We start from the raw sequence: 72,089 nt of genomic DNA, 5'->3' as shown, positions 1-72,089 counted from the left end.
ACTGAGATTCTGATTAGCTGCAGGGTTACCTGACTGGACATTTATATGACTGGTCATTGCTGTCTAGGAGCTCAGCTGTGATTGTCAACAAGAGTTCTTGCCCACGTCCTGGCTGCGTGCCTTTGGGTTCTCATCAGAATTCTGTGACACAGTATTCCCACAGGGAGCATCTGGCAAGTGAACATCACAAGAGACCTAGAAGGAAGTGCCAAGGCTTCTAATATTCAGGCTTAGAAGTGTCAGAACATCACTCTGCTAAAATTTCTTGGTTAGGCAAGGTACAAGACCAATCCAGATCCAAGGAGAGAGGGTTAGACTCTAATATTAAAGTATATTAAATTTACAGTGTTGTATCAGCTTCAAGTGTACAGGAAACTGATTCAGAATATGTGTATATATCCCCTTCATGGATCACAGCCTTGTTGTGGTGAAGGGGCATGGGTAACTCAATGAAGCTATGAGTCATGCCATGCAGGGCCACCCTGCAAGGAGATGAAACCAAGCCATCCTAAAGGAAATCAACCCTGAATGTTCATTGGAAGGACTGATGTGGAAGCTGAAGCTCCAATAGTTAGGCCACTTGATGTGAAGAGTCATATCACTGGAAAAGACCCTGATGTTGGGAAAGATGGAGGGCAAAGAAGAGGGGGTGGCAGAGAAAGAGATGGTTAGACAGCATCAATGACTAAATGGACATGAACTTGAGCAAACTCGGAGATAGTGAAGGACAGGGAAGCCTGGAACGCCATAGTCCATGGGGTCACAAAGAGTCAGACATGACTTAGAAAATGAACAACTGTATAGTGTGTGTGTGTGTGTGTATCCTTTTCCAGATTCTTTTCCCTTATAGGTTATTGCAAAATATTCATATAGTTTCCTGTGCTATACAGTAGATCTTTCTTGGTTCAGTTCAGTCGCTCAGTCGTGTCTGACTCTCTGCGACCCCATGAATCACAGCACGCCAGGCCTCCCTGTCCATCACCAACTCCCGGACTTCACTCAAACTCATGTCCATCGAGGTGGTGATGCCATCCAGCCATCTCATTCTCTGTCGTCCCCTTCTCCTCCCACCCCCAATCCCTCCTAGCATCAGACTCTTTTCCAGTGAGTCAGCTTGTCGCATGAGGTGGCCAAAGTATTGGAGTTTCAGCTTTAGCATCAGTCCTTCCAATGAACACCCAGGATTGATCTCCTTTAGAATGGACTGGTTGTATCTCCTTGCAGTCCAAGGTTATTTATTTTCTATAGTGTATGTATATCAACCCTTAACTCGTAATTTAAACCTCCCCCACCGTTCCCTCATGGTGACCATAATTTTGTTTTCTATGTCTGTGTGTCTATTTCTGTTTAGTACCTAAGTTCACTTGTATCATTTTTAAAAGATTCCACATACAAGCAATAAATCATGTGATATTTGTCTCTCTCTTTCTGACTTACTTCACTTAGTATGATATTCTCTAGGTCCATCCATGTTGCTACAGATAACATTTTTCTTTATTTTTTATGATTGAGTAATAGTCCGTCATATATACGTACCACATCTTTATCCACTCATCTGTTGATGGACATTTTGGTTGCCTCCATATCTCGGCTATTGTAAGTAAGGCTGCAATGGAGTTGGCCACATGCATCTTTTTGAATTATAGTTTTTTACAAATATATGCTCAGGAGTGGGATTTCTAGATTATATGTTAGCTCTTTGTTTGCTTTTTTAAGGCGTCTCCATAAGATAGTTTTAGATAGGTTTACTGTTGTTTTAAAATTACGAATAGGGTTACCAGGTGAAATACAGGATGCCTAGTTAAATTTGAATTTCAGTTAAATATCAAACAAATTTTTTTTAGTGTGCATAGGTCCCAAATATTACAGGGGGGTGTGCTTTTTAAAAATGCATTATTTCAAATTCAAATTTAATGTCTGTATTTTTATGTGCTAAATCTGACAGCACTATCTACAGATAATATTCTCCTTCACTGCCAGTGTTATCATTGGACTCCTTCTGCCCTTCCCTCCCTCCCCACCTCTCATATTGTCACCCCATTGAACCATTGAGTTTGGGGGAAAACTATTGATATAACAAAATCTTAGGTTTTAGAACAAGAGTGATTTGATTTCAGATCCGGGCTCTTCCATGTATGAGCCTTGTGACTGTAAGTCATTTAACTTCAGTGAGCCTCAGTCTCGGCCCGTGTCGGGACTGGTCATAGCTACCTGGTGGGTTTGCCTGGTGCTCAGGGGAGACGAAGTGTGTGAAGCATGTGACCAGCGTGAAATGAAAGGTAACCCTGCCTGCTGTTCTCCCAGAGAAAGAGGAGCAGAGGGGCGTGCCCTGTGCTTTGCAGATGCTGTGCATTTGCTGAGGGATGTCAACAGGCGAGGTTTCTGTTCTAGTTCTTGCAGAAGAATGGGATAGTAAGTGTGGTATCTTCTTGGGAGTTGTAAGACTGGTTTAGTCTTGATGTGGAAGAAAAATTTTGAATGATGACAGCTGTGCTGTCAACACTGTAACCGATCCATGTAATAGACCTCTGTTACATAATCCTTCTGAATTACCTACTAACGATCTTTTAACTTTGGTTTTATTTGCTTGAGTATTTATACTTCTATGTAGATTGTTACCTAAAAGTTGTCAATTATAGTATATTTGACTGTAGTAGTCAATTTCAAAATAGTTATTCTGATTAACCCCACCAAGACAAATTTGAAGGTGTGTTAAATCTGAATTAATGCCATGAAAAATTTTCTTGCATGAATCTTGTACATACAGGGGAATATTTTGTGACCACGTACTCTGTCAAATACTGTGGCAGTCTCTCTAAATGAGATGTGGGTAGCTCCATCATTTTTTTCACAGCTGGGAAAATTGAGGCTCAAACTGGCCTCAGACTTGTTGACAGTCACCAAGCTAAGAGAGGTAGATATGGCCCCACCCCCTCACTCACTGTCACCAGGCTCACATGGGTCAACCACGGGCTGCCTCCTGAGAGACCCGCTCTGGTCTCAACAATGTTAATATCCCAGAGTCCTCCTTTCTCTCCTTTCCTTTATTTGTCTTGGAGGCTTGTCCTCCTTGACTAGTTAATTCTAGTTTGCAATTCCTCAAAGCCATGCCCAGAATCTTCTCTTCCATCCCCCAAACCTTTTATTTTCACTCAGCTCCTATCATAGTTCTGGTGTCACACATCTTTTCTCTGGCCACCTCACAAGTGCATCTTTATTTTTATTGGTTTAAATTTATTTTCATAGCTTTCTGCTTGTTTTTACTCACTGGAAGATCCTTAGTGCTTTATGCATGGTAAGCATATAGTAAAGAATAAGTGAATGAATGAACCCAGATTGCATGACCTAAAATTTATTTTTTCCACTTTCTATCCTCCTCACAAAAGACTTCATTTTGCACATGGGGGGACTGAAATTCAGAGAGGTTAAAGAGTTTCTCCAAAGTCACACAGCACTCAGAAGCTGGGTCTACTCACTCAAAGGCTAGACTCTACCATTCCAGCTCAGCTATATGACAGAACATGGTCACAGGGATGCTGATTTTCCTTGCTGGTAATGGGAAGAAGATTTTGAAGAACTGGATCTTCCTATGTCAGTTCGAGTCATCTCTGCCCTTTAGAACCTGTCAGAATCCAAGGTTTTTATCTGTACTAACTCCTCTGTACTTTTCTTTTTCCTTCTGTTTCTACAATGACTCTGCATTTTCATCACTTTTTTTTCTCTTTAGTTTATCTAAAAAATAGCCTTTAACAATAAAATATTACAGTTCATTCAAATGTAATAGATTTCCCAGAGATTCCATATGCCTAAGATTTGAAGTCATATGTTGAAATGCCAAAAATATTAGCGAAATGCTATAAAGCTAATAGCTTTTCTAAAATTCCACAGAAAGGAGTCCTCTTTCCATGCTAGAGTCTGCACATATGCTGTGGTGGTGGTGTGTTGAGTGGTACCTTTTTTTACTGACTGACAGAATAAATAGAGTCTAAATCCAAAATAACCCACCACAGATGACTAAATGCGTGTTAAACTTAGCTGAGAGTAAAGGCACTTGCCATTTTAAAGCTTGCACTTCACTTCCTCGCTTTTCAGTGGTGGTGGTAGGAGTGTAGCAGGGTAGTGTGGGTTGGCAAAGCAAGCAGAAGGGAAAGGAAAAACACAGCATGCATGAGAGATGGTGGGGGAAGGTCAGACAGTATTTCCATTCTGTTACATATTCATACAATTCTTGACTGATGGAACTAAGAGAATGCTTAAAAACTCTCATCTTCCTCTGTCATTTTTTAGATGAAACATTGCAAAGTCCAGAGAAGTTATATAACTTATTTAGGATCACACAGTTAAGTTAATAGAAGAGTAAACAGTTAAGATCTTTGATGTCCATTCATCTTTAAGGCTCCTCCTCTCATAAGAGACTTCCCACATAGCTCAGTTGGTAAAGAATCCACCTGCAATGCAGGAGACCCCGGTTCGATTCTTGGGTCGGGAAGATCGCCTGGAGATGGGATAGGCTACTCACTCCAGTATTCTTGGGCTTCCCTTGTGGCTCAGCTGGTAAAGAATCTGCCTGCAGTGTGGGAGACATGTTTTCTATCCCTGGGTTGGGAAGATCCCCTGGAGATCCCACTCCAGTATTCTGGCCTGGAGAATCCCATGGACTGTATCGTCTATGGGGCCGCAAAGGGTTGGATAGGACTGAGAGACTTTTGCTTTCACTCTCACTCCTTCCCTTCAATGTGAAGCCTTCTGTGGGTCACCCAGGTAAGGCATACCCCCAGCATTTCAGCGCACTCCTATCTACACCCACAGTCTTGCAGATACCTTTTTTCCTACCTGTCTGCTTCTCTCTCTGCCTTGGGCTCCATGTGCTCCAGTGTCACTCTCTCCATGAACCAAGTAGCAGAGAAGGAAGAGGGTGATTTGCTTGTTTGCTACTATGGTGCAGACTCACTTCCTTTTTTCTTAATCCAGGCCCCTTTGCCCAGAGGGATTTCCCAAATGGCTCCTTTGTTGTCTCTCAGGAGTTTCCTTTTTGCTATTTCTAAGATCCAGTGTACTTCCATGGCTACTGCTTTGCTGTCACACCTGGCATCATTTCCTGGTCTGTTACTCAAGCACTGGTTGTTCCAAAGCAGGTTATTTAGTCTTTTGAGTATTGATTTTCTCTGTTCTGTGAAATGGGTATATAAACATCTATATTTCAAGATCTTCATTCAGGCTCTCGGGTAAAGGAGAAAGAAAGCCCCTCAGTTCTGGCCTTGCCATTTGCCCTTTTTCTGTTTGTTGCTGGTAGGACAAGGCTGAACTGGTATGGCAGTAAGCAGAAAGGTCGCTTCTTTAAGGACTCAGTGAGTGATTTCAGTTGTCGTTGTGTTGCTATGATTATTGTTATTTTACTTCTGATCCTTAAAACTTTATCTTTTGTTTATTTTAAGTTATCTAGAATTTTCTGTTAATAAGATTGATTACTTTGATGGATTTTTGAATGTTGAACCAACCTTGCATACCTAGAATAAATCCTGCTTGGTTGTGCTATGGAATTCTTTTTATGCAGTTTTTGAGTCATTTGCTAACATTTATAAGGAAGTTCATGTACATGTTCATGATCTTAATCATTTGGATACTAGTCATTTGTTTCCTTGTAATATTTATCTGGTTTCAGTTTTAGGATAATGTTGACCTCATAGACTGATTTCCTGTTTCTATTTTTTGGGAGAGAATTGGTATAATTTCTTTTTAAATGTTTGGTAGAATTTACCAGTGAAACCATTTAAGCCTGATTCCTTTTTTTTTTTTTTTTTGAAGGCTATTAAATATTGATTCAGTTAAAAAGTACATATAGGGCTATTCAGCTTATTTATTTCTCCTTATATGAGTTCATCTGTTTTATCTAAATGGCCAAAGTTGTGACCATAGGGTTTTTTGTAGTAAGTATTCCTCTGTTACCATTTTAATATGTATGAGATCAGTTGTGATGGTATTTCATCCATTTTTGACACTAGCAATTTGTGTTGTCTTTTATTCTTGGTTAGCCTGGCTAGAGGTGACTTTGGTGGTGTTTCCATGCAGACTTTTGGTATCATCTTAACCAGAAGATTTTGATACACGCTTTTTTCTTTTGGTCTTTGCAACAGTTTTCTTGGTTAGATATTCTTATTACTATTTTATAGATGAAGAAACAGGGAGCCAAATCCTTTTCTATAAGACGGGAGAAGAATATCATAGGTGTTGTAGGGATTTTTCTGTGCCTTAAAGTAGTCTTTGATTGCCTTCCCACCTAATCTCTTCTTGCAGCATTGGAGACCTCTACTGTGTTGGCTGTACCATCCTAGAGAAGGAGATAGAAATGAAGCAGAATGGCTTAGTGCTGGCAGAGCATTCATTGTCTTTCAGTTCCACTGAAATTAAAATGACAGTGGTGACCCTAGTTTTATTACTCTTGAATAATCTTTAACTAAGGGTTCATTCCACGCACCGCAGGTTGTGTCACACAGACGTGCTGTATGCTCCCTCTTGGTGCTGCTCCTCAGGGAGGGTCCGGGACATTTTCCTGTTCAGCAGTGCAGCCACGGTGGGGCAGGAGACATCTCGGTTCTTAGTTTTACTTCCTCAGCTAACTTACATGGATGGCATTCTACTGGGAGGGCATTTTGCTGTCACTTGCTAAATAGAAAAGCCCACGTAAGTATGCGAACCTTGTTTGACATTTATGAGCAACGTGGGCAATTTCAAGAAATGCAGTAGGTAATAAAGACAGTTCCATAAAGGGTGGCTGGCTGATAGTTTAACCAAAATACGATGCCTTGTGGTTTATGACAATTTTCTCTAACAGGAACAGATATTGAATTTATTTCAAAAGTGGCTCGAGTGTCCTCCTTTTGCTTCTAAGGCATTGCCACTTTTTGAAAAGCACACAGTAGAAGAGAAAAATACTTCAGGCCATAAAATGAGGATATTGCATTTGTGTGTGTACATGCTGGAGGGAGGGGGCTTAGTTCACTGCGCTATTGACTTCCTCTAGACAGGTTGATGGAGAAGGAAATGGCAACCCACTCCAGTGTTCTTGCCTGGAGAATCCCAGGGACGGGGAAGCCTGGTGGGCTGCCGTCTATGGGGTCGCACAGAGTCGGACACGACTGAAGCGACTTAGCAGCAGCAGCAGCAGCAGACAGGTTGATAGGCCGCATTTTATCACTGTGATGACTGCAAACTCATTGCCAATGCAGACTTTGTTAATGAAAAGAAAAAGACAGTGATTTAAGGAAATTTATTTGATTTCAATAAGCAGCTCATGGGCAATTCCCTCTACAATATTTTAAGCAAATATGCCATTAAAGATGTGCATCCCATTCTCAGCGCAACTTCTTTCATTCCTCTTTTTAAATTAAGTTATAGAATAGCAAAATCTCATCACCTACTTTAAAATTCTCTCAGGCATTTTAACTACAAAGTCAGAACAATTTCACTTGCTGCTTCAATGGGCTGCTTGTATGATGAGAGGAAAGAATCAGGGTATGTTTTCATACTGTTTCTGCCACAAATTAACTGTACAACCTCTGCAAATAATGTATCTTCCTGACATCTAAGTCCTTATTTTTTAAGTAGAGATTAAAATACCTGTTAATATTTACATCACAGGGTTGCAATGGAGATAAAGCGAACTAGTACATTTGCAGAACAGTCCCTTCTGATTCTGCAAGGCTCTCTGGCCCAGTTTGCATGTATGTGGCATATTTTGTGAGTATAAATTTTGTTTCTAAAATGTTTTCGAAATCCTACATTTGGATAGATGTGGGCATGTTGTTGACACAGCATTACATTCTATGAATATCATTACTTGGCCCTTATCTTGCGTTTCCTCCATTTTAACATGTAGAACTGAGACACAAAATTATGCTAGTGTGTGTGTGTACGTGTGTGTACACAGAGGTGAGGTATGGTTCAGTGTTTTCTTCAAAACACTCAGATCCCCAAACAATAGAAACTTTAAAAGAGAAGGAAGAGCAAATAACACCTTAGAATGTTGTGGTATCTCACTGTGGTTTTGATTTGCATTAGTCAGATCATGTTTTTTTTTTTTAATCCATTCTACCGAGCAGTGCCTTTTAATTGGAGTGCTTACTCCACTTACATTTAATGAAATTGCTACGTGGTAACACTTATGTTTTCCATTTTTTAAATTTATTATCTCTGTGCCTCATGTCCTTTTCCTTCTTGTTCTGCATTTCCTCTTTCCCTGCCTTCTTTTGTGTTCTGTTTTTCTAGTGTATCACTTTAACTCCCTTGTCATTTATTTTATTGTATATATCATTTTCTTAGTGACTGCCATAGGAATTATGATTAACATATGAATTTATACAACTAGTCAGATTAACACAAACTTAATGGCAATATTTTAAAAACCTTTGTTCCTAAATGGCCCTAGTTTCTCCATCATCCTTGCTGCTGTTATTGTCATGCAAAGTGCACCTTCTTTCTTTATAGGCTCCTCTACACAGATTTATAATTATTGCTTTATGCAGTTTTCTTTTCATCGGTTAGGAAGAAAAAGTACTATAAATAATACATACATTATAGAATCTTTTATATTTATCTATGTAGCTCTCTCTACTGCTGTAATTTATGTGTTTATGTGGATTTAAGTTAGTCTAGTGTTCCTTCATTTCTTCCTTTAGTATTTATTGTAGAACAGGTATTTTAATGACCACTTCCCTCCATTTTTGTTTGTATAGAAATACCTTAATTTCTCCTTAGCTTTCAGAGGATAATTTTACTGGATGTAAAAGTCTTGGTTCTGTAGAACTGATGCTTGAACTCCTGGTTGATAGTGTTTTTATTTCAGCACTTTGAATGTATCCTCTCACTGCCTCTGGTCTTTATGATTTCTGATGAGAAATTAGTTTTTAATCTTATTGAGGAGCCCTTGTATGTGATGAGTACATCTTTCTTGCAGCTTTCAAGAACCTCTTGTTGCTTTCACATTTGCTAGTTTGATTACAGTGTATTGAAAAGCTGTTTTCCCTGGAAGAATTCTGAATTAGGTCAAATGAAAGCTGATTCTATGAGAGTTCCTTTCCAGGGAATGGACAGGCAGGTCAGATAACAGCAGTTCTCTGGGATTTGGGTACTGGAATAGCTTCATCCTTGTTATGACACTTTCAGAGGCTGCTGGAATGTTAGTTTTCACAGATTGTGAGGGTGTTGGTTTTTCAAGGCTACTGCAGTGCTGGAAAAGGGGGATAGAAGTAGACAAGCTGAAATCCTGTAAGTTATGTGTCCTTACTGAGATTCAGCCATTTTTCTTGGATGTGTGTGTTCTAGAGTGTTGCAAGCCTTTGGTTAATTTCCAGAGCTCCGAAATGGTGGTTTCTGACCATGTCCCCTGTGTCCTCAGTGCTTCTGTAGAGGAGAGGGTTTTCAGTCTTCAGTTCTCTGTCTCATTGGCAGCACTTCCTGATGCCTTACAGAGGATAAAGCTGCATATCCTCTTGAAGCTTTTTCTGTTGGAATACCATCTGAGCAAAGGAAGGTGTGTTATTCAGGATAATCTAATGGTTCAGCTTTCCAGGAAGCAGCAGAGATGAGAATTCCTGTTCAAGTAATTTATTAAGGAAGGGCTCCCAGGAGAAACCACTGAAACACTGAGTGGAACTGGCCAAACAAGGGCAAGAAACTCAGGAAAAAGTGTGATTTTAGGCCATGTCCCAGCCTCAGCTTCATCTTTCAGAGCCTCTCTGGAGTATACATTGTCTCATTGTTTCTGTCTCCTTGAGACAAGGGAGGTCGTTGATATAAGCTGAATTGTGTCCCCCTAAAAATTCAGATATTGAAGTCTTAATTTCTCAATACCTCAGAATGTGATTATATTTGAATGGACTGAATGTCTTTATTTACCATGTGCTGTGCGTGTGTGCATGCTAAATTGCTTCAGTTGTGTCCAACTCTTTGTGACCCCATGGACTGTAGCCCACCAGTTCTCTCTGTCCATGGGATTCTCCAGTCAAGAATATTGGTGTGGGTTGCCATGCTGTCGTCCAGGGGACCTTTCTGACCCAGGGATCAAACCCATGTCTCTTATGTCTCGTGCACTGGTGGCTGGGTTCTTTACCTCTAGTGCCACCTGGGAAGCCCACTATGACCCAGAAATCCCACTACTGGCCATATACCCTGAGAAAACCATAATTAAAAAAGATACATATACCCCCCAGTGTTCATCACAGCCCTATTTATACTGGCCAGGACATGGAATCAACCTGGATGTCCATTGATAGATGAATGGGTAAGGAAGTTATGGTACATACATACAATGGAACATTGTTGTTGTTTAGTCACTAAGTCGTGTCTAACTCTTTTTGACCCATGGACTATAGCCCTCCAGGCCTCTCTGTCCATGGAATTTCCCAGGCAAGAATACTAGAGTTGGTTGCCATGTTCTCCTCCAGGGGATCTTCCCAACCCAGGAATCAAACCCATGTCTCTTGCACTGCAGGTGGATTCTTTACCACTGAGCCGCCTGGGAAGCCCACAGTGTAATATTACTCAGCCATAACAAGGAATGAATTTGAATCAGTTGTAATGTGGTTAATGAACCTAGAACCTGTTATACAGCGTGAAATGTCAGAGAGAGAAAACCAAATTAATGAATATATATGGATTCTAGAAAAATAGTACTGGTGAACCTATTGATAGGGCAGGAATAGTGACACAGCCGTAAAGGATGGTCTTGTGGACACAGTGGGCTAAGGAGAGGGTGGGACGAATTGAAAAACTCGCACTGACATATACACACCACCATGTATAAAGTAGATAGCAGGAAGCTGCTGTATGCAGGGGTCTCTGTCCGACTGTGATGACCTGGAGTGGTGCACTGTTGGGTAGAGTGGGAGAGAGTCTCAAGAGGGAAGGCATGTCTGTATACTTATGACTGATTTGTGCTGTTAGACAGCAGAAACCAACACAACAGTTTAAAGGAATTACCCTCCAATTAAAAAGAAAAAAAAGATGAGGTCACATGGGTGGGCCCCAATCCGATATGACCAGTGCCCTCCTAGGAAGAGATCAGAACACAGACACACACAAAACGAAGACCTCGTGAAGACACAGGAAGAAGGTGAACCAAGGAGATCAGCCTCAGAAGAACCAGCTCTAACGACATTTTGATTTTTGGCTCCTAGCCTCCAGGATTGTGAGAAAGTAAATTTCTGTTGTTGATGGTGTCCAGGCTGTGGTACTTTGTTATAGCAACCCTAGCCAGCTGATACAGGAGTTTTCATATTCCTAACCTGTTGATCATTTGTCAAATACTGCCTAAGGAGGGCGTCAGTTTTCAAGCATTTACAACTTTGTGGGCTTGTATACAAAACAATTTTATACTCCAAGGGTAGTCCTTTCAAAGACAGTTGCAGGAGTTGCCTTTACAACCAAGAGTGTACAGGGGGGAAATCTGGGGGGAAACCTCACAGCACTGAAGAGTGGAATCAGAGGATCTGAGCAGAGCATGGAAAATATCCACTCCAGGGATATGGTTACAAACAAGAGAAATCAATCATTAGTGGTTTAAGCAGAAAATAAGTAAATTAAAATATATTAACTAGGTCCCAGTTTTTAGAAAGCTAGAGAAATAGGTGCCATGATCACAGAGTGATGACCTGTGTCCTGTATCACCAATCAGAATGGGTCAAGTGAAGATACCACGGCAGACACTATTAGTACTGGACATCAGGTTAGGGTTAGTGTTAGGGTTGTTGACTTACGACAGTGGGTTAAAATCGCTGACCATGAACCAATAAGTTGGGAATGAAGCGGGTGATGTGCATGCCCTTTGCTGTTGGTGTTCTGAGCCACTGCACATTCCTTAAGTGACTAAGCTCCTCTTCACTCACGGTTGGGCATGGTTTGGGCATATTCTTGTGTTTTCTTGACAGTTCTTTCAGCTTTGACTTCTCCTCCCATTTTTTCTCTGGATAAAAGCTTCTAGTCCTTCAGGCAATTCTTTGTATATCTTCAAAGATAATCTCTTTTTTGTGTCTCTTATAGGGAAGCAGGTGTCCTTTACATGTGCTTATCTCTGGTGTTGGGTTGTTTCTTGTTGCTTCAAATATTCTCATCCTTTTCCCCCCATGTAGTGGTTTTCCTCTTTAGAAAAGAAAAATAAGACTATAAATATGTGTCTGTCTTCAGGTGTTTGGAGGTTTTACTGACTTGGTGATTCCTGCCAGTTTCAGAGGAGCAGACTAGTCTCAAATTCCTCTCTTCTCAATTCATCATTTCAAGGTCTCCTCCAATATCATCCCCTTTCCTTCTCCATCACTGTTGCGGCTGTCTCATATCATGTCAGAAAGCAAGGAGAAATTTTTCCAACATTCAACTCCAATTGAAGGGAATCCTCTCCTTAAAAGTTTCATGAGCTCTTTACATTCCCATAATGGGGGAAAGATTTAGGTATATCTGCTGTTGTTAACATTTTGTTGTTAATGGAATCACTCATGTCTACCAACATAGATAAAGTGAATAATATATTTATGTAAAACTATTTATCAAGGGAAAAGTAAAAAAAAGTTATTGTCTGGTAGTCCTATCTAACCAACAAATGTGAAGGGTGTTTTTGGCTATGTGTTTTACTGTATTGAGCTTAGTCACTTAGTCGTGTCCAATTCTTTGCAACCCCATGGACTGTAGCCCTCCAGGTTCCTCTGTCCATGCGATTCTCCAGGCAAGAATACTGGAGTGGGTTGCCATGCCCTCCTTGAGGGGATCTTCCCAACCCAGGGATCAAACCCAGGCCTCCTGTATTGCAGGTGGATTCTTTACCATCTGATTCACCAGGGAAGCCCTTGTTAACTGTAATGGTGCCTAAACCTGGAGCAGAAATAGAAAGATATATCAACTAAAGGATATTTGATTCCACACCTTTATCATATATGCAGGGATACCAGCCACAGTCCGTGTTTGTAACCCACCCTAATAAGTTAGAGATACTAACCTGAGTAGACGTTGACATGGATTGAATCAGTTATGTAAAACTGAACCCAGTGAATAAAACGGATCAGATACCAAAGATGTGGAGCCTGAAATTGTTAGTGTTGACATGGAGAAGGCTGATCCAGTAGTATAGAGCTGGCAAGCCTAGTGTTCTCATCTCAGGGATATAGACTGATCCCCAGAGTAGGTGGACAGTGAGAAACAGAAATGAGAGACCCAGAGAAGGAGAAAATAGAGTCAGCTATATTACTTTCTTTTAGATTTTTGATTTGCTATCAACACCATCATGATATGGAAAGCTGTGTGCATGTGTTCAGGATGCTCTCAGTTCTGAATAAGCACAGTTGTAGAGTGGTCATTACAGAGAGTTCTTCCCTATGATAGTCAGGAGAGGTTAGGTGATGCTTTGGTAACAAGCACATTTTGAATTCTCTGTGCTGTAAGAATATGATTTTTTGTCACCCATACTCTAGTACAGTGGAGGTCGGGCAGCTCTTCTGGGTGGCTTTCTTTCAAGTGATGACCCAGGAATCTGGGATGTTTCCATACTGAGGTCATATCATGTGGAACAAAAGACTACCAGTGCCACCATGCAAGGAGAAGAGAGGCTGGGGGATGTGAAGCGTGTTTTAAAATAATTTTCCTCTCCAAGCTATGTATCATGGACCAGAACTCAGTGAACTCACCCTTCTAACTGTCATTGTGGCTGATAGTCTGCCCACATGCTCTGGAAGAAGGGTGGAGTCACATCTGCCTCGCCTTTCAAGATTATGAGGGAAAATGCTGAATTGGCATGTGGCCCATGTGTGGAAAGGTTCTTGTGAAAATGACATACCTTATTGGTGATAAGTCAGCTTTAGAAATTATATGAGCACTGGATGTTCTTAACAGAGTTACAAACTGTTTGAACTAATAAATATGTCAGACCTCATCTCCAGAAGAATACATAGAGAAGAAAGAATACTTTGGACATACACTCTTATGATTCCCGCATTAACAATAAATGCATTTTAGCCATAGGATTTCCATCTACAGTTGTTACCAACTTTAAACTCTGTGCTGAGGTTTCAACCTCTGTATGAGGGTTACACATAGTCTCTAAGGCCATTTCCAATTCTGTCATTTAACACCACCATGGTTTCTCTTTGCTTTGAACACTTGTGGTAGATTTGATATAAACTCTATAGCTGACAGGAGAATTTTTATTTGGGAAGAGAATTGTTGAAGGTAGAAACAAAAGGCTATTTTCCAATCTCATGTGTCTGATTCACCGATACTGAATCTTTAAAGGTTCCACTTGCCATCTGTTACTCCCTAACTCCAATGATCATTTATATGTACTTTTTCCTCTTCTGAAATACTGATTTGTATTCTGGAGTGATTTATTCAACAAGTGAAATTCACATTCTGAGGGATCTGTAAACCTTGCTCTCGGTAGTTTTTATAGTATTTTCTTTTCTTGGAGTACTGTTACTCTCTTAGACTAGACTTTGTAAAAACGAAGGAAGGATTTTGCATAACTGCAAATCAAAGGCTATTATTTCATGAGATTCAGAGGTGAATTTTTACCCAAAGTTCTTTTTCATTTTTCTCTTTCTGTTTAAATTTTTTGGCCATTCCACTCAGTGTGTGAGATACCAGTTCCCTGATCCAGGAATCAAGCCCTTCTCCCCTCATGTCCCCCACTGGAAGCTCAGAATCCTAACCCCTGGATCACCAGGGAAGTCCCTTTACTCAAAGTTTAACCTAGTTAGTGGATGTGTTGTTTAGAAAGTGAGTGTCCTCTGCTTCTTTTGTCAGTTCTGGAAACAGATAATCATGGTTTTGGAATGTAACTGCACTTTTTGTTACATCTGTGACCTCATAAGTAAGTTATTTGGTCCTCTGTGTATGGGTTTATTCATCTTCAAAGTGAGGTAGTACTGTAGTGCCTACCCAATAAAGTGGTTGAAAAAATCAAAGAGAGTGCTTGACAATTTTGAGCATAGTGATACTGGTGAGCAAAGATTAGGCATTGCTGCCACGAGAAATGCTAATAATCTCATTTGATTCAATCACCTTAATTGAACACTAAAGCTTGTTAATATTATTTATTAAACCCAACAAAAATATCTCTATTTTAATGGAGAATATACCAAGTTCTTCCATGATAGTATCAAACTTAGCTCAAGCTTTCCAAGGCGGGTGTGGGGACTCTTCTTTTTTTTCCTGGCTCCACCCAGAGTGTTTAGGAAACTGTTGTCATTCTTTTGCCAGATCTACGTATAATGACATCTCAGTTTAATTGTGTGTTTCGTGAATGATCCTCTGTCTCATACTGTACCAGGCACATAATAAGTACTTCATAAATATATGCTGAATATACTAGGACATTTATGCAATGAAATTACAGGCCCTCACTTAGAAAGAAGGAATTTGCTCCCTGAAATTATTTTTCCACGGTACACAGTCATATTACTTGAACACTCATTATGTAAATTTAAAAATTCAGCACTTTTGTAACCACAGTTCATTCATCTAGGAGGCAGAACCCATCAGCTTCCATGTCAGATCCTCCAAGAGAAGCCTCATTAAAGAAAACAATATTTGAAATGACTGATTCCAGGTAAGCAGGAGAAAATTGGCTTCTGGCGGTCTCAGACATTCCCTGACTTGATTCATACTATTTCTTTGCTGTCTTCTCACATCATCTTCTTTCTGAGCCTGTCTGTGTCTAACTTTACTCTTTTTAATGAAGATACCTGGAATGTTAGGTCCATGAATCAAGGCAAATTGGAAGTGGTCAAACAGGAGATGACAAGAGTCAACGTAGATATTCTAGGAATCAGTGAACTAAAATGGACTGGAATGGGTGAATTTAACTCAGATGACCATTATATCTACTACTGTGGGCAGGAATCCCTTAGAAGAAATGGAGTAGCTATTATGGTCAACAAAAGAGTTCGAAATACAGTACTTGGATGCAATCTTAAAAATGACAGAATGATCTCTGTTCGTTTCCAAGGCAAACCATTCAATATTACAGTAATCCAAGCCTATGTCCCAACCAGTAATGCTGAAGAAGCCAAAGTTGAACGTTCTATGAAGACCTACAAGACCCTTTAGAACTAACACCCAAAAAAGATGTCCTTTTCATTATAGGGGACTGGAATGCAAAAGTAGGAAGTCAAGAAACACCTGGAGTAACAGGCAAATTTGGCCTTGGAGCACAAAATGAAGCAGGGCAAAGGCTAATAGAGTTTTGTCAAGAGAACGCACTGGTCATAGCAAACACCCTCTTCCAAAAACACAAGAGAAGACTCTACACGTGGACATCACCAGATGGTCAACACTGAAATCAGATTGATTATGTTCTTTGCAGCCAAAGATGGAGAAACTCTATACAGTTAGCAAAAACAAGACCAGGAGCTGACTGTGGCTCAGATCATGAACTCCTTATTGCCAAATTCAGACTGAAATTGAAGAAAGTAGGGAAAACCACTAGACCATTCAGATATGACCTAAATCAAATCCCTTATGATTATACAGTGGAAGTGAGAAATAGATTTAAGGGACTAGATCTGATCGATAGACTGCCTGATGAACTATGGACAGAGGTTCGTGACATTGTACAGGAGACAGGGACCAAGACCATCCCCATGGAAAAGAAATGCAAAAAAGCAAAATGGCTGTCTGAAGGCCTTACAAATAGCTGTGAAAAGAAGAGAAGCAAAAAGCAAAGGAGAAAAGAAAAGATATAAGCATCTAAATGCAGAGTTCCAAAGAATAGCAAGGAGAGATAAGAAAGCCTTCCTCAGTGATCAATGCAAAGAAATAGAGGAAAACAACAGAATAGGAAAAACAAGAGATCTCTTCAAGAAAATTAGAGCTATAAAGGGAACATTTCATGCAAAGATGGGCTCGATAAAGGACAGAAATGGTATGGACGTAACAGAAGCAGAAGATATTAAGAAGAGGTGACAAGAATACACAGAAGAACTGTACAAAAAAGATCTTCATGATCAAGATAATCACGATGCTGTGATCACTCACCTGGAGCCAGACCTCTTGGAATGTGAAGTCAAGTGGGCCTTAGAGAGCATCACTATGAACAAAGCTAGTGGAGGTGATGGAATTCCAATTGAGCTATTTCAAATCCTGAAAGATGATGCTGTGAAAGTGCTACACTCAATATGCCAGCAAATTTGGAAAACTCAGCAGTGGCCAGAGGACTGGAAGAGGTCAGTCTTCATTCCAATCCCAAAGAAAGGCAATGCCAAAGAATGCTCAAACTACCGCACAATTGCACTCATCTCACACGCTAATAAAGTCATGCTCAAAATTCTCCAAGCCAGCCTTCAGCAATATGTGAACCGTGAACTTCCAGATGTTCAAGCAGGTTTTAGAAAAGGCAGAGGCACCAGAGATCAAAATGCCAACATCCGATGGATCATGGAGAAAGCAAAAGAATTCCAGAAAAACATCTATTTCTGCTTTATTGACTATGCCAAAGCCTTTGACTGTGTGGATGACAATAAAGTGTGGAACATTCTGAAAGAGATGGGAATACCAGACCACCTGACCTGCCTCTTGAGAAACCTGTATGCAGGTCAGGAAGCAACAGTTAGAACTGGACATGGAACAACAGATTGGTTCCAAATAGGAAAAGGAGTACGTCAAGACTGTATATTGTCACCTTGCTTATTTAACTTCTATGCAGAGTACGTCATGAGGAACGCTGGGCTGGAAGAAGCACAAGCTGGAATCAAGATTGCTGGGAGAAATATCAATAACCTCAGATATGCAGATGACACTACCCTTATGGCAGAAAGAGAAGAGGAACTAAAAAGGCTCTTGATGAAAGTGAAAGAGGAGAGTGAAAAGCTTGGCTTAAAGCTCAACATTCAGAAAACGAAGATCATGGCATCTGGTCCCATCACTTCATGGGAAATAGATGGGGAAACAGTGGAAACAGTGTCAGACTTTATTTTTTGGGGCTCCAAAATCACGGCAGATGCTGATTGCTGCCATGAAATTGAAAGACACTTGCTCCTTTGAAGGAAAGTTATGACCAACCTAGATAGCATATTAAAAAGCAGGGACATTACTTTGCCAACAAAGGTCTGTCTAGTCAAGGCTATGGTTTTTCCAGTGGTCATGTATGGATGTGAGAGTTGGACTGTGAAGAAAGCTGATCGCCGAAGACTTGATGCTTTTGAACTGTGGTGTTGGAGAAGACTCTTGAGAGTCCCTTGGACTGCAAGGAGATCCAACCAGTCCATTCTAAAGGAGATCAATCCTGGGTGTTCATTGGAAGGACTGATGCTAAAGCTGAAACTCCACTACTTTGGCCACTTCATGCGAAGAGTTGACTCACTGGAAAAGACTCTGATGCTGGGAGGGGTTGGGGGCAGGAGGAAACGGGGATGACGACAGAGAATGAGATGGCTGGATGGCATCACCAACTTGAGGGACATGAGTTTGAGTGAACTATGGGAGTTGGTGATGGACAGGGAGGCCTGGCATGCTGTGATTCAGGGGATCGCAAAGAGTCGGACACGACTGAGCGACTGAACTGAATTGTCACATTGAATCAGGGTTTACCTTAATGACCTCATTTTAACCTTACTTTTTCCAAGTAATTCATATTCTGAGGTACTACAGTTTAGAATTTCAATATCTCTTTTTGTTGGAACATTGACAATTAAATCAATGTGTAAATTTTATGGATATTTATTGAAATTAAAAGTGGTTCACTTCATATTGAAAGTGTGTAAAAGTATAAAAGATTGCAACACATGCAGCATGTTATTATTGTTATTAGCAGGGGTAGGCATTTATTTACAAATGAACTCAGACATTGAATAGATTATATGCTACTTTAATTTAAACAAAATGCACTCAGTAAATGGATTTTTAGTCTTTAGGTTACTAACAAGACTTTGTGTTCATTTTTCTGCTGAGGAAAATTTTGTAATTCCTTTTTTAGTAAAGAATAATCAGTCCTGAAAACAGGATTCACTTAGAGTTAATGAAATCTAAGTGGCATGAGGACATTCAGTCATGTCTACACATTGTACCCAAGGCCCACTCTGAGTCACTGTATTACTTTTCCTGTCTTCACAAAGAGATGACCATTTTTACATAAATCTCAAAAATCAGAAACCCCACAAAAATAAACATCTTACTCTTGTTTTGTTAGATAGTTTCAGATATATAGAGTTCTTGATTCTCATGGTGTGACATGGTGAACACAGGTGTTAACTCTTCAGGCATTTTTTTGTTTTTTCTCTAATCAGCGTGGGGGAAGAGAGAAGTCTGTACATGGAAATAAAAGCTCTAGAGTGGTTATAGCTGTTTTGCCTCAGTGGGTAACCCACAAGTTTAGAAGAACACCCTTCAAGAAAAAAATTAATAGAGACTGGAGTCTATGTGTAGTAATCCCAGTGCTGGCTATATCCCATCAGCATAGTGGTCACGTGGGATGAGAGGCCAAGAGGTGGTGATAAGCTGTCAGATCTCAGAAAATCCCAATAGAAAGCTCCATAGATGCCTGACTTGAGCTAACCCACAGGACCAAGGTCTTAGCTCAGACCCCTCCTGAATGGCTGCTGCTGCTGCTGCTGCTAAGTCACTTCAGTCGTGTCCGACTCTGTGTGACCCCATAGACGAAAGCCCACCAGGCTGCCCCATCCCTGGGATTCTCCAGGCAAGAACACTGGAGTGGGTTGCCATTTCCTTCTCCAAGTGTGTGAAAGTGAAAAGTGAAAGTGAAGTCGCTCAGTCGTGCAGTTAATCTTCACAGCCCTCTCACATCATGTCAGTTGAGCAATATTGGAGACATATGTGACAGAAGCAGTGATCTTTAAGTAGGTCCATGTTAGCCTTCATTTCCAGTCTTTTGATGCTAGCACACTGACCCACTGACAGATGTGTAGATTCAGAGAATGTGGTGCAGTATAGCTTATATGACAATACCACCAACAGTATATTGAAAACATCTTTTCACCTAGCAGCTATGCAATTCAGTGTCACTTCCACTTTGCTCCCCAGGAATGAGGGTAACTGGGCTCCCAGCTAGGGATAAAAGCAACAGTGCATTTCTCCTTCCAACACTCTAGTCAGAACCAGAAGTATGAGGTTACGGTGCTGTACTAATGTGGTGGTGCTGATTTTTAAAGTCCACTCTTTTGAACTGTATTTTGAAAAGAATGGGAAAAGTAATATGTGGGTGGTCCTTGAGCTCTGTGCATGACTTTTCTGTGCATCCTTTCTGCAAGAGCTGAGAGATTTTAATAGATAATAGGGAATTAAATAGAAACATCATCTAATAAACAGGATGTGTCCTGTCACTGTTAATTCAAACATAATGAACATGACTGAATAGTTAGTGATGGTTGCTTATGGAGGTCTGCCATATGCTCATTCTGGGTGGTGTTTCAGGAGGATTCCTTAAGTGTGAATGCCATGAGCTGGCCTACAGAACTCCAAATAACCAGGCTTTCTGCTGCTCTCAGACCCTGACAGGCATTTTAGCTTTTTCAGTTAGTTCCCTCATGAAAAATGGAACCAGATCCTTGAGGGTTCTGTAGAGATGAATGCTGTGGCAGAGAAGGAAGGAGGAGGGTAGAGAAAGAGAGGAAAGAAAGACAAAAGTGGAAAGAGAACCAAGCCCTTATTGTGTTTTCCTCTGGCCTGGGACCAGTGTCTTCTGAATTAGTAAGTCTGTTTATCACCCATCCTTCCCCATCTGAATATTAACTGACTTCTGCTTTATTTAAAGCTGGCGTGTTAATGACACACAGTGTTTGTAAATGGACATTCCTCTCTGTATACCATTCTAATGTCTAATTGAAGTCAGAATTACAGTGCATCCTGATATATAAATAATGCAAAATAAATCCTTCTATTATAGACTGAATTGTAGTCTGGAGTTGATTTATTTTGCTCATACATTGGCTACTGTAGCCTGCCAGGCTCCTCTGTCCATGGGGTTTTCCAGGCAAGAATACTGGAATGGATTGGCATTTCCTTCTCCAGGGGATCTCCCCAGCTCAGGGATGGAACCTGGATCTCCTGCATTGCAGGCAAATTCTTTACTGACTGAGCCACCAAGGGAAGCCCAGATAACTGTACGTCTAAATGGACTCAGGGACTGCAGGACTTGTTCTGATTTTCTCCAAAGGACTGGATGTCTAACCTGGCAGAGGTGCAGGGGAAAGCCCTCTTTTGAAGTAGAAAGAAAATTAGCTTTGTGTCTCTCGGTGTGGGTTGGAGGATTAGTTGTATTGCATATGGTCTTGAGAAGACCCCGAAGCTCTCAGCAACTTAATTTTTCTTAAGCATTGATATGGTGGGGGGAGGGTGAGAATTATAGGAGAATCATATAAATGAATGCACTTTGTGAAGAATAAGATGCAAGGTCCTGCTACCAAAAGAGTGGTGTGGGAACCCGCAGTGCCAGGTTCACCTTGTGAGAAATGCAGAGTCTCAGGCCCAGTACCAGATCTACTGAATTTGATCCTGCATTTCAAGAAGACCCCAGGTGATTCCCATGCACATTGGAGTTTGAGGATTATTTTGTTAAGTATACATTAAGTTTGAATGGATATACTGTAAAAATATATTTAAAAATAATAAAACTTTGAAAACACAAATTAATTCTTGGGCATAATCGTGTAATCTTTTGAGAGAAGAGATTAATGACAAACAAACAAGTCCCCTGCAAAGGAAAAAAAATGTCTGAGCCAAAAACAAATGATTAAAAAAAAAATCCAGAAACAATTGTCATATATATCTCCAAGGTATGTTCTAGGATACATTAACAGTAAGTTCAAGCAATTTATCTTTCATTTTAACCTTTCCGTAGTTTGAACATCATTGATTTCTGTAAGATCCATGGAAGTTCACAATGATCTAAAGATTTATTATGTTACTGTTGTAGGAAATGCATTTACAGATTCATAAAAGATTTTCATTCACAAGTGTTTAAATATAGTCTTTCAGCATACTCAATAATGAGAAGATTTAAATCCTAATCCCTGCAAATTCTGGTAATTCATATCTTTTACTGCACTTTCTTTTTGTTGCAGCAGAAGTGGCAGCAGCCCTGGCTTATAGTGGTAGGGCGTGATAGAAGTGTCATGGAACATTTCAATTCCATACAGAAATAGATGCTGAAATTTCCATTTTTCTTCCAAACAAGACTGTGTTGATTCAAGGAAGAGGAAAGAAAATGGGAGGAAATACTCTTTGATTAAATTTTTTTAGTCATGAGAAATTTGGGGAAAATATAACTTGTTTACTTCTTATATCACTTTGAAATCTACTCCCTATGGACTGAAATTCTATATTTTAGCAGGTTTGAGGAGGTACACAGTGAATGTGTAGCAACAACACACATTAAGAAGTAAATAAGGTTTAAAAGTAACCTAGTTAACAAAAAAGTAGCAAAGCTTGTCATTTTTCAAAATTTATTTTATTCAAGTATAGTTGATTTACAGTGTTGTGCTAATTTCTGCTATACAAAGCTTGTCAGTTTTAATCACTGACTTTCATAAACCATTTTAAATAGAATACTGAAATTCAAGTGTGATTCACATTCTGTGTCTATAAAGAAAATTCACTTGAATTACAGACTTAGCAGCTATCAGTTTTTATGGGAAAAAACAGTAAGACACACAACTCTTCGAGATGTAAATAACTGAATTAATCAAGTCTACAATATGACTAAAAATTTCTGAATCCTTCAGAGTTTTTTTTGTGTGTGTCCCCTACGTATGAACTTTCTTTCTATACATGGAATAGACAATTCTCTCTTTCTCTTTTCTTCTTACTCTGCTGACCCTAAGGAATATTGGAAATGCTCTCAGATGCAAGTAATAGAACAGTGACAACACAATGCCATACTTAAAATTGATGACCATCAAGGGCCTACTGTACAGCACAGGAAATTCTGCTCAATGTTATGTGGCAGACTGGATGGGAGGGGAGTTTGGGGGAGAATGGATGCATGTATATGTATGGCTGAGTCCCTCTGCTGTCCGTGTGAAACTAACAGCATTGTTAATCAAATATACTCCAGTATAAAAGAAAAAGTTTTAAAAAAGCCCTAAGAAAAGAACAGTGACTTAGACAAAGGGACATGCAATTATCTCACAAAACACAAGAAGTTCAAAGGTGGACAGTGCAGTTGGTGCAGTGGCTCAGTGATATCATAAGACTCTTTTTAACCCCATGTATGTGTTCTTAGTGTCTATGTTAGTGATGTCTGCTCTTATTAGCCATGAAATAGCTGTCCCAGTTATGAACATTGTAACTTTACAATAGGAATCTTAGAAGAAAGGTAATTAGAAAGTAGCAAAAAAAAAAAAAAACTTACTGTACCATCTCTACTTTGCTCAAATAGGAAACTCTTTACCAGAAGCTGCCCAGTAAACATGTCATCATGTCTCATTGTCCCCCTGACTGGTCATTGCTACTCTTAACTGGAAGAGAGGCAGAGAAGTTGCTGGCTGTTTTAGTGTTGTTAATGGAAGGCAGGCAATCGAGAAGGGTTTGAGGATGGCTGATGGGTAGGTCACTGACAGTGTCTGATGCCATCTAGGGAATGACTGAATTGACCTCCTTCAGAGGTTTCCTTTGTACTGCCCTCTCATCAAACTTTCATGTGTGTATCTTGCTGAAGGATCTTGCTGAAACACAGATTGTGAAACGGTAGCTCCAAACCCTTAAGTGATGCCAGTGCTGCTGGACGCAGACCACACTTTGAGTAGCTAAGTGTCATGTCTGTTCTGTCACATCTTTTTCCCTGTCTTGATATAATTATGTAGTGTGTGTATGTATGTTTAGTCACGCAGTCATGTCCTACTCCTTGTGATCCCACAGACTGTGGCCCAGCAGGCTCTTCTGCCCTTGGGATTCTGCAGATGAGAATACTGGAGAAGGTTGCATTTTCTTCTTCCAGTCTCTGGGGTCCTTCCAATCCAGTGATTGAACCCACATCTCCTGAATTGGCGGGTGGATTCTTTACCACTGAGCCAACTGGGAGGTCTTCAATGTAATTGTATCTACCTGTAATCTCTTAATTTTTTTCTTCTGTCACTTTCTTCCTTTTTGATTGAAGTGGAGTTGATTTACAATGTGGTGGTAGTTTCTGGTGTACTCTTCTGTCATCTTCTCTGTGCAGTTCAGTTTGCTTTTAGTCTCTGTATTTTCTCAGTTGTGTCTGCAAGCACTTTAATGAGATAATGTATATAAAGTGTTTAGCATAAACAAATATCAGCTGCAAACCTCTGCTCTTACTTAATTGAAAGATGGTTCACTTTCCCCATCCCCTTTCTCTTTTAAAATTTTGTTTATGAAGGCAAAATATAATACCTAGACTGACCACTGTAAATTTAGTGACAGTGATATCCTCATGTCATGAAAAAGAAAAAGCTCCATGGTGTGATTTTTAAATCAAATTGTAATAGAGAATGATTTACTGGCCACCTCCAATGTTGATGGAAAAGCTGAGAAGATGTTTAATGAATTGTCACAGAATTCCCTGCTCCTGTGGATACCACCTTCTCTAATTAAGCTTGTTATTCCTTAACTGCAGCATTCCTAGGAAGTAAAGCACTACTTTTCAACAATGCAATTGTTTACCTGTATGTTTGATTACAAGTGTATAATAGAATTATTTACAACTATGTTGCATTGTTACTTTGCAGGATTCCAGGGATATTGACATCTAAATAGATTTTTAGTGTTTACATTGGTCAGTCCTTCAGTGAGTACTTTTTAAGGGTATTTTTAGTGTGGCATTGCTGGTTCATATGGTAATTCTTAATTTTTTGAGGAACCTCCAAACTATTTTCCACAGGGATTGCACCATTTTACATTCCTACCAGGAGTGGAGGTGGGTTCCAACTTCTCCACACCCTTGCCAATACTTGTTACTTCTCAAGGAGACTTTTACGGACTCACCTAGAAATAATCTGTACTCATGATTTTATTGGAAAATACATTTTGACCTCTAGTCAGTCAGCTTATAGATACACCTTTAAGTGTGCTATCTTTTTATTGATCAAAGGCACTTTATATTCTGCAAGTAGTACTACCCAATAGCACTTTCTGTGATGATAAGAATATTCTGTATGTGTACTATCCATATCTGTACTGTCCAGAGTAGTTGCCACCAGCCATATATGGCTACTGAGCGTTTGAAGCATGGTTAGTCAGGCTGAAGAATTGACTTTTAAAATTTTACTTAATGTTAATTAATTTTCATTTAAATTTGACTGGACATTTGTGTCTATGGGCTAGCATATTGGACAGACACCTCTAGAAGCACTGAACGGTTCCTAGTTTTGTTGGTTTGTTTTTACCATTGTCAATGATTGGTTCTGGAGCTTGCCTTCTCATTTTTCTATAGAAGTATTGTCTAAAAGTCTACTCATTTTTGAAGAAATAGCACTGTGCAGTATAAACAAGACTAAGTTCACTACTTTTGTGTGCATAGTGAACATTTGGGTAAAGGAGGACATGGATATTGATTAAAATTTTCTGACAGGAAAGAACAAAGGAATAGGAGATTTTAATAATTATTTGAATATTAAATCTCCTTTTGGATTGAATACCTCATTGGACTTTATAGTTTCATGTCCATCTGAGTGAAAATTATTTTTATTTTACTAATACAGTCATCACCTAATTATTCATATCTGTCTCATGGACTATCAACATAACTTTTTATTACTGTCATTAACTCAGTCATTTATTATGCATACTATGCCAGCTTTCCAAAGGAATTGGAAGTGATTCATTCAGTCATCACCTTGCTTAATCAAGTATTTGTCTGGATATTTATAAAGCTTGAATATAGTTTCCTACTCAAAGTACTCAGCTGCAAAGAATCTCAGAGTATTTACATGTTAATGTCACACCTGTCCTCATCTTATTTTTTCTTATCCTTAGTTTCCATTTGATCATATTTTTAATCTTGTATATAGCTTTAAAAAGCTTCCTGAAACTCTTTTGTAATAAGGTGGGATGAAACCCACAATGAAAACCAAATAAGTATACTAAGATATATACATATTGGAGTTTACTTGAGGGCTGGAAATGTGTATATTTATAATTTTCCAGAATGAGTTTTGGAAATATGTGTTCAAAATAATTTAAAATGTACGTATTTTTGATTCATCTATTCTACTTCTAGATATTTTCTCAAGGGAAACAGTGAAATAATGTAGACAGATATAGATGAAAGCATGTGCAATATATATTTTAAAAAACTATTTTGTATTAGAGTATAGTTGATTTACAATGTTGCATTAGTTTCAAGTGTACAGCAAAGTGATTCCGTTATACATATATGTATAGTATATATATATTCTTTTTCAAGTTCTTTTCCTATTTAGGTTATTACAGAATATTGAGCAGAGTTCCCTGTGCTATATGCATGCTGAGTCATTTCAGTTAAGTCTGACTCTTTGTGACCCCATGCATTGTAGCCCACCAGGCTCCTCTATCCATGGGATTCTCCAGGAAAGAATACTGGAGTGGGTTGCCATTTCCTCCAGGGAATCTTTCCAACACAGGGATCAAACCCGGGTCTCTTACGTCTCCTACATTGGCAGCAAGTTATTTACCACTAGTGCCACCTGGGAAGTCCCTGTGCTATACAGTAGGTCCTTATTGGTTATCTGTTCTATTTTAAATATAGTAGTGTGTATATATTCCTAGCAATGAACATTGAGGTGCATGTATCCTTTCAAACTATGGTTTTCTTCAGATATATGCCCAGGAATGGGATTGCTAGATGATATGGTAACCCTACTTTTAGTTTTTTAAAGAACTTCCTCACTGTTCTCCATAGTGGCTGTTTCCAGTTTACATTCCCAACAACAGTGTAGGAAGTTTCCCTTTTCTCCACATCCTCTCCAGAATTGATTGTTTGCAGACTTTTTGATGATGGCCATTCTAATTGGTGTGAAGTAATATCTCACTGTAGTTTTCATTTGCATTTCTCTAATAATTAGCAGTGTTGAGCATCTTTTCATATGCCTTTTGGCCATCTGTGTGTCTTCTTTGGAGAAATGTCTATTTAGGTCTTCTGACTATTTTTTATTTGGGTTTTTTGTTTTCTTGATATTAACCTGCATGATTTGTTTTGTAGATTTTTGAGATTAATCCCTTATCAGTCACATCATCTGCAAATATTTTCCTCCCATTCTGTGAGGTTGTCTTTTCATTTTGTTTATGGTTTCCTTTGCTTTTGAGTAATTTAGTTAAGTCTTACTTGTTTCTTTTTGTTTTTATTTCCATCATTCTATTTTTTAACTATTTGATTCCATTGACTTCACTTTCACTTTTCACTTTCACACATTGGAGAAGGAAATGGCAACCCACTCCAGTGTTCTTGCCTGGAGAATCCCAGGGACAGCAGAGCCTGGTCGGCTACCGTCTATGGGGTCACGCAGAGTCGGACACAACTGAAGTGAATTAGCAGCAGCAGCAGCAGCAGCAGTTAAGTTTCAAGGTCATAAATTCTGTCTAGGGTATTGGAAGTCAGGACAGTGTTTATCCTGTGCTGATGAGAAGACAGGAATGAGGTATGAGGATCCTGTTTCTTGAGATAGATTTGGTTATTTACTATTTTAGTTTCCATATCAAATTACTACAAACTTGATGGCTTAATGCAACACAAATTTATTCTCTCATAGTTCTGGATGCCAGAAGTCATTTGAAAATACAGCTGTTCACCAGTTACGTGTTAGATAAGTAATTATGCTTGCAAAATTTGAATATTCTGTATTATTAAAATAACAGCTTAGATCTATATTTATTGACACCCAGAGATACTGATATTGTATTAATGAAAAAGTAGGTTACAAAATAGTATGTGAAGAATAATCTCGTTTGGTTCAAAATAATGTGTATATTGTATTTTATATTAAATATATGACAGGATTTTAATGCTGGCTATCCCTGTGTTGTAGGGTTAAGCATGGTTTAACATTTCTTTTTGTCTTTTCCTTAAGCATTAACGATATTTCAATATAAGGCTGATCTTCAGCATGTATGTTTTCTTAAAGCCATCTGTTCAGTTCAGTCACTCAGTCATGTCCGACTCTTTGCAACCCTATGGACTGCTGCAAACCAGGCTACCCTGTCCATCATCAGTTCCCAGGGCCTAGTAAAACTCATGTCCATCACGTCGGTGATACCATCCAACCATCTCTGTTGTCCCCTTCTCCCACATTCAATCTTTCCCAGCATCAGGGTCCTTTCCACTGAGTCAGATCTTCCCATCATGTTGCCAGAGTATTAGAGTTTCAGCTTTAGCATCTGTCTTTCTAATGAATATTCAGGATTGATTTACTTTAGGATTGACTGGTTGGATCTCTTTGCAGTCCAAGGAACTCTCAAGAGTCTTCTCCAACACCACAGTCAAAATAATTCTTCGGCACTCAGCTTTCTTTATAGTCCAACTCTCACGTCCATACATGACTACTGGAAAAACCATAGATTTGACTATGCAGACCTTTGTTGGTAAAGTAATGTCTCTACTTTTTAATATGCTGTCTAGGTTGGTCAAAGTTTTTCTTCCAAGGAGCAAGCATTTTTAAATTTCATGGCTGCAGTCACCATCTGCAGGGATTTTGGAGCCCACCAAAATAAAGCCAGTCACTGTTTCCATTGTTTCCCGTCTGTTTGCCATGAAATGATGGGACCAATACCATGATCTTAGTTTTCTGAATGTTGAGCTTTAAGCCAACGTTTTCTACTCTCCTCCTTCACTTTCATCAAGGAGCTCTTTAGTTCTTCTTCACTTTCTGCCATAAGGATGGTGTCATCTGCGTATCTGAGTTTATTGATATTTCTCCCGGCAATCTTGATTCCAGCTTGTGCTTCATCAAGCCCGGCATTTTGCATGATGTACTCTGCATATAAATTAAATAAGCAGGATGACAGTATACAGCCTTGACGAGCTCCTTTCCCAATTTAGAACCAGTCTGTTGTTCCATGTCGAGTTCTAAGTATTGCTTCTTGACCTGCATACAGACTTCTCGGGAGGCAGGTCAGGTAGTCTGGTATTCACATCTCGAAGATTTTTCCACAGTTTGTTGTGATCCATACAGTCAAAGGCTATGGTGTAGTCAACAAATCAAAGTAGATGTTTTTCTGGAACTCTCTTACTTTTTCGATGATACAGTGGATGTTGGCATTTTGATCTCTGGTCCTCTGCCTTTTCTAAATCCAGCTTGAGCATCTGAAAGTTCACGGTTCCTGTATGTTGAAACCTGGCTTGGAGAATTTTGAGCATTACTTAAAGCCATAAAGTGGAAGTGAAGTCACTAAGTTGTGTCCGACTCTTTGCAACCCCATGGACTGTAGCCTACCAGGCTCCTCTGTCCATGGGATTTCTGGGCAATAGTTCAGTTCAGTTCAGTTCAGTTGCTCAGTCATGTCCGACTCTCCGCAACCCCATGAATCACAGCACGCCAGGCCTCCCTGTCCATCACCAACTGCCGGAGTTCACTCAAACTCATGTCCACAGAGTCGGTGATGCCATCCAGCCAGCTCATTCTCTGTTGTCCCCTTCTCCTCCCGCCCCCAACCTTTCCCAGCATCAGAGTCTTTTCCAGTGAGTCAACTCGTCGCATGAGGTGGCCAAAGTATTGCAGTTTCAGCTTTAACATGGGCAATAGTACTGGAGTGAATTGCCATTTCCTTCTCCAGGGGATCTACCCAACCCAGGGATCAAACCCAGGTCTCCCACATTGTAGACAGATGCTTTACCATCTGAGCCACCAGGGAAGTTCCACATAAAGCCATACTAGTGGCTAAAGCATGGAAAAGCTTCCATATTATTTGAAAAGTGTCCTCAGCCCTTCAGTTCAGTTCAGTCACTGAGTCATGTCTGACTCTTTTGACCCAAAAACTGCAGCACGCCAGGCCACCCTGTCCATCACCAAATCAGGGTGTCCACCCAAACCCATGTCCATCGAGTTGGTGATGCCATCCAATCATCTAATCTTCCGTTGTCTCCTTCTCCTCCTACCCTCAACCTTTCCCAGCATCAGGGTCTTTTTCAGTGAGTCAACTCCTTACATCAGGTGGCCAAAGTATTGGAGTTTCAGCTTCAACATCAGTCCTTCCAATGAACACACAGGACTGATCTCCTTTAAGATGGACTGGTTGGATCTCCTTGCAATCCAAAGGAGTCTCAAGAGTCTTCTCCAACACCACAGTTCAAAAGCATCAATTCTTCGGCACTCAGCTTTCTTTATAGTCCAACTCTCACATCCATACATGAACACTGGAAAAACCATAGCCTTAACTAGATGGACCTTTGTTGGCAAAGTATTATCTCTGCTTTTTAATATGCTATCTAGGTTGGTCATAACTTTCCTTCCAAGGAGTAAGTGTCGTTTAATTTTATGGGTGCAGTCACCATCTGCAGTGATTTTGGAGCCCAGAAAAATTAAGTCTGACACTGTTTCCTCTGTTTCCCCATCGATTTGCCATGAAGTGATGGGACCAGATGCCATGATCTTAGTTTTCTGAATGTTGAGCTTTAAGCCAAATCTTTCACTGTCCTCTTTCACTTTCATCAAGAGGCTCTTTAGTTCTTCTTCACTTTCTGCCATAAGGGTGGTGTCATCTGCATATCTGAGTTTATTGATATTTCTTCCGGCAATCTTGATTCCAGCTTGTGCTTCATCCAGCCCAATGTTTCTCATGATGTTCTCTGCATATAAGTTAAATAAGCAGGGTGACAATATACAGCCTTGACGTACTCCTTTTCCTATTTTGAACCAGTCTGTTGTTCCATGTCCAGTTCTAACTATTGCTTCCCGATCTGCATATAGATTTCTCAGAAGGCAGGTCAGGTGGTCTGTTATTCCCATCTCTTGAAGAATTTTCCACAGTTTATTGTGATCCATGCAGTCAAAGGCTTTGGCATAGTCAATAAAGCAAAAATAGATGTTTTTCTGGAACTCTTTTGCTTTTTCGATGATCCAGTGGATGTTCTTAATTTGATCTTTCGTTCCTCTACTTTTTCTAAAACCAGTTTGAATATCGGGAAGTTCATGATTAACATATTGCTGAACCATGGCTTGGAGAATTTTGAGCATTACTTTACTATCCTGTGAGATGAGTGCAGTTGTGCAGTAGTTGGAGTATTCTTTGGCTTTGGCTTTCTTTGGGATTGGAATGAAAACTGACCTTTTCCAGTCCTGTGGCCACTGCTGAGTTTTCCAGATTTGCTGGCATATTGAGTGTAGCATCATCTTTCAGGATTTGAAATAGCTCAACTGGAATTCCATCACCTCCCTTAGCTTTGTTCATAGTGATGCTTCCTAAGGCCCACTTGACTTCACATTCCAGGATGTCTGGCTCTAGGTCAGTGATCACGTTATCATGACTATCTTGGTCGTGAAGATCTTTTTTGTACAGTTCTTCTGTGTATTCTTGCCACCTCTTCTTAATACCTTCTTCTTCTGTTCAGTTCAGTCGCTCAGTCGTGTTGGACTCTGCGACCCCATGAATCACAGCATGCCAGACCTCCCTGTCCATCACCAACTCCTGGAGTTCACTCAAACTCATGTACATCGAGTCGGTGATGCCATCCAGACATCTCATTCTCTGTCGTCCCCTTCTCCGCTCGCCCCAATCCTTCCCAGCATCAGAGTCCTTTCCAGTGAGTCAACTCGTTGCATGAGGTGGCCAAAGTATTGGAGTTTCAGGTCCATACAATTCCTGTCCTTTATTGAGCCTGTCTTTGCATGATATGTTCCCTTGGTATCTCTAATTTTCTTGAAGATATCTCTAGTCTTTCCCATTTTATTGTTTTCCTCTTTTTATTTGCACTGATCACTGAGGAAGGCTTTCTTATCTCTCCTTACTATTCTTTAGAACTCTGCATTCATTTTTCAAACCCAGATTTGTGGACTCTCAGTCTAGAATTTCTGATTCAGTAGGTCTGTGGTTGGGTGAGGGATATGTGTTTCCAGCATGGTCCCAGCTGATGCTGATATTTCTAGTTTGGTGACCACACTTTGGCAATCACTATTGCTGGTGCCCTCTATCTATGGTGTCTTCTATTTTAAAATGTAGTGTTTATGTATTCATTATGTGTGTGTATATATATATATATATATATATATGAGATTACATATGTGTGTATGATAGTTATTCCCATTTCACAAAGGAAGAAACTAAAGCACAAGGAAGTTAAGAACCTTGCTCCAGGCTGTGTAGGTGGTAATTGAAACAAGGAGAATTCAACCTCAGGGTATGATGCTTGGGTCACACTGTACCACTGGAATTCGAATCTTTTTCTCAGTGACACTGTTTTATGGTCTCAGATTATTGAAAAGGGCCTTATTACCTTTGTTTTCTCTTTCTTGTCTGTCATACTAGGCCTTGGGAAAATGTCATACCGCCCTCTGGAACAGCCCAACTTGTACAGAATCTACGTCTTTTATGACCCCGTGTTAACACTGAATTAGAATTTTCATTAATTGATAACCTTTAAAGGACAGCATCTCTTTGAGCTAATGCAACCGGGAAATTAATTTCAAATGGTTGCAACCCTGTGTCACCACGGCCATAAAGTCCTAGCAAAGGTTAGAAAGTGCAAACAGCAACTCTCAGCATGACTCTTCTTGCCCAGTAAACATGAAGATTTAGAGACCCAGTCAAGCACATGCTGTTTATTTCTACTTGAATATACATTCTCCTGCGAACCAGCTGGGTGCCTGGGAACATATGCCTTATTTTACTGTGGTAGATTTTTTTCTTGACACTTCAGTATTGCTTTTGGTATTGCTGTTTAATATAGTTCATTACCTTAAATTGTACTATGTCCTGAATTTGACAGCATATTTGGCACTGTACGGTATGAGGAGAAAGTGCTATTCTGTGTGCCTGGGTTGTCACCTGTCAGCTCTGCTTGGGGGCTGAGAGTAAGCTCTGCTGAGCGGGAGGGCATTGGTTCCAGGGGGAGGTGGAGGAGGCGTCACTATTCTGTGTGTCACTCAGTAGCATCTTCACCAGTGTTTGCTTTCAACATCACAGAAGTCTCGGGAAAAAGCTGTCCTTCCCTTCTCTGCAGTATAGAGAGCATCATCAAAAGTGTGGGCTCTAAGTGGAGATGGTTTGTGTGCAAATCCCCAATTTTGTACATATATTTTCCTTTTTCTTTCTTATGAAGGTGCATGTGCTAGAGCTGGCTGGCACCTTTTCTCAAGAGTTGATTTTACATATCCCTTTCAGTTTCAAACTCAGTGGTACCCTGGTGGTAGCTTGAAATTGTTAGAATATGTAGCTCTCATGGAAATGGGCAGATTCTACAGACCAGGAATACTTCCCTTCCCTGGAAAGCCAGCTTATCAGCACAGTACAAGATATAACATACACTACATTAAACTGCCCTGCAGGGCACAATTAAACATACAACTTGATGGTTTTTACTGACGTATACCCCACTCCTTGATTCATGGACCTAAATTCCAGGTTCCTATGCAATATTGCTCTTTACAGCATCAGACCTTGCTTCTATCACCAGTCACATCCACAACTGGGTATTGGTTTTGCTTTGGCTCCATCCCTTCATTCTTTCTGGAGTTATTTCTCCACTGATCTCCAGTAGCATACTGGGCACCTACCGACCTGGGGAATTCCTCATTCAGTATCCTATCATTTTGTCTTTTGATGCTGTTCATGGGGTTCTCAAGGCAAGTATACTGAAGTGGTTTTCCATTCCCTTCTCCAGTGGACCACATTCTGTCAGACCTCTCCACCATGACCCGCCTGCCTTGGGTGGCCCCACACAGCATGGCTTAGTTTCATTGAGTTAGACAGGGCTGTGGTCCATGTGATCAGATCGAATAGTTTTCTGTGATTATGATTTCAGTGTGTCCGCCCTCTGACGCCCCCTCGCAATACCTACCGTCTTACTTGGGTTTCTCTTACCTTGGTCGTGGTCTCTTCACAGCTAGACATTCTAGGAATCGGTGAACTAAAATGGAATGGAATAGGTGAATTTAACTCGGATGACCATTATATCTACTACTGTGGGCAGGAATCCCTTAGAAGAAAAGGAGTAGCCATCATGGTCCACAAAAGAGTCCAAAATGCAGTACTTGGATGCAATCTTAAAAATGACAGGATGATCTCTGTTCGTTTCCAAGGCAAACCATTCAATATCACAGTAATCCAAGCCTATGCCCCAACCAGGAACGCTGAAGAATCCGAAGTTAAATGGTTCTATGAAGACCTACAAGACCTTTTAGAACTAATAACCAAAAAAGATGTCCTTTTCATTCTAGGGGACTGGAATGCAAAAGTAGGAAGTCAAGAAACACCTGGAGTAACAGGCAAATTTGGACTTGGAGCATGGAATGAAGCAGGGCAAAGGCTAATAGAGTTTTGCCAAGAGAACGCACTGGTCATAGCTAAACACCCTCTTCCAACAACACAAGAGAAGACTCTACACATGGACATCACCAGATGGTCAACACTGAAATCAGATTGATTATATTCTTTGCAGCCAAAGATGGAGAAGCTGTATACAGTTAGCAAAAACAAGACCAGGAGCTGACTGTGGCTCAGATCATGAACTCCTTATTGCCAAATTCAGACTGAAATTGAAGAAAGTAGGGAAAACCACTAGACCATTCAGATATGACCTAAATCAAATCCCTTATGATTATACAGTAGAAGTGAGAAATAGATTTAAGGGACTAGATCTGATAGAGTGCCTGATGATCTATGGATGGAGGTTCATGACATTGTACAGGAGACAGGGACCAAGACCATCCCCATGGAAAAGAAATGCAAAAAAGCAAAATGGCTGTCTGAAGAGGCCTTACAAATAGCTGGGAAAAGAAGAGATGCGAAAAGCAAAGGAGAAAGGAAAGATATAAGCATCTAAATGCAGAGTTCCAAAGAATAGCAAGGAGAGATAAGAAAGCCTTCCTCAGCGATCAATGCAGAGAAATAGAGGAAAACAACAGAATAGGAAAAACAAGAGATCTCTTGAAAATTAGAGATACCAAGGGAACATTTCATGTAAAGATGGGCTTGATAAAGGACAGAAATGGTATGGACCTAACAGAAGCAGAAGATATTAAGAAGAGGTGGCAAGAATACACAGAAGAACTGTACAAAAGAGATCTTCAAGACCAAGATAATCATGATGGCATGATCACTGACCTAGAGCCAGCCATCTTGGAATGTGAAGTCAAGTGGGCCTTAGGAAGCATCACTATGAACAAAGCTAGTGGAGGTCATGGAATTCCAGTTGAGCTATTTCAAATCCTGAAAGATGATGCTGTGAAAGTGCTGCACTCATTATGCCAGCAAATTTGGAAAACTCAGCAGTGGCCAGAGGACTGGAAAAGGTCAGTCTTCATTCCAATCCCAAAGAAAGACAATGCCAAAGAATGCTCAAACTACTGCACAATTGCACTCATCTCACACGCTAGTAAAGTCATGCTCAAAATTCTCCAAGCCAGGCTTCAGCAATATGTGAACCGTGAACTTCCAGATGTTCAAGCAGGTTTTCGAAAAGGCAGAGGCACCAGAGATCAAATTGCCAACATCCGCTGGATCATGGAGAAAGCAAGAGAGTTCCAGGAAAACATCTATTTCTGCTTCCTTGACTATGCCAAAGCCTTTGACTGTGTGGATCACAATAAACTGTGGAACATTCTGAAAGAGATGGGAATACCAGGCCACCTGACCTGCCTCTTGAGAAACCTGTATACAAGTCAGGAAGCAACAGTCAGAACTGTACATGGAACAACAGACTGGTTCCAAGTAGGTAAAGAAGTACATCAAGGTTGTATATTGTCACCCTGCTTATTTAACTTCTATGCAGAGTACATCATGAGGAAGGCTGGGCTGGAAGAAGCACAAGCTGGAATCAAGATTGCCGGGAGATATATCAATAACCTCAGATATGCAGATGACACCACCCTTATGGCAGAAAGTGAAGAGGAGAGTGAAAAGTTTGGCTTGAAGCTCAACATTCAGAAAACAAAGATCATGGCATCTTGTCCCATCACTTCATGGGAAATAGATGGGGAAACAATGGAAACAGTGTCAGACTTTATTTTTTTGGACTCCAAAATCACTGCGGATGCTGATTGCAGCCATGAATTAAAAGATGCTTACTCCTTGGAAGAAAAGTTATGACCAACGTAGATAGCATATTAAAAAGCAGAGACATTACTTTGCCAACAAAGGTCCTTCTAGTCAAGGCCATGGTTTTTCCCGTGGTCATGTATGGATGTGAGAGTTGGACTGTGAAGAAAGCTGATAGCCAAAGAACTGATGCTTTTGAACTGTGTTGCTGGAGAAGACTCTTGAGAGTCCCTTGGACTGCAAGGAGATCCAACCAGTCCATCCTAAAGGAGACTAGTCCTGGGTGTTCATTGGAAGGTCTGATGCTAAAGCTGAAACTGCAATACTTTGGCCACCTCATGCGACAAGTTGACTCACTGGAAAAGAGTCTGAGGCTGGGAGGGATTGGGGGTGGGAGGAGATGGGGACGACAGAGGATGATATGGCTGGATGGCATCACCGACTTGATGGATATGAGTTTGAGTGAACTCCGGGAGTTGGTGATGGACAGGGAGGCCTGGCCTGCTGTGATTCATGGGTTCACAAAGAGTCGGACACAACTGAGCGACTGAACTGAAATGATACCCCACTCTCAGGTCAAGATATGGAGTATTATTCCAAAACATTCCCTCATGCCACATCTTGCCAAAGTCATTCTCACATGATGTAATCACTCTTTTGACTTCTGTGGTCATCTGTTAGTTTTGCCTTTACTTGAAATTTGTATAATCATCAACATGATCTTTTAAATCTGACTTCTTTTGCTGCTTTTGTTCAGCAATGTATGTCAGAGAGAGTAGTGCATATTTCTATTCATACCTATGCCTTTCTCTCTTTCATTCAGCTATCTGTCCATCATCCATCCATCCATTCATCTAACAGTCCATCTATCTATCCATCCATCCATCCATCCAACAATACATCTATCTACCTAACTACCTCTGTAGAGAGAATTATATTGTTCAATATGCTATATGGTAGTCTAAAGCCACATGTGCTTATTGACTGCTTTAAATATGGCTAGTAAGACTGAACATCTGAATTTTTAATTGAATTGAGATGTGCTATAAATGTAAAATACATATCTGAGTCTGAAACCTTGTGAAAAGGATGTCTTCTATTTCACCGGCATTACTTGACTGGTAGATGCCTCTCTATTTTATTTTCCATGTTTAGGATTTCTGCTTGTTTCTTTTTGCCAGATTCCAGTTCTATAGTGAAATTTTTGCAGTCATGAGTATTGATTTTCTTGACACTTTCATAAGTTATTTTGACATCATATATCTTTCCTGGCATTCATATCTCAATCTGATATCTTTTTTTTCCTCGTGAACCTATCGTTTAATCCTTAGCAGTGGTTTTTTGATGTTTAGCATATGGATGGAACAGTTGGGGGGAGGGGCTCAGGGTGATATTGTCCATTGGGTGATGCTTGGATTTCGGCAGAGAGACATTCCCTCAGCCAGGGGCTGAGCAAAGCCAACTTGCAGGTTTACCCACTTAATTTGCCTTAGCTTCAGATCCTCCCATCTCTTAGTGCTTCAGGTGTGCTATTTGAGCAACTGGGATATTTAGGAGTGCTTTTTTTATCAGTAGTTTTAGTTTCTATTAGGTTCCTTGTACCGGGTGAGTATTAATAACTCCTTGTGCTTTTCAGTTCTTTTCTTTCTTTTTAAGTGGCTTCTTAGTGTTTTGTCCAGTGTAATTTAAGAATTGGTACATATCTCAAGTCAAAACTTGTGCTGAGTGTTGAAATCACTTCTCTTTAGATACTTGGCCCCTCAGCATCTTCTCATTTGGCAGCTCCTCATGCCGTTTTTGTTTTGGCAGCACCTTGAGTGGCAGAGCCCTGCTGACTCCTCTGCCGGGTCAGGGTTGGCATTTGCTAGGCTTCTTAGCATCTCCTTCTGTACCAGGAATGAAAGTGACCTGGAAAGGCAGTGTGCATAGTGCTGGGCTTGGCTTAAGGAGCTTGCTTTCTCTTTTCTTGGCCTCTGTGGTCCTGCTTTCCTTGGCAGGTCCCACTAACTTCATCCAGATGTTTTGTTTTGTTATCTGCCTTTGCTAGTTCTCCCTGGGAGTTTTGTGCTTCACTGGACTTCATCAGAAGCAGGAGTTGCATTTTAAGCAGAACTGAGAGACATGGAGTTTTATTGCAATTTAATTTCAGTCAAAAGCATCACATCCTGTTCTTTTCCTCACTGAAACCCCTAATGATATGATTTGAAATATAAATAGGAAACTCCCCTCTTTCCCTGGGCCATCAGCCCAGCAATAACCATGAAAGAATGCAGTATAATGTACATGGGAAATGTTTTTCTAATGCCAGCTTTATTGGAAACTAAAGCTGGGATCCAGGTAAATCATATCACTTTGATTGACCCTCTGATGCCTTCTTTCATATACAGACTGTACTTTCTACCTCAGACTTCTTCTGTTTTCTTTGAATTCCTTGTCTCTAATCTCAATTTTAGGAGAAAGCAATGGCACCCCACTCCAGTACTCTTGCCTGGAAAATCTCATGGACAGAGGAGCCTGGTAGGCTGCAGTCCATGGGGTCGTGAAGAGTCGGACACGACTTCACTTTCACTTTTCACTTTCATGCATTGGAGAAGGAAACGCAACCCACTCCAGTGTTCTTGCCTGGAGAATCCCAGGGACGGGGGAGCTTGGTGGACTGCAGTCTATGGGGTCGCACAGAGTCGGACACAACTGAAGCGACTTAGCAGCAACAATCTCAATTTATTCTTTTTGAATTGCAGTGTAGTTGCTTTACAATGTTATGTTAGTCTCTGCTGTACAACAAAGTGAATCAGCTGTGTGTACACATACTCCGTCCCTCTTGAGCCTCCCTTCCCCCATCCCTCCTCTCTAGGTCATCACAGAGCACCAAGCTGGGCGCTCTGTGCTGTGCTGCAGAGCTCACCGTGTGTGTTACATGCTGGTGTGTCTATGACAGTCCTGTTCTCCCGGGTCGTCTCCCCCTCCCCCTCCTCCCTCCGCGTCCACAGTCCTCTCTCTGTGTCTGCTCTGCACATGGGCTCACCTGTCCCAATTTTCCACATATTTGTTTTTCCTTTCTGACTTACTTCACTCTGACAGACTCTAGGTACAGCCACATCCTTTCAAAAGACCCAGTTTTGTTCCTTGTTATGGCTCAGTAATATTCCATTGTATGTATGTACCACATCGTCCTTACCCTTCGTCTGCCAGTGGACAGATGAAGGGTGTTTCCATGTCCCGGCTATTGTAGTGCTGCTGTGAAGATTAGGGCACATGTGTCTTTTTGAATTATGGTTTTCTTACGGTATATGCCCAGGAGTGGGATTGCTAGATCATATGGTAGTTCTGTTTTTAGTTTTTTAAGGAGTCTCCATACTGTTCTCCATAGTGGCTGTATCAATTTACATTCCATCAACAGTGTAAAAGTGTTCCCTTTCTCCTCTCCAGCACCTATGCTTTGTAGATTTTTCAACTTTATTCTTGATATCATCCTAGCTCCCTCCTGCTTTGTCACCTCTCCTTTTTGCCAGGTTAACTGGCCAGGTTAGGATGTATAGCTTTATCTTATCACAGGATTCCTCCTGTAGTTCTCTACGAACTGTCCTAGTCTAAGTTCAAGTTCTGACTTTGCCCAGAACTATCTTACTCTGCACAGCCCAGTTTATACCAGTAGTGTAAGCTTCTGAGAGCTATATTTCATACTTTGGAGCAGGTGTCATGTAAGTTTCAAGCTTTATGTGGACTCCAGTCCATTGCAAGTGGCTTCTAGGCTTGCTGAAAGAATGCTCCAGCTAGTAGGTCATGGGTGTCTATGGTTTCCATTATGGTTTATCACAGTAACTGGTTTTAAATGTTTATTTCTAAGAAAATCAGAATATCACACCCAAAAAGTGAATTCAGGCCAGATTATCACCTTTGTTTGACCATAAAGTGAAACCAGTTCCAAAGGGTACGTATAGACAAGAATCTGGGTTCCTTACATTCTTCTGTTCTCTCCACTGTGTGTGTGCCATGCAACCTGTCTGTGGAACACAGGTCATCTGAACCCAGTCAGTTTGCAGCCCTGGGGTGGCACTGGGGGCCCTGCTATGCAGATTAAATCTGAACCATGTGGTGTGGAGGAGAAGTAGGAACAGAGTTGTCTGACAGAAAAGCCTGCCTCTCTCTTGAGGAGATGAGGTCAATAATATGTTCACAGGAGCAGCTCTGGGTATAATTTGGGCTTCTGCTCGTGAAGGCCCCTTCCCGACACTGTCTTTCTCAACCTTTGTGGTATTTAGTTGGAATAAATTTAAAAGTGGAATGGATGAATTAGAACCTCATTAGAATTTTAGCATGTAGTTCTCAGAGTGCTAAAACTGGCTGCTGAAATCATTAAAATTCTTTTTTTTTTTTAAATGCGTCAATTCTGTGGTCATGAAAGGAACTTTGTGTTTTCATTGATAATTGATTCCAATAAATTGTTTATGCAAAATAATACAACTCCATGAAATCAGAATATAAATGCTGTTATGAATTCCATATAATTGAATTTTTGCTCCTAAATTAAAAATCACATTAAAATAGCAAATGCCGTGAAATACTCTCAGACTGAACTTCCTGTTGTTTGCTGGACTGGTGACATATTTGTTTAATTAATTACACATTATTTTATAAAATTATCTTTGTCTTCAGACTTGACTTAAAAAGGCCTGATTTGCATTGATTGAAGAATTTACTTAGGGACACAGTAGTTCTTGGGTAGTTGAAACCACAGATGATTAGAATTCAGATGACTGATCATATAGCTTTTGATATACTGAATAGAGTTTTATTAGCCAACCAAAGGTTTATCCAGTAAGTCCCAACCACCATGTTCAGACCATTGGAGGATGATCTGAGGGTCTGCTCTATAAGGTGCTGCCCAAGCTACCTTTCAGAACATCAAATTAGAAATAATCCTTATGGGACTAAAAATGGGTAATGCAGAAGTGAGGTCCTTGAGGTTAATGGGGACCTTAGAGATCAAAGCCTTCTTTCTTCACTCATACATCTGAGAAATGGTTAGAAATGCAAATCAACATGAATAAGCCATGCTTATACAGAGCATAAACTCTAATACACCTGGTTATATGTATACCCCCAATAAATCATCATCACAATCAGAATAATGAATGTGCTTGTTACTCTTGAAAATTTCCCTGAACAATAGTGAATAGGAACTTGGAATGTTAGGTCCATGAATCGGGATAAATTGAAAGTGGTCCAGCAGGAGAGGGCAAGAGTATAAACATTGACAGTTTAGGAACCAACCAACTAAAATGGACTGGAATGGGTGAATTTAACTCAGATGACCATTATATCTACTACTGTGGGCAAGAATCCCTTAGAAGAAATGGAGTAGCCATCATAGTCAACAGAAGAGTCCAAAATGCAGTACTTGGATGCAATATCAAAAACGACAAATGATCTCTGTTCATTTCCAAGGCAAACCACTCAATATCACAGTAATCCAAGTCTGTGCCCTGACCACTAACACTGAAGAAGGTGAAGTTGAATGGTTCTATGAAGACCTACAAGACCTTTTAGAACTAACACAGAAAAAAGATGACATTTTCATTATAGGGGACTGGAATGCAAAAGTAGGAAGTCAAGAGATACCTGGAGTAACAGGCAAATCTGACCTTGGAGTACAGAATGAAGCAGGGCAAAGGCTAATACAGTTTTGCCAAGAGACTTCACTGGTCATAGCAAACACCCCCTTCCAACAACACAAGAGAAGACTCTACACATGGACATCACCAGATGGTCAATACCAAAATCAGATTGATTATATTCTTTGCAGCCAAAAATGGAGAAACTCTATGCAGTCAGTAAAAACAAGACCGGGAGCTGACTCTGACTCAGATCATGAACTCCTTATTGCCAAATTCAGACTTAAATGGAAGAAAGTAGGGAAAACCAATAGACTGTTCAGGTATAACCTAAATCAAATCCCTTATGATTATACAGTGGAAGTGAGAAATAGATTCAAGGGACTAGATCTTATAAACAAAGGACCCGAAGAACTGTGGATGGAGGTTCCTGACATTGTACAGGAAGTAATGATCAAGACCATCCCCAAGAAAAAGAAATCAAAAAAGGCAAAATCATTGTCTGAGGAGGCCTTACAAATAGCTATGAAAAGAAGAGAAGCAAAAGGCAAAGGAGAAAAGGAAAGATATACCCATTTGAATGCAGATTGCCAAAGAATAACAAGGAGAGATAAAAATGCCTTCTTCAGTGATCAGTGCAAAGAAATAGAGGAAAAAATAGAACGGGAAAGACTAGAGATCTCTTCAAGAAAATTAGAGATACCAAGGGAACATTTCATGCAAAGATGGGCTTGATAAAGGACAGAAATGGTAGGGACCTAAGAGAAGCAGAAGCTATTAAGAAGAGGTGGCAAGAATACACAGAAGAACTGTACAAAAAAGATCTTCATAACCCACATAATCACGATGGTGTGATCACTCACCTAGAACCATACATCCTAGAATGCAAAATCAAGTGGGCCTTAGGAAACATCACTATGGACAAAGCTCATGGAGGTGATGGATTTCCAGTTGAGCTATTTCAAATCCTAAAAGATGATGCTGTGAAAGTGCTACACTCAATATGCCAGCAAATCTGAAAAACTCAGCTGTGGCTGGAAAAGGTCAGTTTTCATTCCAATCCCAAAGAAAGACAATGCCAAAGAATGCTCAGACTACCATTCAGTTGCACTCATCTCACACGCCAGCAAAGTAATGCTCAAAATTCTCCAAGCCAGGCTTCAACATTATGTGAACCATGAACTTCCAGATGTTCAAGCTCGATTTAGAAAAGGCAGAGGAACCAGAGATCAAATTGCCAACATCTGTTGGATCATCAAAAAAGCAAGAGAGTTCCAAAAAATAATCTACTTCTTCTTTATTGACTATGCCAAAACCTTTGACTGTGTGGATCACAATAAACTGTTGAAAATTCTGAAAGAGATGGGAATACCAGACCATCTTACCTGCCTTCTGAGAAATCTGTATGCAGGTCAACAAGCAACAGTTAGAACTGGACATGGAGCAACAGACTGGTTCCAAATCGGGAATGGAGTACGTCAAGACTGTATATTGTCACCCTGTATTTAATTTATATGCGGAGAACTTCATGAGAAATGCTGGACTGGATGAAGCACAAGCTGGAATCAAGATTTCTGGGAGAAATATTAATACCTTCAGATACGCAGATGACACTACACCTATGACAGAAAGTGAAGAAAGGCTAAGAAGTCTCTTGATGATAGTGAAAGTGGAGAGTGAAAATGTTGACTTAAAGCTCAACATTCAGAAAGCTAAGATCGTGGCATCTGGTCCCATCACTTCATGGCAAATAGATGGGGAAACAGTGGAGAAAAAATGACAGACTTTTTTTTTTGGTGGGTTCCAAAATCCCTGCAGATGGTTTCTGTAGCCATTAAATTAAAAGACACTTGCTTCTTGGAAGAAAAATTATGACCAACATAGACAGCATATTAAAAGCAAGTACATTACTTTGTCAACAAAGGTCCATCTAGTCAAAGCTATGGTTTTTCCTGTAATCATGTATGGATGTGAGAGTTGGACCCTAAAGAAAACTGAGAGCTGAAGAATTGATGCTTTAGAACTGTGGTGTTGGGAGAAGACTCTTGAGAGTCCTTTGGACAGCAAGAAGATCCAACCAGTCAATCCTAAAGGAAATCAGTCCTAAATATTCATTGGAAAGACTGCTACTGAAGCTGAATCTCCAATATTTTGACCACCTAATGCGAAGAACTGACTGATTTGAAAAGACCCTGATGCTGGGAAAGATTGAAGGTGGGAGGAGAAGGGGACGACAGAGGATGAGATGGATGGCATCACCGACTCAATGGACATGAGTTTGAGTAAACTCTGGGAGTTGGTGATGGACAGGGAGACCTTGCGTGCTGCAGTTCATGGGTTCACAGTTGGACATGACTGAGTGACTGAACTGACTTCTCCTCCTCATCTTTTGCAACCATTGATCCTCTGCTGTCATATAAGGTATTTTGATGTTCTAGAATTTTATATAAATGTAATCATAGAATGTGTACTTTAAAAAAATCCATAGACTTTTTGAGCAGTTTTCAGTTTATAGAAAAAATTTGGCAAAAATTATACAGATTTCCCCACCCATCCACTCACCCAGCCTTCACCCAGTTTCTAGTATTTTTGTCATCAAGCATTATTGTGGTACATTTGCTACAGGGATTGAGCAGATATTAAGATTTTATTATTAATTAAATTTCATAGTTTGCATTACAGCTCAGTATTTATGCAGTACATCACATAGATTTTAACAAAATCCATATGGATCCATAGTGACATGTATCCATCATTGGGCTTTCTTGGTGGCTCAGACAGTAAAGAATTTTCCTGCAATGCGGGAGATCTGGGTTCAGTCCCTGGGTTGGGATGATCCCCTGGAGGGCAAGGCGACGCACTCCAGTATTCTTGCCTGGAGAATCTCCATGGACAGAGGAGCCTGGCAGGATACAGTCTGTGGGGTCTCAAAGAGTCGGACACTACTGAGCAACTAAGCACAAGCACATCCACCATTACAATATCATCATTTAGAATCAGTTTTTTTCGTGGGCGGGAGTATAATTGCTTTTCAATGTTGTGTTAGTTTCTGCTCTACAAGTAGCTGAATCAATTGGTTAAGTGAATCCACTATATGTACACATTTATCCCGTCCCTCTTGGAACTCCCTGCCACCCTCTAGGTTATCACAGAGCGAGGAGCTGAGGTCCCTTTAGAATCACAATTTTACTGCCCTAGAAAAAAACAAAACAAAAAAGAACCTGCACCCCATCTCCTTCCTTTCCTGCCTTCTCCCTGGCAACCATTCATCTTTCTACCGTCCTCATGGTTCTGCCTTTTCCAGAAGGTCCCTATTTGGAATTATATGGTTTGTAGGCTTTTCAGATTGGGTTCTTCCACTTACAATTATGCATTTGTTTCCTCCATGTCTTTTCATGGCTTGATAGCTCCTTTCTTTTTATTTCTATGTATAGATGTACCACAGTTTGATTATTCATTCACCTACTGAAAATCATCTTGATTGCTTCCAAGTTTCATCAGTTATGAAAGCTGATATAAACACCATGTGATGTTTATGTAGACATATGCTTTCATCTCCTTTGGGTTAATGCCAAGAAGCCTGATTGTTGGATATATGGTTAAGTGTATGTGTGGTTCTGTGCCATTCTGCATTCCTATCAGCAATGAGTAGGAATTCCTATTTCTCCACATCTTCTCCAGTACTGGGTGTTCTCAGTGTTTTGGATTTTGGTCCTCTAATACATATATAGTGGTAATCTTATTTTAATTTGTTTTTCCCTAATAATATGTGATGTTGATCAAGCTTTCCTGGTGACTCAGAAAGTAAAGATTCTGCCTGGAACACAGGAGACCCAGGTCACTCCTTGGGTCAGAAGATCTCCTGGAGAAGGGAATGGCAACCCACTCCAGTATTTTTGCCTGAAGCATTCCATTGAGGAGCCTGGTAGACTATAGTCCATGGGGTCGCAAAGAGTCAGACATTCCTGAGCAACTAATAGTTTTACTTTCTTTCTTTCTTTCATATTTTCATATGCTCATTTTCCATCTGTATATCTTCTTTGGTGAGGTATCTGTTCATATCTTTTGCCTACTTTTTAGTGGAGTTGTATTTTTCCTTATTATTGAATTTAAAACTTTTCTGTATATTTTGTATGCAAATATTTAACCTAAAATGTGTTTTGCAAAGATTTTCTTGAGGTGTGAGATTTGTCTTTTCAGTCCCTTAATATTGTAGTATTTTGGACTTGCTCCTTTCACTAAGCAAATTTATTTCAACACTGAATTGTATTGTTGCTTATGTCAATAGTTCATTAATTCTTATTGTTGAGTAGCCTGCAGTTGTATGCATGTACCATAATTTGCTTATCAACTTACTTGTTGATGGGTTTTTGGTTGTTTTCAGTTTTTGAATATTGCAACTAAAAGTGTCATAGTGGTCATGTTCAAGTTTCTGTGTGGACATTTGCTTTTATTTTTCTTAACAGCAGCATAGACATATTGCGAGGTAGGTATGTGTTTAGTTTTTAAGCAAACTGCCAACTCTCTGCCTGTTGGTCGTGTTACGTTCTGACCAGCACTATGAGCTCCAGTTCCTTCACACATTTACCAACAATGTTTATGATCATCCTCTTCATTCTAGTCTTCTAATATAGCTAAACATTATGTGGTCTGGAGTACCATGGCACTATAATTCATGAAGTCAAATAGTATAAGTTCAACTGTTCAGCATTGTTCTTTTTTTAACATTTAAAAGAAGAGTAGAAATTGATATGACAAAGATAAAAATGAGTATAATTGTTTGCTTGCTATTAATCTTAAGCAGCAGGGTTTTGTTTCTTGTTCACACAGCATGGCATGCAGGATCTTAGTTCCCTGACCAGGGATCAAACCCTGTGCCCTCTGCAAGGGAAGTGCAGAATCTTAACCACTGGACCACCAGGGAAGTTCCTTGAACAGCAGTATTTAATTTGCTATCCAGGGACCCCCTAGAGGTCTCCTAGTCCACAAGTTCCAGACTCTTCACGATAAAACCCCAATTTCTTTTTCACTTTCTTCATTTTCTCATAAGTGTGCAGTTAAGCTTTCCATGGTTACATAACATGTGAGGTCATTGCTCTGTTGGCTAGTAGAGTGTGTGCTTGTGCATACTTGTGTTTTCCAAAAATTCTTAATTTTAATTTTGAATGCTAACTGTTGGTAATTGTAACCCACGTGAACTTTAGCTCTTTGAGATCCTCAGTGATTTTGAAAAACTGTAAAGCAGTTCTGAGACCTAAGCCCTGGACAAAACTTAAAAGTAGTATAATAAAATGTAGGAAAAGTACAGAAATTGAAGACAAAGGAAAGGAATATTTTAAGGTGTAATGAATGGAATACCTTGAACATTAAAAGTTTACTATGTATTTTCCTTCCAACTGGGAAGGGAAAGGAATATGAACACACCTCTACATGGTGTTATTGGCCCTGGAGACCTGGCCTTTCTTCTGTTGTTGGCAGAACTTTAGTATCTATAGAGCTTGGCGTACTGTCTCACTGCTTTATCCCAGGGTCACATTGAGCCCGCAGCCTCTTCTCACTGTGCCTGGTCAAAGGGAACCTTTTCCAGTATGTATGAGAAGCTGCCACTGTTTAACTTGCTTCCAGTATGAAAATAGCACTGCAGGGTTGGAGAGAAGCTGGGGTTTGGCATTGAAGGCTGCACTGTGTCTCAGGGCTCCAGGAGAATGGAGGTGTTGATGGAAGACAGAGCAAGAATGATTGCCAAATAGGTGCAAGGACTTTTGTTTCTCTGTATCTATTGGTGATATTTATTATTTGTTAATTGTAAATGGTTTAACATAAATGAAGGGGGGTTTCTTAAATAAACTTTACAATTTTCTCGTCTAGTTTAGTACCTTGAATACTTATGTGGTTAGTGAACGGTGCTTCTTATCCTACATCAGTACCATTCGGCTCTTGCACATCCCCTTGTAAGTCTGTTACAAAAGAGGTTTATAAAGCTATGTGTGTGTGTGGTGGGGCAGTGAACATGGTTTTAAAATTCTGCTACCACAAATCACAATAATGGATTTTTTGGGTAAAGAATGCTACTTTAATGCTTTTTGTGAGTACCCATCCCAGTTTCTTTTGCTTTTCATGTATTCACTATTTTAGTGTTAAAAATATCTCTAGAGCACAAATCTAAAATAGAAAACGTCCAATTCAATGAAATTGTCACATTGCTTGAGACCATGGCGAATGGTTTCTTACACTTTCTGTAGACTACTAACTGGCTTTTACTCTGAGTTACAGTGTTCATTCTTCTCCATATTTATAAGTAAAATATATTGTTTTCTCCTAAGTTTAACTTAGGCATTCAAATTAAAACAAGTGAATGAGTTTGCTTTTTTTTTAAGTTCTTCAAAACAAATTATGGTTGGGTATATTTTGGTGGATATTTCTTTAGTTTCCTCCCCAAGAATTATGATATTAAACCTCTAATTTTTAAAATATTTAAACATTTTAATTGAAGGATAATTGCTTTACAATGATGTGTTAGTTTCTGCTGTACAGTGAAGTGAATCAGCCAAATATATACATATATCCTAACCCCCTTGAACTTCTTTCCCATCCACCACCTCTCTAGGTCATCACAGAGCACTGACCTGAGATCGCTGTGCTATACAGAAGCTTCCCACTAGCTATCTGTTTTGTACATGTAAACCTATTATTTTAAAGGAAAATTGTTTTTTAGTTCTAATAATAATTTTAAGCATTGAAATTTGAAATTTTAGTACCTATCTGGACCTTAGCCTAAGTGTTCTTCAAAATATACTAGCTAAATATTTACAACTCTATACATTATTTCAATAGTATGGTAACAATTAAAAATTCAACAGTAAATAAATCAAGGATGAGATACTGGCAACATTAGAGAATGTTTAAGATTCTGAGAGGTTAGATTCAAGATGGAAGCACTGTAGGTACTTTTCATCCCCAATTTCCACTAAAATAAATTTAAATTACTAATATAGAATAGTGCATATACAGACTAGCATACTGGGCACACCATTAACCTATGATGACTATTCATCAGTCCCTACCAGCAAAACCACAACATTCTTGTGATAAGTGCTATGGTCACTTTGTTTATTCAGCACACATTTTTGAGCTATCCCTATGTGCATGATTATGCTATCAAAATAATATTTTTTCATGTTTTGCTTATAGATCACAAGTACGATTGAATAATTGTCATTTTACATGAATTTTTAATCTATGGGAATGTATTGAAGTTTATACCCTCAAACAAAGTACTTCTGAATATTGGTAAATATTTAGAGGACATTGTTTTTCTTTACTACATGAAATTATATAATTGGTGATGGGAGTTAAAAGTATATTTTACTCAGAGAACACGCAGATTCACTAGTTGCATGTTCTTACTTACTTTTACAAAATTGATGAATTTTAAAGACTCAACATCAACATTTTATTTTATTTTTCATAAATAGAAACTCTAAACAGAAGACAGTATCAATATGCAATAAAGCATGAAAATGTGTGTGGTTGCTGTTACTATAGTTGCCATTGCTGTGTAGAGTATTCTTATTCCCTGAAAAGAAATTGAGGAGGATAAAGCAAAATGAAAAGTGACTGTAGGCTACTCTGATCAAATACATGAAACCTTCAATTTGAGGCTGGTGCCATCAGCCTTGCATAGATTTCTCTGTCTTGTATAGAATTTCATCTCCTGAGGCTAACAGCTGTTCATGTCTATTTCTTGAGCACCTAAGAATGAATTCTAAGGGTTTCGCACTGTGAGAAAACATTTGTGGGAGACAAGGGTGATAGTGAAGTCCAGACACCCCATTTGCACCCTATTGTCAGGGTCTGCCCTCAGGCTACATCTGCCTACTACGAGCCATGCTTAAAGTCATCACAAAGCCCAGGGCTGGTTTCTCTTTGATTGGCTCCATCATTGTAGAGGAGGGATTCCTAAGAAAATGGGATTGAAATCTGCTTCAGGAACTTTGTCCCCTGATGGTTCCAAGCGTGAGGGAGGGGGCTGGGGTGGGGAGCTTCTTTCCTTCATGTAGAACGAAGAGCAGGACACCTGGGATGCAGAGCTGAGAGTCCTGGCTTCATACCAGTGTGTTCCTGCATGAGTGAGACCAAAAAGGCAAACAGCGTCCTAGAAGTTTTCTGCCTCTTCTTTCCTTCTTTTAAAGCAGTGCTAGCAATAGAGGGCTCACGATGTTTGTAGAATGGATTTGCAATAGAACTTTTAATTACTTTAATGTATACAGAAAAGGAAGTCATTTGTGAACCTGTTCACTTTATCAGTAGTTTAAAAATGAGGAGCTGTACCGCATTAGATGCTGACTGTGGTCAGTGGTTCAGAGCCACTGGTGTAGAATTGAGCCCATCAGAAGGATGCCAGCGTCAGGGTGGGGACCGAGGCAGAGGGTCCCAGGACAAGCCAGGCAAGGTAAGCAGGACAGGTGTCAGAACCAAAGAAAGGAATCACAGGTGTTAAACAGAAGCCAGTTCTGCTTGGTTGCTTTGGTTTTCCTGCTTTTGTACTGAAGCAGTTTTCCACATGGCTTCTGAAGCCTTGAAGTTCTAGGGAGAGCTGAGAGGCCAGTTGTGTGTGTGTGTGTGTGAAAGCCAGAGCTGCCTCCTACTGGGTAGTGAGAGCTAACTGTGCACATTTCTCCCTAAATCTGGGTTCCGCGCCCTCTTTTCTGACTTTAACTTGGCCATTGCTAGACTTTTCACACAAGAGATCACTAAATGCTTCCGCTCAGAGCTATCCCCTCTCCTGGACAAAGAGTTGTTAACTATGAACCAGAATACCACTGGACAAAGTTCCAGACAATCTCTCAAGAAAAAGTTATGTTGTGGATAAAGAAAATGTGGTACATATACAAAATGTAATATTACTCATCCATAAAAAGGGAATGAAATAGTACTACTTGCAGAGATGTGGATAGACCTAGAGACTATCATACAGGGTATAGTAAGTTGGAGAAAGAAATACAAATACTGTGCAATACTGCATACATATGGAATCTAGAAAGATGGTAAAGGTAAACCTGTTTGCAAAGCAGAAATAGAGACACAGATGTAGAGATCAAACTTATGGGGAAGAGAAGGGTGGGATGAATTGGAAGACTGAAGTTGACATATATACACTAGTCACCACCCTTATGGCAGAAAGTTAAGAGGAACTAAAAAGCCTCTTGATGAAAGTGAAAGAGGAGAGTGAAAAAGTTGGCTTGAATCTCAACATTCAGAAAACGAAGATCATGGCATCTGGTTCAATCACTTCATGGCAAAATAGATGGGGAAACAGTGGGAACAGTGACAGACTATGTTTTTGGGCTCCAAAATCACGGCAGATGCTGGTTGCAGCCATGAAAATAAGGTGCTTACTGCTTGGAAGCAAAGTTATGACCAACCTGGATAACATATTAAAAAGCAGAGACATTACTTTGCCAACAAAGGTCCATCTAGTCAAGGCTATGGTTTTTCCTGTGGTCATGTATGGATGTGAGAGTTGGACTGTGAAGAAAGCTGAGCGCCGAAGAATTGATGTTTTTGAAATGTGGTGTTGGAGAAGACTCTTGAGAGTCCCTTGGACTGCAAGGAGATCCAACCAGTCCATTCTAGAGGAGATCAGTCCTGGATGTTCATTGGAAGGACTGATGCTAAAGCTGAAGCTCCAATACTTTGGCCACCTCATGCGAAGAGTTGACTCACTGGAAAAGGCTCTGATGCTGGTAGGGATTGGGAGCAGGAGGAGACGGGGACGACAGAGGATGAGATAGCTGGATGGCATCACTGACTCGATGGATATGAGTTTGAGTGAACTCTGGGAATTGGTGATGGATAGGGAGGCCTGGAGTGCTGCGATGTGTTGGGTCGCAGAGTTGGGCATGACTGAGCGACTGAACTGAACTGAACTGATGTATAAAATAAAGAATGAAAACCAACTGTATAACTCAGAAAACTCTACTTAATGCACTGCGGTGACCTAAATTGGAGGGAAATCCATAGAAGAGGTGGTATATGTATGTGTATAGCTGATTTACTTTTCTGTACAGAAGAAACTAATATAACTATATTAAAACTGTATTACAACTGTTGTAATATACTATATTACAACTAATACTAACGCTATAATATGAAACAACCATACTGCATTGAAAAAATTTTTTGAAAGTCTACCCATATTCTTAAATTTAGAAAAAATTACTTCTAACAACAAAAAGTGACCAAAGAACCTTTGCTCATGAGTTACCTATTTTCTGTTTTATTATTACAATTTTACAAGAATTTAACAATCAAATATGTCTGTAGTCAAGTGTCTTCACATTTAATTAGCAACCGTAAGAGACAGTAAAGTCAGAGAGATTTAAGGAGCTTATAAAAACTCAGAATGTTTGTCAAAGAACCAGAAAGACTCATGTTACCTACTCCGAAGTAGAAAATTGTGTCTGTCTTTTTCTTCACTGATTTCATGTGGGTATTTGTTTAGTCAGTGTGTTTCACTTTACTGTTCATACAGATCTTCTAGGGGTCTTGTTAAATGCAGATTCTGACCTGTACGTGTGGGGAAGGCCTGAGTCTGCATTTCTTTAAGTTCCCAGATGAGGCTGATGACCTGTGGACTATATTTCTACTAGCAAAAATTTAGCAATTATGGTTCAGTTCAGTTCAGTCGCTCAGTCATGTCCGACTCTTTGTGACCCCATGGGCTGCAGCACGCCAAGCCTCCCTGTCCATCACCAACTCCCAGAGTTCACCCAAGCTCATGTCCATTGAGTCGGTGATGCCATTCAACCATCTCATCCTCTGTTGTCCCCTTCTCCTCCTGCCTTCAATCTTTCCCAGCATCAGAGTCTTTTTAAATGAGTCAGTTCTTCACATCAGGTGGCCAAAGTATTGGAGTGTCAGCTTCAACATCAGTCCTTCTAATGAACAGTCAGGACTGATCTCCTTTAGGATGGACTGGTTGGATCTCCTTGCTGTCCAAGGGACTCTCAAGAGTCTTCTCCAACACCACAGTTCAAAAGCATCATTTCTTCGGTTCTCATCTTTCTTTGTAGTCCAACTCTCACATCCATCATGACTACTGGAAAAACCATAGCTTTGACTATACAGACCTTTATTGGCAAAGTAATGTCTCTGCCTTTTAATATGCTGTCTAGCAATTGTGGTGAGTGGATAAAAATAAAAACAAAAAGGCAAACAAATGTATTTTTTAAAAACCTAGTTTCTGAGAACTTTGTAAACTCTGCATGGGGGAAACATTATGTTTTATTTTTGCATTGGGGATCTTTGCTTTTGAGCTGTTGCACTATTTTTTTTTGGCAGATGTTGAGTTCACACAATACAGTAAAAGACTAAATGAGCTGGAAACAACGAAAGATCCCAATTATACAACTCACTGACTATCCACAAGCCCAAACAATGAAAAGCATTTTGCGTGCTTTACTCACTTAACTTCCTTTAAAACCCTCCTTGGTACCTTAGCTGCTTTAATGTGATAACTCTTGTGTCACAATTAACAAACTGTGGGGATTGTGAGCATTTCTGGAGTTTGTCATATTGAGCAGGAGCAGGATCTGGACTTCTAATTCTCGGTTCATTATTAGGGTTGATCTGGTTTTATAGATAGATAATTTATAAATTTAAAAAGTTCTCCTTTGCCACAGGAATATCAAGTGAGTTCTGGGTATATCTTTCCGCCAAATATTCAGTTTTGGAAGTCATTTCTTATGGGTGAGTTTCAAGGATTTTCTTCTTTTTTGTTCCCTTCATTAGGGAATTCATTCAGGAAGCTAATCATGTGATACACAAATGCACATCCAACACTTCCACGAAGGTCACAATAGTTGAGTGTTCTCCTCTGACGTGAGCATACTGAAAGGCAAATGCTGAGTCGTGTTCTGTATAATACAGTATCCTATATTAATAATACTGGATATTGTGGCTATTCCAGAGTCTCTGAGTTAAGTGTGTGGCTACACGAAGGCTCAAGGAAGAGAAAATAGCTCCTTTTCTGAAGTTAGAGGGCAGGGAGTATAACACAGAGAAGCAATAGATGGTTTTCCGGCACTGAAATGCATGTTTTCATAACAACCTAACTGGTGTTTGGAAGTCTGACTTAAAGTCTGCCTTTGAAAAATGCTCATAGATGTATTATTTCCTGTCTCTAGGAGAGCAGAGGTAGAAGGCAGGGCTTTTCTTTCATTCAAGGGCACATGACAGTGCTCTGCACAGATTAAAGCTCTCCTGTGACAGAGAAATGGGGTTAAGAACATTCTAATTGTTTGACTTAATGTGTAAAAGGGCCTAGAATATGGATGCAAGAATGATTAATTCTTTCAAAGTAACTTGACTTTATGTTGCAAATGGGTTGGCTCTGATGGATTCTCAAATCAAGTATCCTTTTATTATAGCAAAAAAAAAGTCTCTATCCCAAGCTCTGATCTATTTAATTATTCATGGCTGAGATGTTCCTGTTTAGCCTCTTACCATTTTCATTATAATATATTAAAACTTTTCAGCATATTATTAGTTTTATTTTTTTTATATTTATGTGGTTGTTGAATTTTTTTTATTGGAGGCTAATTATTTTACAATATTATATTGGTTGGTTTTGCCATACATTGACATGAATCCGCCCCGGGTGTACATGAGTTCCCCCTCCGGAACCCCCCTCCCACCTCCCTCCTCCCCTTATCCTCCCTCTGGGTCATCCCCACATACCAGCCCAGAACATCCTGTAACATGCATCGACCCTGAACTGGCGATTAGTTTCACATATGATAATATATATGTTTCAATGCCATTCTCCCAAACCATCCCACCCTCACCCTCTCCCACAGAGTCCCAAAGACTGTTTTATACATCTGTGTCTCTTTTGCTGTCTCGTATACAGGGTTATCATTTGCACCTTTCTAAACTCCATATATATGCGTTAGTATATTGTATTGGTGCTTTTCTTTCTGGCTTACTTCACTCTGTATAATAGGCTCTAGTTTCATCCACCTCATTAGAACTGGTTCAAATGCATTCTTTTTAATAGCTGAGTAATAACATTACTTTTAGAAGGATAAATTAATAGCCCATGTATAATCAGAGGAATTTTGAGCAAAATGCATTTTCTAAAGTAAGCACAGGGAAGTCACAAAAACATTCCTTAAGAAAACAGAAAAAGAGTGAGCGATGGAGGAAGGGAGGGAGGGCAGGACAAATAGAAGTAACAACATGATTTAAAAAAAGAAATGTATATTGTGCTACATGCAACGTGCAATAAGTTTTCAAAGCTTTCAAGAAATGTCTGCAACCTCAGAACTTACTGTTATATTTAACACAGGCACTTCACTGATATGTTCCAAAATTCTGTTTTATGATTTAGTAAGTGACCAGCCTCATATATCAGGCACCCTGTAAGTTGCATGTTAAGTATGTCCAAGTATCACATCCTTATACTTCAGTTTCAGCCTGTATTTTTTTTAAAAGATGGTTTGTAAAGTTTGTAGAAACATAAAAGAAATCGGTTGATTCCCCAGAAAGCTCTGAAGATTGTCCATCTCTGAACCAATTTGTTGTTCACAGGGCAGGGTATCCCTGTTCATGGACCACTCCAATAGTCCTCGTGGTAAATTTCAGCTCAGCAGCCTGTGTTGTAATCCTTTGTGTATCAAGAGCCACTGTTGCTCCATGAATGAGAAAAAATAAAGTTACTGTGCTTATTGTAAATACAGGTGAAAATAAACACACTTTTTGATGGCATTTGAGAGTATTCCAAAGGAAACTTACTGGCTGGTTGATAACTGAGAGCAGTAGATGGGGTTGATGGCTCAGTGTAGTCTGAGCATCGGCTCTTGGGACCCATTTAGGTCTTAAGTTAAGCTTGTGTCTTAAGTTCTAAGTGGCTCTTCCTATGTCATGGGCTTCTCAATGTTCTAGCAAAAAGAATGTGTTCACTAGTGTAGATAGCTGGTTGTGGCACAGTTTATGAACTAGAACTTATAGAAAGGACTTGCTTGATTGTAAATATTGGTTTTAAATATTGGTACTTTGGTAACATTGGTACTCTTAAGTATTGGGTCCTTATAGCCTGTTTGTAGTGCTTGCCTTGACTTAACACTTGACACCTCAGGAAAACTGCTTTTTTTTTTTCTCTTTCTCAGTAATTTTCATTTTAAATTTTTTTCCCCTGTGACTGAGGCAATTATGATGGAATTCTTTATCATTAAGCTTAGGAAAAAGAGACTTCTCTTCAGGTCTTTTCATTAAACCAGAGATCTTAGTTTCCTGTATTTCCTGGTGACATTTTTGGGGATGTTCTGGTGTCATCTCTGTTACAAGAATTTAGTCAAGTTACATTTAACCATTTAAAATTAAAAATTTCTCATATAAATTCTTTCGTTTTACTGATTAAAAAAAGTCAATTTTTGTCTTTCATTATCTGTATCGTCAAAAGAACACAAACTAGGGTAACTGGCCTTTGTTTCCTTAACAAAAATAAAATATAAATTGAGTTCTCAATTCAGATTGAGAAAAAGCCTTATTAATGAATTAGCTTGAGTCCTTCTGTTGGCTATTACCAAAGGAACAGCCAGCTGGTACATTCCAGATCATTCAGGTTCTTCCTTATAGCCAAAGGCAAATTTTCTTAAAATAAATTTTTAATTTTAGAATAGTTTTATTATTATTATTCATTACACAAGTATTTATTGCTACAAATCTACTTTGTTTTCTGGTTTTTCTTTATTTGCTTTGCCGTGCTGTGTGGCTTGTGGGATCATAGTACCCTCACCAAGTTGAACTGGTGTCCTGTGGCAGTGGACCTCCTGGGAATTCTCTATTTTGTTTTTTTAATAATTTACTTACTTGTGTAGTTTAATTAAAATTCTCAAAATATAATTGATTTAAGCATCTTGTCATGTTTAAAGTTATATGTATTTATCTTTGAATTGCTGATTAACTTTTTTACCTATTTTCTTTGATTTCTGTATATTTCCATACTGATTTTTATGACCAATTATATACTGAAGAAATAATCTTTTAAAACTTATTATTTGTTTACTTAGTTTTCTGGCTTGTGATTGGTTTTGACTTTCTTACGCTATTTAGAATTCTTTTTTGGCTATATAGATTTTTTGTTATTCACCTAATCAGGTTTATAAATATTTTATTGGGTTTTTGTATTATCTTTAAAATATCTTGCCCATTTCCCTTTAACTCTAATATTTTTCCCTTTTTTAGAAATTAATTTTTTAGCACTTTTGTGTTTTTTATTTTATATGAAAGTTTTGATCCATCAGGTATTTATTTTGCTATGGAGGGAGTTAAGGGGCTTCCCTTGTGGCTCAGCGGTAAAGAAGCTGCCAGCAGTGAGGGGACATGGGATCGATCCCTGGGTCGGGAAGATCCCCTGGAGGAGGGCATGGCAACGCACTCCGGTTTTCTTGCCTGGAGAATCCCATGGACAGAGGAGCCTGGAGGGCTACAGTCCATAGGAGTGCAAAGAGTCGAAAAGCAGCTGAGCATGCACACACATAGGGAGTTAGATTGCATTAGATAATTTTAGATACACAGAAGAGTTATGAAGCTTTCTTTAATGCTTTTCTATGGTTGAACATCTTATTTTTTTACAAAGCAAGTATGATGCTGGCAATATATTTTGTAAATTTGGTGGAGGTTTTCCCTTTAATTACTTTTTATGATAAACAAGTGTACACATGTGGAAAACATTAGAATGTTGGACTATCATGGGTTGGGTTGACATCTCTATTTGCCACACAAAAGGTTGTGCATAGAATAATGCTCTTGGACCACCAACCCAAAGTTGGCATTTCTATGAATATGTCAGCCAGAGCACTAACCTTCCTGTATGGAACAGTTTTCATAGATGTCACTTAGAAAATTATGGGAATACTTATTTCAAAGTAATGCCTTGTTATTAGGAGCTATTTTCTACAGTTTAGCTTTTTTAACGTTTGTTTTTAACTGTTCGGCAACCCCGAGCCTTCACTGCGTCCCACTGGCTTTCTTCACTGCAGTGGGCAGCGTTCCTCTTTATTGTGGTTCTTGGGCTTCTCAGTGCCGTGGCTTCTGATGCAGGGCACGGCTCTGGAGCACGCGTGGGCTTCAGCAGTCACCTCACGTGGGCTCAGTAGTTGTGGCATGTGGCTCAGTTGTCCTGAGGCATATGGGTTCTTTCTGGAGCAGGGATTGAATCTTTGTCCCCTGCATTGGCAGGCAGATTCTTAACCACTGGACCACCAGGGACGTCCATAAATTTTTGCTTTTACTGTATCTTTATTAAATAATTGCAAGCAATCTTGCCTGGAAAACTCCATGGATGGAGGAGCCTGGTGGGCTACAGTCCATGGGGTCACAAGAGTCAGACATGACTTAGCGACTAAACCACTTAAAAAATAAAATTCTCAAAATCCTTCCCTTGTTAAAATATATAGATTAACTTTTATAGTATAAAAAGTAAACCTGGGAGGAAGGAACAAGATGGCGGAGGAATAGGATGGTGAGACCACTCTCTCCCCCACAAATTCATCAAAAGAACATTTGAACGTGGAGTAAAGTCCACAAAACAACTTCTGAATGCTGGCAGAGGACATCAGGCACCCAGAAAAGCAGCCCATTGTCTTCGAAAGGAGGTAGGATAAAAACATAAAAGATAAAAAGAGAGACAAAAGAGGTAAGGACAGAACTCCATTCCTGGAAGGGAGGCTTTTAAAAGAGAGAAGTTTCCAAACACCAGGAAACACTCTCACTGCCGAATCTGTGGTGAGCCTTGGAACCTCAGAGGGCCACATAACTGGGAGGAAAAAGAAATAATTAAAACCCACAGATTACTCTCCAAACAGTAACTCCCAGCGGAGAAGCAGCGCAGACGCCTGCATACGCCATTAGCAAGAAGGGGCTGGGCAGGGAGGAGCCGGCTGAACTGCTTAGAGAGAGGACTGGGCTTGAATGCCGCGAGAACAATCTGAGAGAACTGGGGATAGCAAAGCAGACTGGGATAGCGTCCCCACGAAAAGGTGGAAAGCTCTAACCTAAGACTCGGCCAGCCCTGCTCACAGAATAAAGGACTGAGCAGAGCGAGCCGGCTGTGGTCGGCCCATCCCCCATCCCCACGCCGAGACAGGCAGGGAGGGCAGCCAGAGCTGGGGAGGGCAACCACAGCCCCAGAAAGGCATCCGATACAAACTTCAGGCAGGCTTGTTGCTAATCAAGACTTCTTGGGCTTGGGCTGGTCGATATCCACCTGAGAAGGTGCACTGGTTGTATACCCAGAAAACCGAGTGGCAGGGACTGGGGAGTCAGACCTGGGAAGTGCATACAACCCAGCGCTGGCCTTGGACAGTTCCCGACAGAGCAACCTAGAGTCTGTGCAGTGTAGACTGGGACAGCACATGCACTGTGAGTGGGGGCAAACCCAGTGTGGCCTAGACGCTGCGAGCACTCCCCACAGACGCCAGAGATATTTGTCTGCAGCGTTCCTCCCTTCCCAGAACAGGACTGAACAACTGAGCCTTAAAAAGTGTCCACCCGCCCCCTAGTATCAGGGCGGAAATTAGACACTGAAGAGACCAGCAAACAGAAGCTAAAACAGAGGGAACCACCTTGGGAATAACAGATAGACAAGTCTAGAGTCTACTCCAAGAATAAGACCAAAAACCAGAGGCAAGAGGCTTAAGCCCAAATCCTGAGAACACCAGAGAATTCCTGACTCCAGGGAACATTAATCGATAGGAGCTCATCAAACACCTCCATACCTACACTAAAACCAAGCACCACCCAAGGGTCAACAAGTTCCAGAGCAAGACATACCACTCAAATTCTCCAGCAATACAGGAAAATAGCCCTGAGCTTCAATATACAGACTGCCCAAAATCACTCCAAACCCACCAACATCTCATAACTTATTACTTCATTGCACTCCAGAGAGAAGAAATCCAGCTCCACCCACCAGAACACCGACACAAGCTTCCCTAACCAGGGAACCCTGACAAGTCACCTGTCCAACCCCACACACAGCGAGGAAACTACATAATAAAGAGAACTCCATAAACTGCCACAAGAGGGAAAGGCCACCCCAAGCAAAGCAATATAAGCAAGATGAAGAGGCAGAGAAATACCCAGCAAGTAAAGGAACAAGATAAATGCCCACCAACACAAACAAAAGAGGAAGATATAGGGAATCTACCTGATAAAGAATTTTGAATTTTGATGGTGAAAATGATTCAAAATCTTGAAAGCAAAATGGAGTTACAGATAAATAATCTGGAGAAAAGGATTGAGAAGATGGAAGAAAGGTTTAATAAGGACTTAGAGGAAATAAAAGAGTCAATATACAATGAATAATGCAATAGATGAGATCAGAAACACTCTGGAGGGAACAAACAGTAGAATAACAGAGGCAGAAGACAGGATAAGCAAACTAGAAGATAGAATTGTAGAAATAAATGAAACAGAGAGGAAAAAGAAAAACGAATCAAAAGAAATGAGGACAATATTAGAGACCTCTGGGACAATGTTAAATGCTCCAACATTCGAATCATAGGAGTCCCACAAGAGGCAGACAAAAAGAAAGACTGTGAGAGAATACTTGAGGAGATAATAGTTGAAAACTTCCCTAAAATGGGGAAAGAAATAATCACCCAAGTCCAAGAAACCCAGAGTGTCCCCAACAGGATAAACCCAAGGCGAAATACTCCAAGACACAAATTAATCAAATTTAACAAAGATCAAACACAAAGAACAAATATTAAAAGCCACAAGGGAAAAACAACAAACAACACACAAGGGGATTCCCATAAGGATAACAGCTGATCTTTCAACAGAAACTCTTCAGGCCAGGAGGGAATGGCAAAACATACTTAAAGTGATGAAAGAAAATAACCTACAGCCCAGATTACTGTACCCAGCAAGGATCTCATTCAAATATGAAGGAGAAATCAAAAGCTTTACAAACAAGCAAAAGCTTAGATAATTCAGCATCACCAAACCAGCTCTCCAACAAATGCTAAAGGATCTTCTCTAGACAGGAAACACAGAAAGGGTGTATAAACTCAAACCCAAAGCAATAAAGAAAATGGCAACGGGATCATACTTATCAATAATTACCTTAAACGTAAATGGGTTGAATGCCCCAACCAAAAGACAAAGGCTGGCGGAATGGATACAAAAACAAGACCCCCATATATGTTGTCTACAAGAGACCCACCTCAAAATGAGGGACACATACAGACTGAAAGTGAAGGGCTGGAAAAAGATATTCCATGCAAATAGAGACCAAAAGAAAGCAGGAGTAGCAATACTCATATCAGATAAAATAGACTTTAAAACAAAGGCTGTGAAAAGAGACAAAGAAGGAAACTACATGGTGATCAAGGGATCAATCCAGGAAGAAGATATAACAATTATAAATATTTATGCACCCAGCATGGGAGCACCGTAGTGTGTAGGACAATTACTGACAGGTATGAAGGCGGGGGGGTTGACGGCAATGCAATGATGGTGGGAGATTTTAATACCCCACTTGCATCTATGGATAGAACAACTAGGCGGAAAATTAACAAGGAAACACAAACTTTAAATGATACAATAGACCAGTTAGACCTAATAGATATCTATAAGACATTTCACCACAAAACAATGAATTTCACCTTTTTCTCAGGCGCACATGGAACCTTTTCCGGAATAGATCACATCCTGGCCCATAAATCTAGCCTTGGTAAATTCAGAAGGGTTGAAATCGTTCCGGGCATCTTTTCTGACCACAATGCAGTAAGATTGGATCTCAATTACAGGAGATAAACTATTAAAAATTCCAACATATGGAGGCTGAACAACACGCTGCTGAATAACGAACAAATCATAGAAGAAATCAAAAGAGAAATTAAAATATGCATAGAAATGAATGAAAATGAAAACACAACAACCCAAAACCTCTGGGACACCGTAAAAGCAGTGCTAAGGGGCAAGTTCATACCAATACAGGCACACCTCGAGAAATAGGAAAAGGATCAACTGGATAACCTAACTCTGCATCTAGAGAAACTAGAAAGGGAAGAAATGAAGAACCCCAGGGTCAGTAGAAGGAAAGAAATCATAAAGATTGGGGCAGAGATAAATGCAAAAGAAACAAAAGAGACCATAGCAAGGATCGACAAAGCCGGAAGCTGGTTCTTTGAGAAGGTGGATAGAATTGATGGACCACTGGCCGGACTCATCAATAAACAAGGGGAGAAGAACCGGATCGGAAATGAAAATGGAGAGGTCGCGGCCGACAACACAGAGATGCAGAGGATTATTAGAGAATACTATCAGCAATTATATGGCAATAAAATGAATAACCTGGAAGAAATGGACAAATTCCTCGAAAAGTACAACTTTCCAAAACTGAACCAGGAAGAAATAGCAAATCTGAACAGACCCATCACAAGCACGGAAGTAGAGGCTGTTATCAGAAATCTTCCAGCAAACAAAAGCCCAGGTCCAGACGGCTTCACAGCTGAATTCTACCAAAAATTTAGAGAAGAGCGGTGGTGCAGACGTGAGAGACGCCGGCCCCGGTGGTGCAGATGCGAGAGATGCCAGCCCCAGCGGCGCAGACGCGAGAGACGCCGGCCCTGGCACAACCGACCATGCAAAGGCTGTGAGGAGCTACCCCATGCCTGAGGCCAGGGCCGGAGGCCGAGATGAGCTACCCCACATCCAATAGGCAGTGGCTGCGTGGGCACAGGAGGGTCGAGAGGAACTACTCCACGTTCAAGGTCAGGAGGGGCGGCCTTGAGGAAATACCCCTCATCCAAGGTAAGGTGCAGTGGCTGCGCTTTCTTGGAGCAGCTGTGAAGAGATATCACACGCCCAAGGTAAGAGAAACCCAAATACGACGGTAGATATTGCGAGAGGGTATCAGAGGGCAGACACACTGAAATCATAATCACAGGAAACTAGTCGATCTGATCACATGGACCACAGCCGAATGTGGTCCACTGGAGAAGGGAATGGCAAACCACTTCAGTATACTTGCCTTGAGAACCCCATGAACAGTATCAAAGGGCAAAATGATAGGATACTGAATGAGGAATTCCCCAGGTCGGTAGGTACCCAGTATGCTACTGGAGATCAGTGGAGAAATAACTCTAGAAGGAATAAAGGGATGGAGCAAAAGCAAAACCAGTACCCAGTTGTGGATGTGACTGGTGATAGAAGTAAGGTCCGGTGCTGTAAAGAGCAATATTGCATAGGAACCTGGAATGTTAGGTCCATGAATTAAGGCAAATTGGAAGTGGTCAAACAGGAGATGGCAAGAGTGAACATAGACATTCTAGGAATCAGTGAACTAAAATGGACTGGAATGGGTGAATTTAACTCAGATGACCATTATATCTACTACTGTGGGCAGGAATCCCTTAGAAGAAATGGAGTAGCCATCATGGTCAACAAAAGAGTCCGAAATACAGTACTTGGATGCAATCTTAAAAACAACAGAATGATTTCTGTTCATTTCCAACGCAAACCATTCAATACTACAGTAATCCAGGCCTATGCCCCAACCAGTAACGCTGAAGAAGCCGAAGTTGAACGGTTCTAAGAAGACCTACAAGACCTTAGAACTAACACCCAAAAAAGATGTCCTTTTCATTATAGGGGACTGGAATGCAAAAGTAGGAAGTCAAGAAACTCCTGGAGTAACAGGCAAATTTGGACTTGGAGCATGGAATGAAGCAGGGCAAAGGCTAATAGAGTTTTGTCAAGACAGCGCACTGGTCATAGCAAACCCTCTTCCAACAACACAAGAGAAGTCTCTACACATGGACATCACCAGATGGTCAACACCAAAATCAGATTGATTATATTCTTTGCAGCCAAAGATGGAGCTGTATACAGTTAGCAAAAACAAGACCAGGAGCTGAGTGTGGCTCAGATCATGAACTCCTTATTGCCAAATTCAGACTCAAATAAAGAAAGTAGGGAAAACCACTACACCATTCAGATATGACCTAAATCAAATCCCTTATGATTATACAGTGAAAGTGAGAAATAGATTTAAGGGACTAGATCTGATAGATAGAGTGCCTGATGAGCTATGGACAGAGGTTGGTGACATTGTACAGGAGACAGGGACCAAGACCATCCCCATGGAAAAGAAATGCAAAAAAGCAAAATGGCTGTCTGAGGAGGCCTTACAAATAGCTGTGAAAAGAAGAGAAGTGAAAAGCAAAGGAGAAAAGGAAAGATATAAGCGTCTGAATGCAGAGTTCCAAAGTATAGCAAGGACAGGTAAGAAAGCCTTCCTCAGTGATCAGGGCAAAGAAATAGAGGAAAACAACAGAATAGGAAAAACAAGAGATCTCTTCAAGAAAATTAGAGATACCAAGGTAACATTTCATGCAAAGATGGGCTCGATAAAGGACAGAAATGGTATGGACGTAACAGAAGCAGAAGATATTAAGAAGACGTGGCAAGAATACACAGAAGAACTGTGCAAAAAAGATCTTCACGACCAAGATAATCACGATGGCGTGATCACTCACCCGGAACCAGACATCTTGGAATGTGAAGTCAAGTGGGCCTTAGAGAGCATCACTACGAACAAAGCTAGTGGAGGTGATCGAATTCCAGTTGAACTATTTCAAATCCTGAAAAATGATGCTGTGAAAGTGTTACACTCAATATGCCAGCAAATTTGGAAACCTCGGCAGTGGCCAGAGGATTGAAAAAGGTCAGTCTTCATTCCAATCCCAAAGAAAGGCAATGCCAAAGAATGCTCAAACTACCACACAATTGCACTCATCTCATACGCTAGTAAAGTCATGCTCAAAATTCTCCAAGCCAGGCTTCAGCAATATGTGAACCGTGAACTCCCAGATGTTCAAGCAGGTTTTAGAAAAGGCAGAGGAACCAGAGATCAAATTGCCAACATCTGCTGGATCATGGAGAAAGCAAGAGAGTTCCAGAAAAACATTTATTTCTGCTTCATTGACTATGCCAAAGCCTTTGACTGTGTGGATCACAATAAACTGTGGAAAACAGACTGGTTCCAAATAGGAAAAGGAGTACGTCAAGGCTGTATATTGTCACCCTGCTTATTTAACTTATATGCAGAGTACATCATGAGGAACGCTGGGCTGGATGAAGCACAAGCTGGAATCAAGATTGCTGGGAGAAATATCAATAACCTCAGAAATGCAGATGACACTACCCTTATGGCAGAAAATGAAGAGGAACTAAAAAGTCTCTTGATGAAAGTGAAAGAGGAGAGTGAAAAGATTGGCTTGAAGCTCAACATTCAGAAAACTAAGATCATGGCATCTGGTCCCATCACTTCATGGGAAATAGATGGAAAAACAGTGGAAACAGTGTCAGACTTTATTTTTTTGGGCTCCAAAATCACTGCAGATGCTGATTGCAGCCATGAAGTTAAAAGATGCTTACTCCTTGGAAGGAAAGTTATAACCAACCGTGATAGCATATTAAAAAGCAGGGACATTACTTTGCCAACAAAGGTCCTTCTAGTCAAGGCTATGGTTTTTCCTGTGGTCATGTATGGAGGTGAGAGTTGGACTGTGAAGAAAGCTGATCACTGAAGAACTGACTTTTGAACTGTGGTGCTGGAGAAGACTCTTGAGAGTCCCTTGTACTGCAAGGAGATCCAACCAGTCCATTCTAAAGGAGATCAGTCCTGGGTGTTCATTGGAACAACTGATGCTGAGGCTGAAACTGCAATACTTTGGCTACCTCATGTGACGAGTTGACTCACTGGCAAAGAGTTTGATGCTGGGAAGGATTGGGGGTGGGAGGAGAAGGGGACGACGGAGAATGAGATGGCTGGATGGCATCACCGACTCTGTGGACATGAGTTTGAGTGAACTCCGGGAGTTGGTGATGGACAGGGAGGCCTGGTGATTCATGGGTCACGGAGAGTTGGACACAACTGAGCGACTGAACTGAACACCTATTCTACTCAAATTCTTCCAGAAAATTGCTGAGGAAGGGAAACTCCCAACCTCATTCTATGAAGCCACCATCACACTAATCCCAAAACCTGGTAAATATCCCACAAAAAAAGAAAACTACAGGCCAATATCACTGATGAACATAGATGCAAAAATCCTTAACAAAATTCTAGCAGTCAGAATCCAACAACACATTAAGAAGATCATACATCATGACCAAGTGGGCTTTATCCCAGGAATGCAAGGACTCTTCAATATCCACATCAATCAACGTAATACACCACATTAACAAACTGAAAAACAAAAATCATATGATTATCTCAATAGATGCAGAGAAAGCCTTTGACAAAATTCAGCATCCATTTATGATAAAAACCCTCCAGAAAGTGGGAATAGAAGGGACATATCTCAACATAATAAAAGCTATATATGACAAACCCACAGCAAACATTATCCTCAATGGTGAAAAACTGAAAGCATTTCCCCTAAAGTCAGGAACAAGACAAGGGTGCCCACTCTCACCACTACTATTCAACATAGTTCTGGAAGTTTTGGCCAGAGCAATCAGAGCAGAAAAAGACATAAAAGGAATACAAATTGGAAAAGAAGAAGTAAAACTTTCACTGTTTGCTGATGACATGATCCTCTACAGAGAAAACCCTGAAGACTCTACCAGAAAACTACTAGCACTAATCAATGACTACAGTAAAGATGCAGGATATAAAATCAACACACAGAAATCACTTGTATTCCTCTACACTAATAATGAGAAAATAGAAACAAAGGAAGGAAAGTATTCCATTCACTGTTGCAATGAAAAGAATTAAATACTTAGGAATATATCTACCTAAGGAAACAAAAGACTTGTACATAGAAAACTATAAAACACTAGTGAAAATAATCAAAGAGGACACTAATAGATGGAGAAATATACCGTGTTCGTGGATTGGAAGAATAAATATTGTAAAAATGAGTATACTACCCAAAGTAATTTATACATTCAATGCAATCCCTATCAAGCTACCAATGATTTTTTTCACAGAACTAGAACAAATAATCTCACAATTTGTATGGAAATACAAAAAACCTCGAATAGCCAAAGCAGTCTTGAAGAAGAAGAATGGAACTGGGGGAATTAACCTGCCGGACTTCAGTCTCTACTACAAAGCCACAGTCATCAAGACAGTATGGTACTGGCATAAAGACAGAAATATAGATCAATGGAACAAAATAGAAAGCCCAGAGATAAATCCACGCACATATGGACACCTTATCTTTGACAAAGGAGGCAAGAATATAAAATGGAGAAAAGACAGTCTCTTTAACAAGTGGTGCTGGGAAAACTGGTCAGCCACTTGTAAAAGAATGAAACTAGAACACTTCCTAACACCATACACCAAAATAAACTCAAAATGGATTAGAGAGTTAAATGTAAGACCAGAAACTATAAAACTCCTAGAGGAGAACGTAGGCAAAACACTCTCTGACATAAATCACTGCAGGATCCTCCAAGACCCACCTCCCAGAATATTGGAAGTAAAAGCACAAATAAACAAATGGGACCTAATTAAAATCAAAAGCTTCTGCACAGCAAAGGAAACTATAAGCAAGGTGAAAAGACAGCCTTCAGAATGGGAGAAAATAATAGCAAATGAAGCAACTGATAAAGGATTAATCTCCAAAATATACAAGCAGCTCCTGCAGTTCAATTCCAGAAAAATAAATGACCCAATCAAAAAATGGGCCAAAGAACTAAACAGACATTTCTCCAAGGAAGACATGGAGATGGCTAACAGGCACATTAAAAAATGCTCAACATCCCTTATGGTCAGAGAAATGCAGGTCAAAACCATGGTGAGATACCATTTCACACCAGTCAGAATGGCTGCTATCCAAAGGTCCACATGCAGTGAATGCTGGGGAGGGTGTGGAGGGTAGGGAGCCCTCTTACACTGTTGGTGGGAATGCAAACTGTTGCAGCCACTATGGAGAGCATTGTGGAGATTCCTCGGAAGACTGGGAATAGAACTGCCATATGATCCAGCAATCACACTCCTGGGCATACACACTGAGGAAACCAGAATTGAAAGAGACACATGTACTCCAATGTTCATTGCAGCACTGTTTATAATAGCCGGGACATGGAAGCAACCTAGATGTCCATCTGCAGACAAATGGATGAGAAAGCTTTGGTACATATACACAGTGGAGTATTACTCAGCCATTAAAACGAATGCATTTGAACCGGTTCTAATGAGGTGGATGAAACTAGAGCCTATTATACAGAGTGAAGTAAGCCAGAAAGAAACACACCAATACAATATACTAACGCATATATATGGAATTTAGAAAGATGCAAATGATAACCCTGTATACGAGACAGCAAAAGAGACACAGATGTATAGAACAGTCTTTGGGACTCTGTGTGAGAGGGTGAGGGTGGGATGGTTTGGGAGAATGGCATTGAAACATGTATATTATCATATGTGAAACGAATCGCCAGTCCAGGGTCGATACATGTTACAGGATGCTTGGGGCTTGTGTGCGGGCATGACCCAGAGGGAGGATAGAGGAGGAGGGAGGTGGGAGGGGGGTTCGGAAGGGGGAACTCATGTACACCCGGGGCAGATTCATATCAATGTATGGCAAAACCAACCAATATAATGTAAAATAATTAGCCTCCAATAAAAAAAAATAAAATAAATAAATTTTTTAAATGTAAAAAAAAAAAAAGTAAACTTGACTTTTCATCTGGATAACACAGCTTCTGATCCTCGTCATGAACTGTAAATTCTGGGTTGCAAGAGGCAACCCAAGGAGAAGTGTGAGAAGTGGAAAGAAGAGAAACTGATGAGGGAATCTAGGGTTGGGCAATAACAGAGCACCCAGGACAGGCTGTCACCGTCTACCTGACAGCACAAAGCCTGTGCCTTGTATCTTCCCATCTCTGGCTGAGCAGCAGAAGGTGGTCCACTTGACTCACTACCCCACCCCAACCCTGGATTGCAGAAGGGAGCCCCACTGACAGCACAGGTGAGCTCAGGGTCTGTTGGGGACTCTCTTGACAATGAGCGACCAGAGGTAATCCTCTCTTTCCCCACTAGACCTGAGACTCCCTTCTCCACCTAGACACGGGGCAGCCAGGTGTCATTCATGGAGGGAACCTATCAGCAAGCGGTTGGCCTGGAGTCACTCTCAGCCCTCTCTGGTCTGGAGAACCCTTCGACAGCAGCTGACACTGATGAGAGTCCCACCCCAGGACCCAGTCCAGGAAGTACTTTGTCCTCTCTTTCAGCACCTACAGACACTGAGATTCTTGGGCCATGTGAGCACCTCTGGCCTCTCAGGACATAACAGAAGCAATCATTGAGAGCCCCAGAAGTACCCAGTCAGACCAAGAGAGCATCACAAAGTTTCTGAAAATGCAATTGTCATTGGATTCACAGCCCACAAAAATAAGTCAAAGCCTAAACAAAGTGACTGCCTGCTAAAATAAAAGATTTAATTAGGAACCCACGTGTCTTTAAATAATAGCCAAAATATTCAAGATAACGGAAAATAGCCTGTCACGTAGTGATTTCCAGGTGAATGAGAAAAGACAATCGGTCGATGTCAGTACCAAGATGAATTAGATGTTCCAATTACCTAAGCAGCATCACAAACATCATCAACCAGGAATGACAGATGTTCTTAAAATAAATGATAGAAAGAAACTAAAAACAAGACATAGAAAAATCACAGCAAGAAACACAAGTCATTTAAAAAAAAATTAGAGAACTGAAAAATATAATAACAAAGATTAAAAACTCAAAATAAGTTGAACTTGAGGACAAATCAACAAAATTTACTCAACCTGAAAAGCAGAGATAAATGGACTAAAAAGAAATAAACAGAGCCTCAAGGAACTGCAGGATGATAAAAACAGACCCAACATTCATACTGATGCCCTAGAAGGAGAGGAGAGAGTGGGGCTGAAAGGGTAGATGAAGAAATAACTTCCACACTTGACCAAAGACATCAGATTATAGAGTCAAGAAGTTGAGAGCAAATCCAATGAGATAAACCCAGAGAAATTCATGCCAAGACACATGATCACTAAGCTTCTAAAATCTAAGGGGCAAAAAATGTCTTGAAAGCAGTGAGAAAGAAGCAGCATATTCCCTATGGGAGAGACCAATTCAAAGGACAGTGCGTTTCTCCTGAAGCCGTGGAGACCAGAGGACCCAACACAATAGTTCCAAGTGCTGGCAGTGAGGAGTGTACACTGTACATTCTGTAGCTTGTGACACTGTCCTTCAGGAGGGAAGAGGGTAGAGACCCCAAATGAAAGGAAAGGGAGAGGATTCTCCACTGGCACATCTACCCTCAGAGAATGACTAAAGCAAATTTTTCAAAAAGAAAGTTGAAGGTAGAAGAAGAAATCTTGGAGCATTAAGAAGTAACAAAGAATAATGAAAAGAGCAGAAATATGGGTAAATACAATGGTTTTTTTCTTCATGAATTTTGTAAATCATATTTGATTATTGAAACAAAGATGATGAAACATTACTCAAGACAGTATGCTCTTTAAAATTGAGACAATTGAGGCAAGGGACTTCCCTGGAAGTCCAGAGGTTAAGACTCCATGCTTCCAATGCAGGGGGCATGGGTTCAATTCATGCTCAGGGAACTAAGATCCTTTTGTGGTGCAGCCAAAAAGTAAAAAAAAAATAATAATAAAAAGAAAAGGATTTCATCTCTTTAAAAAAAAAGAAAAAGAATGTGGGGCAGGTAAAGGAATCTACATGAAAAGTTTCCAGTAGTAAAATGTTGATATCAGTTAATTGTGATTATGTGTATGTATGTGTGTGTGTGTTAAGTCACTTCAGTTGTGTCCAACACTTTTGTGACCTCGTGGACTGTAACCTGCCAGGCTCCTCTATCCATAGGATTCTCCAGGCAAGAACACTGGAGTGGATTGCCAGGCCCTTCTCCAAGGGATCTTCCTGATCCATGGATGTGATTATGTGTGAAAGTGAAAGTGAGGTTGCTCAGTCTTGTCTGACTCTTTGCAACCCCATGGACTGTAGACTATCACACCCCTTTGTTGGTGGGATTTTCCAGGCAAGAGTACTGGAGTGGGTTGCCATTTCCTTCTCCAGGGGATCGTCCCAATTCAGGGATCGAACCCAGGCCTCCCACATTGTAGGCAGACGCTTTACCATCTGAGCCACCAGGGAAGTTGATTATGTGTATCTGTCCCAAAGAAAACATTGAGGAACTACACCAAGTAACACATTCAACAATATAATAAACAAACATTTAAATAAATAAGGGTTTAGAAAATGTCCAAGAAATCCATAGGAAGTCAAACTGAATGAAAAAAAATTCAATCCCAGAGGTTACATATTGTATGATCCCATTTATATAACATTCTTGAGATGATAAAGCTATAGAAATGGAGAACAGTTGAATACTTACAGGGCTTAGAGACCAGAGTATCTGTGCAGAGAAAGGAAGGTTTGTTACAAAGGGACAATGCAAGGTATCCTTATGGTGATAGAACAAGATGTGTCTGTATTATTTGAGACAAGCCTAAGTGAATTTATGGTTATCACAAAGTTAAAAGTTGAATTAAAAAAAATGTATCACACACCTAACTCTTGAGAAAATACACAGAATCTAATTCTTAAAATAATGCATATTAGTTTTCAAGAATTTTTTAGTTATTAGTAAAAGCAAGTTTTAATGAATACCATATACATTAAGATGCCATTTATGTCTAAATAAATCAATGTCTTATATTGGGGATAGAGATGTAACTAGTGAAAGTATAGAGATGTAGGTATAGATATTATACACCAGTTTGGGTATAATGCCTACTTTTAAGGAAAAAAGAAGAGAATAGCAATAAAAGGGTATAATGAAGCCTTCAGTTCAGTTCAGTCGCTCAGTCATGTCCGACTATTTGCGACCCCATGAATCACAGCACGCCTTAGTTGTGTTTATAGTTTTTTCTTTCACAAAGAGTAATGCTGAAATGAAAAATAGCAAAATACTATTAGCTCTCATGTACTGCCTATGTTATATTTTTTTCTTCAGAAATATTTCAAAATAAAACACGCTTTCAAGGGACACAAATGAATAAATTTGATAAATTATAGTGTTAGTGTTACTTTGGTTAGACAGTCTGCATAATTGAACCATTCTGTTTTTCAAAAAATGACTTTAGTTTAAAAATAAATTTCATTTCTACTACATGAACTAACTTCAATGAAAAAGCCTTTCAATGAGAGCTACATGAAGCCCCTTGAGGGTATAAGATTTTTTTCTATATTATAATAGGATTAGAATAGTTAAAGAAAATTAATTCTAAAGAAACATGAAGCTAAGGAGCTTGAAGCAATCCTTC

Source organism: Moschus berezovskii, chromosome 24 (assembly GCF_049115385.1).
Source record: "Moschus berezovskii isolate FMDL1 chromosome 24, NW_MosBer_1.0, whole genome shotgun sequence".
Lineage (NCBI taxonomy): Eukaryota > Metazoa > Chordata > Mammalia > Artiodactyla > Moschidae > Moschus > Moschus berezovskii.
The sequence above is the reverse complement of the archived record's forward strand: the minus strand, read 5'-3'. Positions refer to the sequence as shown.